Genomic DNA, 71,905 nt, shown 5'->3' on the forward strand with positions numbered 1-71,905 from the left:
TATAGTAAATGAAAAACTAACTATTTTTCCAAGTCCTCCCACTGATTTACTATGGCATTGTGCAAGTCAAGTCATTGGGCAATGGGGTCTCTTCTAAATGCAAACAGCATAACATTTACACCTGTTACAGCAATTGGAGAGTAATGTTTATGAAGTGGTGTGAAATTCTCGTGTGTAGCTGAGGTCTGATAGTTTTCTGTTAATAAAAGCACGTTGGAGCTTGATACTGCTATCAAAATGGAAAAGGCTGGGTAACGTCTTTTAGGCTCCGCTGTTAAGTCCAGCCTGAAGATTGCTATCTCCCACAAGTTAGCCATGGAATGTTGGGTAGTACTGTCTGTTTACCGGTAGATGGAGAAGTAGTTTCCCAGATTTCTTTGGTTTGTAACCTCTGAGCTGTTTCATTCAATTTATTGTTCATGGTGTTGCAAAAAACCTTAATCTCTTGAGTGGCCGCAGAGGCAGTGCTAGTGAACTTGCAGGGATTGCCAGCTGCTTCCACAAAACAGCTTGGTGACACCTGCGTGCTTTGAGTATCCAGTTGCAGTATTTAAGAATGAGATCAGAGAGTGCAGAAATGCGATATATTCTCCTTGTGATAAATGGAAAAAAAAATACCACAACCACTTTGAATTAATACAGTTATGTAAGTAGTGTTATTCAGCAAACTATGTTTATTCTTCAATGGAGATAACTCTGATTCCTTTATTAGCTTCTAATTTTCATGGCGGTACTCCAAGAGGAAAAAACACTACTTAAGTTTTGTTCTTAGCACAGAGGTAAATGGAATGTCTCTGTCACTTGTCTGAAACCATGTGTTGAAAGGCATGATTTTTTTTCTCCTAACAGTTTTGCAGAGTAATAGGACAGAGTATGATTTGGATTACAGAAGACACATGCTGGGTCAGTTTAAAGTCTGCCAAGTTCTAATTTGCAATTTCTAGAAAATTTAGAACAGAAACATCTAAGTGCCTGCAGAAATCATCATTCTACATTTAACTTGTGGATATTTGTCTCGGTAAAGCATGAAACTGTCTGGTAGTATTTGTTCACTGATTTTCTGGGACAGCCTTTTCTTGTGTTGAGAGTTCTGCACTGGTGGTTCTCGTGTTCTTTTCCTGGTCCTGCAGTGGGTGAGTTCTAAATGCTTTAGAGCAAGATGCTAAGTGAAAAAGTGTTAGCTAGGTTTAATTACTTCCTTTTTGTTTCTCTCAAAACAAGAAAAAAGCCTTCGCAAGAATGTTCTTTCACTTTGCTATTGTTTTCTTTAATGTATTTCTGCAGTTAACTAATGATGAACTAACTTTTCAAAATGGTTTTTCTTGGCCTCTGAACAATCTGTTGCAGCAAGTGTGTAGGAGTTTCCAAATATCACTGAGAAGGCCCAATACAGAGACTTGTGTTTCTGCCATGCAAAGTGAACAGAAGAGCTCATAAACCAGGAGCAGCAGGTGCTCATTCAGTGTACAAAGCAACACATCTATGTACATCTATGTATGTTTTAAAAGGATTTTTCTCATTAACACAAAAGTTTGTTTTTAGAGTTTAATTTTGTTGAAACTGTGCAATAAGCTAGATGGACAGCATTATAATCTGACATTCTTTTACCACTAAAATTATAGTTTTAAGACTGTGAAACCCCAGGAGGTTTTTTGGGCTTACAAGAGTCCAAACAGAGCCCAAGAGCAGAGTTGAATGTTGATGTCTTTTTGGTTCTTGTTCTCCTTGCTGTGGTATCCTGCAAGAATGATGGAGGTATAACACGGACACAGATTTACATAGGCGGCTAAGCAGGCAATAAAACCGTGAAGACTCTAATCTAGCTTCCTCATAACCTCTCACTGAGGGATGAAAGGGTTTGTATCCTATTGCCCAGCTAGCAGAATGCCATCAGTCTGTACAGTAGCTGGTTTTTAATTCTGGTTTTGATTCTGCCCTTTTGAACTGTGCGCTTTCCTACCCTGACAGGTTGTGGTTTTCCAAGTGCACCTTCTTTTGAAATATAAAATAAAATAGATCCCATCAATGCTGCTTTTAGGAACTGCAGGTTTCCTGTTATCAAGGGAACTGAAGCAGCTAGACACACAATGCCATTAATGGCCCAAAATAAACTAACTTAGATTGTTTTTCTCTAGTCTTTCCCCTGATAGTAATTTCAAGTGTTACTTTTAGCAACTATAGTGTATGAAGGGAGCTTTGGGGACAAAGTGAGAGTTTTGTTGTTGTAAATCGATCTCCCTGCAAAGCTGAGAGCATGTTGAATGCTGCTATTGATTGCACAGTCTGTTTGCTTCCCTCAGAGAAAAAATGTGTGTGCACCCTCTTTTACACTGAGGTTGCAACAGCTATCATGCTGTCATGCACTTCTGTTTCCTAACCTGGATGTCATGTTGTTATCTGCCACAAACTCACTAAAAAGCGGGTTCCTGTGGCTTGTCGCAAGCATATTGCCTCCAGGACACAGATGTTGATCATAGACTTATATTTTTGCTGTTGAGATATGTTGCTTAATGTTGACAGGGAGAACAAGGTATGATGTTGATTACTTTGAATTTGAAATTCAAAAGAGAAAACAAAGATTGAATGTAACTTCTGAGGTTTAAGATCAATTACTTACACAGTTGTGTTCTCTAAAGACATTGGATAATGTAGTGCTACAGACACCTAAATATAATTTTGCTAACTTTTTTAATTTCAGTACCATATTAAGAATAAGCAAGCCAAAAAGACTGTGGAATACTTGTTTCAGGAAGTTCCTCAGGATGAGACTGACAGCTATAACTTATACTGAGAAATTAATTTTGCAGCCTAGCTTGTGGTCTTCAAACTGAGCATTGCCACCACTGATGGCTCTTGCTAAAGCTGTCTTTTTTTTTTTCCTTTTACATAGCTGCTGTGCTATGCTAAGTGGAGAGAAGAATAATAGATGAGTTTTGCAACTGAAGTTGGCAGATCTGACAGCGCATGCATGCAGGGTAGATCTGCTGAGGCAAGAAGATGCTGGATTAAGCCAATTTAAAATATTTTTAGACTCTTACGGTTTTCTGGGGAAATAGTTGATTTTTTTATATTAGTTTTGTAAATCTCCAAAAGCGTTTGACTTTTTTCTTTCTGTTAGCCAAGCTAGGACTTTGTACTAAAAAATCTTCTTCAAGACAGAAATGGTGGGCTTAAGCCACTAATGTCAGACTGACAGTTCTTTCTGTACCATCTAATGCATTGCTGTGGCATTGTTTTTTGCTTTCATATGGATATTGTTGCTAGCCTTCATGCCTAAATAAACTAAGTTACATCTTTTGGCAGGGTTATCAAGTAAATAATTGTGTTCTGAGGCTGAAAGTCGGTGGTAGCCAGGGTACTCTTCCCCAGAGGGATATCCCCATTGCTTCTGTTGTAGGGGTCTTGCGCTATATTCTGAATCAAACTTGGTAGCTTCTGCCTGATAGATAGTATTTCAACCATTCTTTTTGCTCTGAATGCTTCCATTAATAACACCGATTCATTCGCTTTGAATGCTGTTTTTTTGGAACATGTACTTTTTAGAAACAATTCTACTAAAGATCCCCATTTCCCCTCTTTTTTCTGTGAATGACTTATAAAATCAATTCCAGGTCAGTCATGTGGAAGAAATTCATGAATTAAACGGCAGGTTCCGTTGTGTTGTAGCTGAGGGTGCTGTGCCCGCTGAGGCCAGCAGCGAGCCCTCGCGGGTGGCACTGAGGACCTGAGTGGTGCGGCGGCCGCCAGACAGGATTCTGCTCCCCTGGGCTGCTGAGACTGTACGGGTCATACCTGCAGCAGAGTGAGGAAAGAGCGTCTCGAGAGAGGAGGGGAGGCTTGTCCTTCAGAACAGCCAATATCATAGTTACAGATTTTGTTTCGTATGCTTCTGTGGCATTACATGTTGTGACACCGAGCTTTCGGACTTCCCTGGAAATAATAATCTAAGGCACAGGAGAATGAGAGAAACAAACTGAAAATAACAGGGTTGGATGGATGAGAGATGGCAAGACAAAACCCTTGAAGAAGCTTTTACTAACCTAGAACCTTTGACAAGATGTTTTTTGACAAAACAGCCAATTAGACAGGAAGTAAAACATTGAGCTGAACTTGTTCAGTAGACACAGTGGAACTAAAACATGGTGGAAGTCTGGTGGAGGATGTGCATTGGCTGAGAGCACAAGAGCTCTTTGTACAATACTCTGTACTTGCAGAGTCTAGTGGTCTTCCCTTCCAAATCCTAAGTCTTCTCTCTTTAAATTTAAAAAAAAAAAAAACAGTCACTGAAGCAGCAAGACTGACACGCTAGAAAATGCATTTAAGCGGAGAGTCATGAATGTTTAAACTGGCTGAAAGGCCGATGCGCACAGTAACCAGTGTGGATTTGCAGTATTGAAAATGCCAGCTTCTTTACATATTGACATCAGGGAAGAAATTCTAGGGGAGAAACTGTTGCTTAAATTTTGCCATTAAGTTGCTGAAATTTTAGTCAGAAGGATAGCACTTATTATTAAAAATTTCTCAATACTTTGAAATCAAAACTTTATCTAAACATTAGAAAAGTGTGACTCTCAAATACAGTATTTACATTGTATTACTTGTAAATAAAACAAACCTAGTAATTACAACACAGAGGCTTTGGGATCCATGTTGCTTTTCTCTTTCATCTTACTAATTACCAAGATACGTATTAGCTTGAGGTGCAGAACAGGGAACAGCTAGGAGAGCAAACGTGTTCTGCTGTTGCTTCATGGAACTGATGAAAAGTGAAAACCACCAATACAAGCAGATCTGGTTTTACTGTAGGACAGTTTGTTCTTCAGTCTCTCTTTTTTTAAAATGTTATTGCCAACATAGGGAGGGAATGCCATGATTTCCAGCCTTTTCATGTGTATGCCTTTGGCCTCACAGTTCTGTAGAAGACGCATTCTTGGTGGAAGAGTGACACCTTGGTGGCCTTTTCCCCATCCCGGTTGTGTGTGTCAAACGTCGTTACTTGGTAGGCTGCAGCTTAGGTCAGCCTGCAGTCTATGGGATATGAATCATAGCAGGAAAGAAACTGGGGCACTGCCGCTATTTCAGCGAAGCTGAAGGGTGCTAGGAAAGGAATGTCCCTGTTGTTAATCTCTTAAACATTGTGGCTGCTTCCCACTACGGTTCTGGAGCCGAGGAAGCCTTGCAGGTAAGGAAGTGGCCACAAATGATATGGACGTGGAAGGTATCTAGGAGTCTGAAGGTCTACAAAGCTTTGGTGTTGTGATGCGAGTGCAAGACATGGCTGGGGTGGTGAGAAGCCCAGCATGGCACTGAACTGCGCTGTGTGGTTGAAGAGGTAGAAATGTGATTCTCTTTTGGAGAAAGTGATGTAATTTCAGGCATAGATCCAGAATTTTGCTTAATCCAGCTCTGTCTCTGGAAAAATGACATTGCAGATGGTGAGTGTCACTTCAGTGTAATGTAATCCTTTTTATTAATTTAGTTAATTCTTCAACTGTAAATGAATGTAGTCTGTGTTATGAATTTCAGATGATTCTGAGCATGGATTTCAAATAATGACTGCTTCACAAACGGGTGTGTACTGCAAAGTAGCATCAGGTTTCCATTGTCCAGTTTAGCCAGAAGAGCAGGAGTGCCTATATTAGGATGTTAGAAGTCAGAAATTAGTTTAACATTTCACAGACATTGAGAATCCAGTGGTGGTTTCTGCCTTGTCTCAAATGAGTACTTTGCTGTTAATTATTTATGCGCTATCTAATCTGTGACTCTTGCATTTATTTTATTTTTTAAGGCACCTGCCAAAGTGTTCCCTTTAAGATATTTTGGTTTCTGCAGTACTCAGTTTTACAGGCAATTCAGTGGTGGATGCTTCTGACTGAGCGGGAAATATATTAAACTATTCATGTTCGCATGTCAATTTATTTAAGCGTCAATAGCCAGTTTTTAATTCTTTTTTGCACTTGGTCTGTCTCTACTCAGTCTTGCATCCTGACACCCATACCAAGAGCATTTTCAAAATTACTTCATTAGAGACCCTGTGTAGCACTAGCTGTGACTGGTGTGCTGGGTATTGTGCAGGTGCCAGGGAACATGAGGCCTTACAAAAATCGAGAGAGGTATATGTAAAAAATACCTTGAGGACTGCAACTGGTATGCTGGTCTGAACACCACTTAGTGAGTTTGGTGGTGTATCTTCCTGTCCTCAGTGGTGAATAGTAGCTTAAATCCTAAAGGAGGATTTATATTCCTTCCAAAACTGTTTTTCTTTGTTCTACATTATAATTTGATATGTGCAGTTATTTCTACTAATGTATATTTCTTTCTGAGATTGGATGGTGTGATTCTATATAAAATACAGCATTTTCTTCTTCAAATGATCGTGTATGTGCTCACACTGTGCATCTGTGTGCCTTTTTTAACCTTCCTGTCAGGCTAGTGATGATTTCCCCTTGGACTATCTTCTCTTCACCCTCTTTCCAGGAGCTAAAAATACAAGCTGTGCTCTGCACATCCCTGTTTCCTTTTACCTTAATACATTAATCTAGATTAGCTGTTTGGCTTTAATTCTTCAACTTCTTTAATTACTTCAGCAGGGTGATTTATTTTGGCTGTTATTTCATTCCTAGCTCTACAACCTGGAGGGGAATCCACGCGTTCACCCATTTTCGGTTGCAAGTGCTTTGTTGCATCTTTGAACCAAGGGTCCCCAAGTTCTCTCCCCAAGTCCATGCCTGTCCTCCTCGGCACCGCTGAATTCTCTCTAGGAGCTCTTTCAGTAGCTTCCTCCACGCTGACACATGGGCAGCTGCTTTCCTTGCACTGTGAACGTTGTCAGAGCTCTAGACCCTGGAAGACTACTTTGATTCCTCCATTCTGGTGATCACAGGTACCATGATAATGGGTCTGTTTATCAAGTATGTGCCAACCCTGTCTTTGGCACTTGTTAAAGCTGGATCTTGGGGCTACCTGGAGGAGGTTACTCCCAAGAGATCCCTGAGCAAAGGAGCCTTTTCTTGAAATGCTGTGAGCGCTAAGCAGGTAGGAGTAATACTAGACTCAAGTATTTGTTGTGTGAAGTGTAAGAATTTGCCAGAGGAAGTACCTTCCCTGCTTTTAACTGTAGTGTTGCTTTGTAATTATTCATTTGGCTGGAAAATTCCAGTCTTCTAAAGGCTAACCCAGATACAGCTTTGCCAAGAATTACATTACTTGGAAAATAATAAAGCTCCTATGAATATACAGTCTCCAGGTGAAACCGAATGCTGAGCATATTGTTGGAAGCAGTCTGAGTTACGAAATACGTCTCCCAGTGTTACAATTGCACTTCTTTACAGAATGCTTATAAGGTTGAGAGTGGCAAGGGTTTCTCTTCGTATGGTGGTGAAGAATGAAGAAACCTGTTCTGTACAGCGTACAGGGAGTTTGGATTTAAAATAGTAAATATCTGCACAAGTAGAAGGTCAGCCATACTTCGCAGATTTCTCTGCCCCATGCTCCTTGCTGAATCCTCATGAATTGTGTTTCTTATCTATTCCTCTTGGTTTGTTGATACTTTTAACATGAGGGAAAACTATTTTGATATTTCTCTGTCAGTTATTTTGACATTAATCAACATTGCAGATCTTGTTTTGTTTGGTGTCTGGGTACATCATAAAAAGAGTTGCTGAAAGAGTTCAATTATAATACCAGCATCTCTGCCAAATGTATTGAGCTGTTCTGAAAAGCGGCTTGTCTTTTCTGACCCAGATACACACTTTCCAACTGTGGGAGATGCTGCCAGAAAGACTCTTGGCAGAAGGCCAGCAATAAAATTATACTGCAGGAAAACACAACATATTTTCAGCAGCGCTTTGTATGGTGTGATGAAAAATTACCTGTCTCCTGAATGCAAAGCAGAAGTTAAAGTAAACTTCCAATTTAAAGTTGCAAGCCTCTTGCTCTGACTCTTAAAGGTAACAAAAAAGGGTATAAATTTCAGTTCTCTTCTGTTACTGTGTCTGATACACCTCAGGCTGTGTTAGATACTCACTGGTTTGTTATTAGCAACCCGAGTTGTCCTTGCTGCTCTGTTAACATAAACTTTGAGTGATCGTAGGGTGATGTACACTGTAAAGTAGTTCTCGTGGGCACATACGGGTACAAGGGTAGATTAGGAGGGTGTTTTTAATGCTTCAGCTAAATATTGTTGGCGTGTGCCGCCTTGATGTAGCATTTAAAACCGATTTTCATGGTATTCTACTTGGCCTGGCCAGGTGCCTAAACAGCAGCTCGTTGACGTGAGGGTTTGGAGGCCTGGAGTCCAGTGACCCTGGTTTCCTCTTTGCTATCGCAGCAGTGACACGTCCGGGCAAGGTACCGCTCTGCGCTGCGAGGGGTATCGGGACGCCAAACATAGTGCATGTCTCCTTCCCAGGAGCCTATAGCTGCCCGATTCTGACGTTACACTTCAGTCCCCGGGGAGCGCAGGTACCTGTTTCTCCTGCTTTTTCACTTCTCTGCCCACAAGCACTCAAAGGTAGCTAAGCATATTCATTACTTCGGGCTGTTTAAATGTCTGTCTCTTGGGAACGCCACTGCCAGATGCAGGAATACATCCTCCTACAAAGGCCTCATCTGAAATTCTTTTCCTTGTTTGTCTTGTGCCGAAGCATAAACTTCCTCTGTGGAGGATGGGAGGTTTAATGGAAACACTGTTAGACTGGCATGGTGTTTTAATAACTTTTTCTAACATGTCAAGTCCCCAGTGGCTGTAAACCACATTGCAGACTCTGCTCGGCTCCTCTGTGACCTGGTTTGGAAACAGCAAGTATTTACTCTTGTTTTACACTTTAGGGCCACATGGTGCAGAGGTAAAGTGACTTTCTCAAGGTCACCAAGGTCTTGGTAGTACTAGTAGCTTTTCCTAGAAACCTTCTTGCAAGTGTGGGTGGCAGCCCGTGGGTGAGACAACCGTGCATTTTAATATTGTGTTTTTTAGTCTGGGCACCAGCTGTTACTTCCCTGAGGATGCAGGGACAAATATCCTGCTATAGCCTGCTAATAAAATGAGACTGTTGGGTTTATGGAATTGCTGCTCACTTCACATAATGCTTTCTGATGTGCTTGATGCTGAGCTATGTTCTGCTGCCTTAGTCCATATGGTTGGAGCAGATTTGATTTCAGTTTTCCTTAGTTTAATTCTGCATGCTGTCAAATGCACTTTGTTCTGTATATTGTGTCTGCACTTTTATAGTAAACTCCCTCCTGTTTAGTGCTTTTGTTGAAAATTTTATCTCAAAGTCTGAACTATATTAGGTTTTCCCTCCTGTGTACATTTCTGTGAAATATTCTTAGGATCTTAATGGATTGAAAGACATTGTATATCAGCTTCAACTCAACTTTCAGAATTTTTTTTCCCAGCTTTCTGAGTGTTATAATACAGATCCATTCATAATTCAGCTGTATATGCCCTAACCTCAGCCATTCCCTGCTGAGAAAAAGGGCAGGTAGGCTCAAACTCGTAAATACCTTCATCCAACAACTTCTACTTGTCACTGAAGCTTGAACCTGTCTTGAAAACAAGATGGTTATTAACTGCTTAAGGCAGAGTATTGAGATGTGTTGGTGTTTTTGCATCATCCAGTAGAAGATGAACCCTCATCATAGCTGTGAAACATTTATTTTCAGTCTGTTTCAGACTTTCAAAGAACACGGAAAAGCACTCGGCTCATCCAGAGTGGCACCCTGAGGTATGTCTGTTTCCAGAGCTTGTGAGGCAGTTTGCAGACTTGCCCTCTAGACAACAGTCTGCTCAGCAATTCACTGAAGCACCAGAATTTGCTCAGCCAGCTATCTTTGTCCATCTGCTTTCAATACACTGTACAAGCTGATAAGCAACAGCTTGCAGTAGTCTTTGGAGGGAGGCCAGGCTGGAGTGTTGCTTGGAGTCTAGAGATGTTGTACTGGGCATATGCTGAAGTCAGCAACACATTCCAGTGCCCTTCTCTCTGCCTGGAATTGCCAAGTTACAGTTACCAGAGAAGATAGCAAGCTGAAAATGTGAAATGTAGGAGTCACAGGGAAGAAGAATATGTGAAGATAGATGGAATTTAGCTTGAAGAGAGAACTAATATGAAATAGATCGAGGTATCTTTCTAGATCATCGTAGAAGTCTCTCTAGCTTGCCATCTGCTGATTCAAAAAGCCTGTTATTATTACAGAAAAGCAAAACAAAAAGACCTTATAAAGAGCCTGGTTGCTTCTGGAGATGATGAAAGGCTGTAAGTGTGGAAGAGCTTATGAGTAGCTCATGGAATAAATACTGTCAAAGCAGTAATCTTTGCTTATTTTTTCTCCTCGCTGCCCCTGCTTGGCTTTCAGGATCTCTTTAAGAGAGGAATCTGGTCCTATGAAAGAACATCACCTTCCTTGATTGCTTCTGGGAAGCAGTTTGGTAGACTGTTATGTAGCCTTTGTGAGTGAGCGCCTTCAGGGTTTTCATTAGCTTGATTTTCCCAAGTATTTTTAGCATAACTGCCTTTAACTCTCTTGAGGTTTCTTCCTTGGCAGTCTTCAGCTGCTGGAGCGGACAGGCCCCTGCACAGTGTTCTTGTCTGTCTGCTTTTTGTTTTACCCAATTCTACATCCTAAATTCAGTGGTGTGAGATACAACCAACCAGCTATTAGGTGCTTGCTGCCAAAGCTATTGGTTTTGTAAACCCACTTAATTTCTTCTTAACTAGGAAAATAGTGAAGCAGGATTTGTTGTTGCCTTTCCCTGGCATGTTCAAATCTCTATGGGATGCAACATTTTAATTATTCCCTGTCGCACCCCTGAGGTTTAAGAATCTACAAGGCTTTCAAGTCATCTTGCCTATCCCTCTGCTGTTGCCAAACATGCTTTTAATCTCTAACAATGTCAGGATTTTCTGACAGACAATATGCAACATATTGCTGGAGAAGGAGGATTGACACCTAGGAGAAAAGGAAAGCATTTGAGTGTGTGTCAGTCTGCAGAAATTTACTGACTGGGTTTCCAATTGCTTCAAAATGTTCCTGAAAAGCTGATGCAACAGTATGTGCAGTGAAAGGAAAACAAGAATTTTCTGCAAGGGTTAGAGTGTCTTGCTATGCAATGAGCTTACGCTTTTCCTCTCTCTCACATTACCTGCTCTGTTATTCTGCTCTTCTCTTCTCTTTTATTTGCAGTTCCTTAGGCTTCCAGTGCTGGTGTTTGTTTCCTAGTTTAGTACAAGAGGGCTGCTCTTGCAGGATCTTCTAAATGTTGTGTGCTGTGAAAAGCAGTGCAAGGGCAGAAAAGGCAGCGTGGATGATTTCAACTAGCGTTCTCACAAGTCTTGCATCTTCCGCTTGTTACAATGCGTTTGTCTTTTTTTATTTTTAAATAACAGCTTACAATTTTGCCACCTCAAGTCTTAGTTCTTGTACAGCATCTGAGACATTCAGAATCAAGAGCTGCACTGGGGATTTCAACAGATAATTACCTTCTGATAATTAAATATAGCGTGTTTGAGTCCTAATGCGCATGCGACATAGAGACTTCTTGAGCTGCTTTCATATAGAGCATGTTTAAGGTGTTGGATTTCCCATCTTCCTCGTACCAGCAACTTAGGTTGCCAGCTGGCTGACAAACCACACTGAGATAAGCTCTAACTGGCATGGGAAAGTCGTTGCAGATGTGTGGGCATGTTACAAAAAGTTGCTTTCCATAGTGACATCTGCTTGTTGTTCAGGAGTAAGTGGTTCAGTGACTGCCACCCCACCTCGGAGCCTGCTTGCTTTAATCGGTGGTTTGACTTCATGTGCTGCACTGAACGCTTACGGGAATTGTTCATTTTGCCGTTTCTGCTGGTTTCAAGTTGTTTCTCTCTTTTTGCAGGTGAATTACAGAAAGTGACTCCCAAAGCATCTTGGCTGTATGAACTCTTGAGCTGTCAAGGGACTGAGAGGCTTATGAAGAGGTTCTGTCAGGCAAAACAGTGCTTAGCAAAGACACCGAGGAGGAGGGAAAAGGAGAAAGGGAGGGAGAGAGAGCTGAAACACTAACACACCATGGTAGGTATTTGTCATCTTTCACAGGGTTGCGTTAAAAATGTTCTCTGCTCAAAGTCTTGCATGGGGCCTGATAAAACTAGAGTAAGGGGATTTTCTGACCTTGCGCTACATTAGAGGTGGTACTGCACGCTTTGAGAGAGCAAATGAGGTCTGATATACTGTCAGCCTCTTAAAACCAGAGTTGTCTTGTGAGCCTGCATTACATGAATTATTAAATATGAACAAAGGGGATGCTCATAAGGTATTCTAATAAAACTGGCATTAGCAAGCTGTAGCAAACAGCATGGGTGACCTTGAACTTGCAGATTGCATAACCAAATGCTGATATTCCCTTTCCACCTCTTCCTCACAAAAGCAAGTGTTGATTATTCATATTTGTGTGAGTGTGATTGAGTGTGGTTCTGTGTATACTTTGCTAATAGTGTAGATGAAACGTGTGTAGTCAAATATACTTGGTGTATGTTGTTTAAGGGAGGAGTTCTTTCTAATCTGCCTGGTATTGGTCGCAAATTGGGAATGCCTGAGATGTTGAATTTGTAAAACTGTGCAAGTCTGAAGTACTGTGGTGGTAAGATTCTAAACATGTGTTCAGGAAAAGACAATAAACCTACCCAGTTCCTGAAAAATATCTGTGGAGAGCAGTTTAAGCATATTTGTATATTTTTAAGTCCTCTAAGGATATTACTGATAGAATGGAAATAAGAATAAATGCAATAAATTTTAAATACAGTTCTCTAACATTTGGGTAGCTGATTGCTGCTGGTAGGCTGTGTGTTTATATTTTTAAAAAGACTGAAGATGAGACCTGTCACAGAGCACAAAGGGAAGAAGAACACTTGACAAAACAGAGTTGTCAATATACTGTATTTTAAATAGAGTCCCATTTTGCTATTATTTTTGACCTGAATTGCAATGAAGAATTGATCTTGTCAGTCCCTCTTCATTAGAAAACAAACTCTTAATTTAGGAGTTACTAATTTCTTCCTGTTTGACTGTTTTTCCTAATTGATATTTCATGAGATAAGAGATGGTGGGGGTGAATTAATAAATCCAGCACGTCAGTTTTCACTGCTGAACTGCAGCTTCTTTCTGTCTCCGTGTTGTGGATAAGCCACAAGAGGGACCTCCTGGAAGCATTTTGCAACCTCTCAAAGTACTGAGGATAATATCAGACCCCAACTGATGGGTTTCTTGTACTGCCTGAGTTGTCCATCTGGGTAGGAGCACAAAAGTTAGGAAAGGAATGATGTCACAATATTGCTCAGGACTCTTGAGTTTCACTGCAAAGTCTTTTAATTAGCACTCTAATCCCTTCCCATTCTTTCAATTTTTTAAGAAATTATTTTGGTCTCTTCTTACCAGTTCATCTCTATCCTCATCTTCATTCATGCCTTTGTAAATCCCTGGGCAGTTTGCTGAGCCTATATATTGCCTGTGACCTCATCTGCAGCAGCAACAAAACCATAAGGGAATGGCTAATTGTCTTGTTCTAAGGTGTCTTGCCATCGTCTCTAGCATAAATTGAGGAGAGACGGCTGCAGTCAGCACTTCCAGAATATGCAAAGTTGTATTTGGAGAGTATCAGTGCCCTTTACAAAGTAGGAATCTTCTCTATGTTCTCCTTGTCCACATGCTTTCCTCAGTCTGCTCTTGCCCCGGAATACTTATGTTCTAGATTTCTCTACCTTGAAATGAGGTTACCTTTTGGGATGGGGACCCTGCTTTTTCCCTTTGCTCTGAGCTATCCAGCTGCTGAAGGTTGAGACAAGCCAACAAAGATCGCTGAAATTCAGGAACTCCTTAATTCCCGCAAATATTCCAGGGGCGGGACGGGAAGCCCCTCTTTCTTTCAGTACTATTGCTCGCAACTTGTATCTCTGTGGGATGTAGGTCTTAGGCAAGATCAGGGCCTAAGTGACTTCTCACTGAGTTTGAAAGCTTGATCTAAATAAAAAAGCTAGTCAAAGGACGTGGGAAGTCAGAGACATTTAGTAGTGAAGTGAGTTGCCCAAGATCCTAGATTGTTACAAAGCTGGGAATAAAACTCGGGGTTTTTTTTTGGTCCCTGCTTCAGCACTCTAACCTTTTATACTTAGCCAGCTGGACCATGCCCTCTTCTCAAAGAGAAGCTTAGTGGGGAGGGCAGGGAGAAGTGAGGAAAAACAAAGAAAATGAGAAAAAAGAAAGGTGGGGGGGGCAGCAGTTACGAAAGGACAAGATGTAGAAACTCCATTTCTAGCCATTGCAAACAGAGTAATGCACACTACAGGTCTTGACCATATTTTTTACCCACTGTAGCTGCACATGGGAGTACAGAGACTCGTCTAGTCCTAGACCGAAGTTCTCCCTTTCTCTGGTTTGTGACTAGCGCACACAGTGTCACAGCTTCGCTTACAATGGACGTACCAGACAAAAGATGATACTCAGTTTGCTTAATTTTTAGATGTCTGTAGCAGCTAATCTGATACAGTAGTCTAGACTTCTGTAGTCACACGTGGGTGGGTGGGGAAATGTACCTTTAAAGCACAATTTATCTCATTCTAAAGTAGACATAAACTCTCCTCCAGAGGTGCCTGGTAGAGATAAATATGAACTGTGCTCCACATGTGCCTATTCCTCCTAGAAGCCAATAAAAGGATTCTAGAAGGGTTGAATTTAGGCATCAAATATTGGGTGCCATAAAACCCACCCAACTCAACCCTATATGTTTTACCAGCTTAGTGCTGATTTTGCACTGGTGTTTGGGTTCTTTTTTTCTGTAGTAAATTTATTTAAATAAAAATAAGAAATCACTCCTGCATGATTATAAGCAATGGTGGTCATAAAACACTTCCCTGCATCTGTCAGGGAGGATTCCCGTTCAGGCAATGTCCTTCTATTGATAATCCAATAACTCTGTTCTTTTTTCCCCCCCTGTTTCCCACTTCATAACAGAGATCTATCCGATCTTTTGCTAATGATGACCGCCATGTTATGGTGAAACATTCAACCATTTATCCATCTCCAGAGGAACTTGAAGCTGTCCAGAACATGGTATCAACAGTAGAATGTGCCCTTAAACATGTCTCTGACTGGATGGATGAAAAGAACAAGTCTACGAAATGTGAGGGTGATGTGGAAGCAAAGGAGGAAGCTGCAGAAAGCAATGCCAAGTGAGTGAGTTGAGCCTCATAATGTGTTACTGTACTGCTCTGAATGGGTTCCTTTCCTTCGAAATAAGAGTTGTAGTGTTACTTGATTCTCCTGCATATGAATGTTCATAGAAGGAAGTGGATATATTTGGACTTTTTGAGGTGGAAGCACATAGGGCGAGTGCAGGGAATAGTAATAAGCCCAATGTGGGCAGCAGTTGCTCTCTCTTTCATTATTTATTTTACTGGGACGTTGTGAAGCTGCACTTAGCAGACAAACTTTTCAGCTATTATATGTGAATATATGTCCCTGTAACACACAAATGCAAATTCACAGCTATGTAGCTTGGGGACTCCTTCAGTTTAATACACAAAAAAAGATTTTTATAAACTTTAGTTTTTATCCACTAAACTAACTTTTCTAAGGATCCACTGCCTTCTATCATTGCTATGATTTAACTCCAGTAGGCAACTCTGCCCCACACAGCCGTGCACTCACTCCCCTCCTGGTGGGATGGGGGGAGAGAATTGGAAGGCTAAAAGTGAGAAAACTCATGGGTTGAGATAAAGACAGTTTAATAGGTAAAGCAAAAGTCACACATGCAAGCGAAGCAAAATAAGAAATTAATTCACTACTTCCCATCGTCAGGCAAGTGCTCAGCCATCTCCAGGAAAGCAGGGCTCCATCACACGCAACAGTGACTTGGGAAGACAAATGCCATCACTCCAAATGTCCACCCATTCCTCTTTCTTCCCCCAGCTTTTATTGCTGAGCGTGACGTCATGGTATGGGATATCCCTTTGGCCAGCCTCGCTGGTGGGGTGGGCTGAGAAGCAGAAAAGGCCTTGACTCTCTGTAAGCACTGCTCAGCAGTAACGAAAACGTCCCTGTGTCATCAACACTGTTTCCAGCACAAATCCAAAACACAGCCCCATACCAGCTACTGTGAAGATATTAACTCTATCCCAGCCAAAAACGATTATGTAGTTCTTCACCGAGTAAAACATCTGTTTGCGCTATGTTCCAGCCTGACATGGTGCCAAGTTTTTTCTGCTTCCAAGAAGCAGGAACAACTGGTGCTTTTTTTTTTTTTATGTTTCTTTTTAACTTGGGCACTTCTGGCCTGTTAGTGGTTTCTGGATAATCTGTTTCACATGCTCTCCAACTCAGGTAAGTATCTACCTAGGTTACAGGTTAGGAAGGGAAGCACCAGGAGACCAACAGCCAATTGTTGTGACTTGGAAAACCTGACTTCCAGTTCCCTGCTCTTCCTGTGATGTAATACTTTTCTACTGAACTTCTTGGAACTTAATCTGGTTACACTGCCTGCACTAGAGATGTGGTCAAAGGACTTTCTCTGTTTTCTTTCCAGTGATAGATGGAATATTAAGAAGGTCTGCTGTTTATGTGGACTTTGCCCAGCACGTTCTGATCTTAAAACTGATGAAGTGTATTCTTTTTCATATATATTTGTTATGTTTTCTGACAGCTTTTATGGCAGTGAAAGGTTTATTGTAAGTCCTTTTTTTAATTTTTGGTGTCCTGGTAAATAATATATATTATGTCAAGTTGTTTACATTTTGGGATGGGGGAAGTGTAGCCTACTAAGGCAGTAATAGATGGAAGTAGAGACCCTGTATATCGTATACTTCCAGAGTAAGACACAATTCAGTGCAGGTAATGGAGGAAGATCTAAAAGACTTGTATCAGTTTTTAAACTGAAAATACAGTTAACTGTCTTAGTATGAGAGACACAGTGATTGCCATTATTTTTATCAGTTATTCCTAAATGCATAATGATATATGTCTGGAAATTCAAAAATGAAATACTGTTTCCTGTTTCATCGTAGTAGTATCATTCTTGGTTATTTCCAATTCTCTTTCAAATTTTGAGAGTAGTATTCCAAAAAGGAGGCATGAAGCTCTGCTGTACGTCACTAGCTGGATTGTACTTCCATTTAGAAACAATAACTGTTTCTAAATATTTAGGTATTAATAAACTATATTAACTGAGGAAGTTTGCGTGGGTGGGAAGAGCAGAAAGCATTCATGACCTTGATCTGGTTTTCCAACAGTGTCGTGGATTTTACAGACAGATTTTACCTGTGTTTTTCCACAGGTTGGTTTCTTAACATTTAAGCTTGTCTTTGATTATCTCTAGGATAAGGTGGTGGGCTTGGGAGCTCTTGAAAGAGACTGCTTGCTCTGCATGAAGTTTAAATGCAGCACCACCTACTCAGAGTACACTCATCCACATAAGAAATGTTCAGCAGCATGGAGACCATTATAGGATAGCCTTGGAAAAGTAAATATACAAATGGTCCCTCATTTTGATGCCTGTGGCTTTCTGTGTTCCCTAATAAATATTTAACGGACGCAAGTGTGATCACTGGCGTTTTTGTGTAAGGCTGAGCTGTGATGTGTTACTTTTTGGTGTGAAATGTATTCAAATAGAAAGAGCACAACACTTAAAATCATGAATATTTTTACATAAATTAATGTATAAATTGATTTAAGACAGTGTGATTGTATTACCACCAGAGAATAATTGTAGTGGATTGATAGGCTGCTTCTCCACAGATGGATAATTAAGTTTTGTCATCACCTCGGGGAAGGTATTTAAGCTCAGTGTTTTGCTATGCTATGCAGTGTGCTGTATGTTTTGTTGGTGACTTCCTGGCATTACTGGTGACATTCTTAGGTGTCTTCTGCTGTAGGCAAATAGGCACAGAATGGATTCTTCAAAAAAAAGCCAATTAAAAAAAAAAAATATCCAAGCCTGCAGTAAATGCTTTTGAGACAGTTGGATAGCCTTGCTTTCATGCATGCCTGTGCAGGATTTTTCACGCTTGTGCTCTCTTATAAATGCAGATTACAGTTTTTGTAAACATCAGTGTATTATTTATACATATAAAACAGTTTGGGTATTTATGCATTTGCTTTGAACAAATTATTTTACAAATCGCTTTACAAGCTAAAAGGGGTTTACAACGTAGAAAAATATCTAACTTGAAATGTCTTTATGCTAGTTGCAAACCGTATCTAAAGGAGTTTCGCATTTTCTCACATTTGCATCCAGATACTGTTAAAGTAGCGTAGTTCCAGGGTGGAAGTTGAGATGACGTTTACTTTTGTAGCAGTTTTTGTTAGTTTGCTTCCGGCTGTTCCAAGCATAGTAACTAGTTTGGGATCGTTGCTTCCTTTTCTGTGTCATTCCTTCTTTTCTTCTGTCTATTGTTTAAGCACCTGTTCCTCCCTTTCCATTTAAAATACATGGATAAAGATAGTACAGTTATCGGATGAAGATACTTCTGAGTGAAACTTTGGAGCTACGTGATAACCCTCAATCACAGTGTGACTGGGTTTGGGTTTTTTTTGAGGTTTTGGGGTTTTTTGTTTTATACCCAGTCCATCCCTCTGGGTAGTAAGACTGATGTGAAAGGGCTGCTGCCCTTCTGGCTGAGATGGTTTAGCACCTTTGCTGCTTATGTGCTTTCTGTGGTGTTTCTAATGGTGATGTGCTGCTGGTGAGATGCATCATGCGGCAATAGCCGGTGTTGAACTGTCAAAGATGCACTTCTTGCGTTTTTCTTGCTGTTTTTAAGCAATCCTAGCCTACGAAACTCTTTTTTGTTGCGGTCTTTCTCTCGGTACTCAAAACTGAAGTGTTCTTATGTTGCTTCGAAAGTTGTTCACTGCGGCTCTTAAATGTTCCTGTAAACTTTAGCTGGAGAGTAAAAATTAGTACAGACCTCTATTCCTGTAGGTGTCAGTGGTAAGACTTGTTGAAGCAATTGTGCCTGAACGACTTTTGGAAATTAGATGCTTTCCTGAAATATCAGTTTGTAGTACGGGCTAAAATTTCAGAAGTTGGTTGTATAATTTTAAAGATAAAGGTCTGAATGTACGGATCAACTAAAAGAAACACTGAAAAGGTGTGTGGCCAAGTTTAAAGTTGGAATGTCACTACAAGACGATTCAGTTCGATTCTGAAAACAGGATTTCTGTCAGAGAGCTCCCATAGATTAATTATTCTACTCTTTTGGTAGATCTGCAGGTAGTGAATTTGGGCTTTTTTGTGCCTTGTGACTTGAGCTAGGCAACTTCTGCCATTTGCGTGAATTGCAGATCAGTGCTTCAATTTTTTCACAGGAGCTACTTGCATAAAAGGAGTCTGTACTTTTCACTTTCTGATCAAGTGATACGCCACTTTAGCACGGTCATCAGTCCCATCCATTTCTCTCCTCACTGTGGTAGGATAATACAATTATTTTGAATGTGTGAAAATACCATTATAATTACTCCACATTGTTTCATTTTCAGGGATCAAGGTGGTCGGACGTTGTGTGGTGTTATGAGAATTGGCTTGGTTGCAAAGGGCTTGCTGATAAAAGATGATATGGATCTGGAGCTGGTTCTCATGTGCAAAGAAAAGCCCACAAAGACCTTGTTATGTATAGTTAAAGACAATCTCCCAGCTCAAATTCAGGTGAGTTAATGTAGCGTAGTCCTCTAACAATGGTGATAGCACTGCAAAGGTGTATTTGGGTAAAGGCTGGAATTTGTTCCAGGAAGAAAGGCAAGTGATCTAGATTAAAGACATTTTGAATCTAGGATGACATCTAGGGTGTGTGACACATTTAATGTGGTGACATGAAGTAGTGATTCAGAAAATTTAACATCTTATTCCTGTTGTTGTCTAATCCCTGTGTGCGATGTCCATTGTCCTATGACGGCAGCCAGCCCTTCTGTTTCGTAACTGATGCAGCTGACCTTTGCTCTCTGGTCCAACCACTAACGTGAGCTAAATTGCAGTCCCAGAAATCTTCCTGGCTCGAGCATGTGAATCGGTCTGTGGTGTTGTCCCCTGCCCGAACCTGAAGTTCCACGCTGCAGCTGCTTTGCTTTGCTTGGGCTGTTCCAAGATAAATGCCTCTGTACTTCTGAAGTGAGAACAAGTCACTTTAGGTGGTCACTGATTTTAGCTTCTGTTAATCATGAGCTCATAATTTTTTCATTTATGGCTATTTAATTCTGATGTTGGCATCCTGTAGGCAGCGCTTACAGCTAATATTGGTCTCTTTACAGCAGCTAGGGATAATGCTTTTTTGGCAAAGTTCTGAGTCTGAGTAATCAGTCCGGCGTCCAGACTGATACACGCTGTCACCAAGAAGCTGTGCCCTGAAGTATTCCACTGCAAGTGCCTCTCTCCAAACAATATTCAAACTTCATCTGCTTTTCTGCCTTGTGTTTATTTCAGCATAGACAGTATGTGTGTTACCTGTTCTCACTGCTCATTTGTTCATATAAAGGACTTGTTTTAATGAGATGATGTTGTGCCTGCAGATGTGGCCCTATCCATAGTTGAGAATGCTAAGGATCTCCTGAGTAGTAAAGAGTAAATTCTACTTGTTTGTAGTGAGGTGTGACATGAGAAGGGTTGAAAGTGAAAAGAAAAGTTAGCATATGCTTTGAAAAAAGTGAGAATGGCAGAATAGATGTAATTAAAAGATGTGAAGACTGCAATACATTCAAGGGACAAGTCGGTAAGATCCTATGGGGAAGCACTGTGAGGGAAGGGATTACAGAGAAGGTGAGGCAAGAGGAATCTGGCTCATGAAAGAAGCTATAGCCATCGTGGGCATAAAAGACGATAAGAGGTTCTGCAGATGCATCAGAGGAGAGAGGAGGAAAGTGTACGCCCGACAGCGGACAAAAAGAGCAAATGAGGTACAGAGATGTTAATAGCTTCTGCTTTGCTTCTTTGAAGGCTAGAAGTGTGCAGATGCTTAAACATTTTCATCTCACCAATAAAGGAGCTGGAGGAGTGCAGATTGCAACAGGGAAAGAAGTCAGAATATAAGCTAGATATGTTCTAACTGTGTGGTCTTGCTGAAACAAACACCAACGCAAGGAACAGCTTCAGGACCCTGAACCATCTGTGGTTATCTTGGCGCTTGTGGAGGTTGAGAGGGGGGTCCCAAAGGACTGCTGACAGACCTGCAGATACAGGTCACTTGAGATAACTCTGATGCAATGCATGTCAATGGAACACATTATAAGGCAGTAGTAGGTAGTTTTGTTTACCTACAAAAGAAATCCTAAGCAAGAAACGAACAGTTTATCGAAAACAACTTCTAAAACATGTGATTTACACATGAGAGGAAGGTCATGTTTTCCAGGCATTGCCAGGGATCTCTCCTGGAGCTGGTATTAATGAATGAAGTGGGTGACAGTGGTGTCCTGCATCCAGTTTCTAGTGCTGTGTGGAAAGGGAGTGAGAGAGATGGACAGCTAAGTTGGAGAAAATCAGATGAGTGAGAATGAGCACTTACAAAACCACATAATTAAAATTACCTGGTTTGGAAAAAGTCAAGACCGAATGCAGGTGTAAATTTTAAGACATTAATGGTTATTTATAAAGGGATAGTGATTCACACGACTGCCGAAGGTAGGATGAGAAGTAACTGGAACTGTAGCAAGGGGCATTTTTGTTGCAAAACAGGTCATCTAAATTACATGTGCGGCTAAGAATCAGAATAGACTATTTAGAGAGATGGTGAAATCTCTGTTGCTAGGGCATCTGAAGAATATCTTAGGGTTGCTAAGAGATGGCCAAGGTGTACTTGGTCGTAGTTCATGGCAGGTACATGGACTGGGTGAGCTGGTGCAGCTGCTGCACCGGAGTCTGTCATCCGTTTGCACTGACAGTTCTGGTTGTGTTGGTCATACTGCACATGGGAGCTTCTACATTTAGAGGCAGCCTCACCGGAGAAGCGTGTACTTGTTAAGAACAAAAGTTGCTGGTGGTATTTTGCATACTATCAGCTATGGAAGTCAGCTTCTGTCTTGATTGGGCGGGCGGGGGGAGACAAAAAAAAGTTCAAAAAACAGTGGTAATGTAGTGTAACTGCTTAGTACTCTCATTAAACTTGCTACAAATCTTTTTTCTTAAGCATGTTACTGGGGTTTTTCTGTTCTTTAATGAGGGAGGCAAGGCCTTATTTGTTATTGCAGTGTCTTGTAGACTTCTCATTAGTTGAGAGACATATGCACATGCAGAGATTCTGCAGGTTTTCTTTTGATTGGGAGATTCTTGAAATCTTTCTTGGTGACTTTCAGAAACTTACAGAAGAGAAGTATCTCGTGGAGCAGCATGTAAATGAGGCAGCTATTATTATTCGTAACACAAAGGAGCCCAAGCTAACTTTGAAGGTGATACTTACATCCCCTCTCATTCGAGATGAAGCAGAGAAGAAGGAAGGAGGTACACAGAGCGTTTTAACTTGTTTTTAAGACTGTTCTATCGAAATGCCCTGACTGTGCAGCACAGGGTTAATTGGGAAGTAGGTTTTAACCGTGCATCATCTACTAACTAGATTGGCTATTGCCACCATAGGTTACATTCTTTGTGCCTTAAAAAGACAACAGTCACTTAATTTTCATGTAAATATGCATAGTTTTCATTTGCAAGCAATATTCCTACAGTGTTAACTTTGGCATACAATTAGATCTTAGTTCTCCTCTCTTTCAGACTTGCTAGTTAACTCTTGAGCACCCCAGTGCTGCACAGTCTTGTTTTCAGATTAAGTCAGTCAAGTGGGATTGGTTTGTAGTATCTTGAAAAACTCATAAAATTGTTTCTCTTTTTACATTAAAAAAAAAAACAACTGTCCTGCAAATCTTGCAAGTATGTCATCCTGGCCCTCAATTTTTATTAATTGATGATACATATGTGTATGTTTCTAGCTTTAAGAATTTCCTAACTGGGATACAGTTGAAGTTACAGTGCTATAATACAGCACTTTCACTTCTGAATTGACCATTGTACCTCATGTCCTTAGAGCAAAATAGATATAGAAAACTGTAACTTAGTTTCTTTCCGTTCCTTCTCCCTAACTGCGTGATGTCCAGTATAGTTATATGCCCCTTGTTAAAGGAACGTTGACTGGTAGTATCAATGAGGTTGGAAACAAACCAAGAGAAATAGAGAAGAGCAACTGTAGCCATACTTTGTTTTATTTTTAAACTCTTGTCAGTAATATCTGCTTCCGCTTCCCAAACCTATCCCTAGAAACTTTGCCACTGGATGATGTCAGACCTTTGACCAACTGGCCACTCTCTGTCATGACAACTGAGGCAGCTGGGCCCATGTGGGCTAGGGAACTCCCTGTCGCTCTTTTCCCATTTCTAGACTTGCCACAAGTCCTTTGCTTCCTCCCTTCTCCCACGTGAACTACCGATACAACGAGAAACGTTGGTCAGTGTCTCCATTTTTGTCTCACGCAATGGCAGGAAGGATCCCTTGTCAAATGAAACGTGACACTTTGGCAGCAGTTGGATGCAGAGAAATCTTACAGAACAGATGAATGGCAAAGATTTCCTAATTGCAATGTTTGTCTATTCTCAAATTCGTAACCATGCTCTTTTGCAAGGCCATTAAAAATAAATCGCATATTACTTCAGTTCTTCAACTTCCCGTAAGATGCTGAGATTAGCTCTGCAGTTGCAGCTGATACGTGTTCATGAGAAAGAGCACAAAGTGCAGAACAAATTTTAATGGTAAAGGATTTGCAGTTTTCTCACAAGGGGATACAGTTTTGCACAAAGGCTTCTGTCCAAGTATTCTCCTGCAAAAAGTGATGCCATTGTGGCAGTAAACTCTAGGTACTCCTGAATTAATCTCAAACTGAGTAAGGGTTTGAATTTTTATGCTTCCCTATATTTAAAATGTAGATATTCTGTTTTCAGTATCTTAAAATATTTTCAAAATTCTGTACTAATTTTTTAAAAACTGAAAACCATTGTACTACCTCTCTTAGAACACTGCTATGCTATCATTTCTGTACCGCTGGTGAGGATAGTTAATAGGGTAATGGATCTTGCTTTAAAGCCCGGGTTCTTTGATTCATCACAAGTGACCAGACATTTATCATATTCAAAGGTATGTGAAACATTATGCAGACGTCACCAAGTAAATTGAAACGGGGGTGGGATACCTTTTTTCATAATATTTCCAACCATATTTAGGTCACGGTCACTTAGATTGAGGCCAAAGAGGTTTCACATCTAATAGCAAGGAACAGTACTCGGAGGAACTGTCTGGTGAAAACACCTCGATCCCCAAAGGAAGTACTGCCGTATGTTTTCAATAGCCCTGAGTAATGCCAACCAAATGCAAATATACTTCCTGTGCAGTTTTAAAAACTGTTTTGAGTTTATTCCATACGTCCTTTTGACTGAAGGAGCTCAAAATGCTTGCCAACTTGCCTTTCATCTTACATGTAAGATAGGCCGCTGGATTGCAGGCGCTGCCGCTCCCAGGGAGCAGAGGCTGCGCAGAACTGACCAAGGTTTCGGTGTTCGGTGTGATTAGCACTAATCTGTCCTCTAACCAAACCGGCAAGGTTAGGCGCCGCCGACCTCGTTACCAGTGCTCCCATTTGTTCTGTAGGAATGCTGTGTGTGCCTTCATGCCCTGATGTCAGAATGTATCGAAAAACATTCCTGGATTTCTCTTCAGTCCCCACCTCTTTGGAAAAGTGTTCATGTTTAAGATGCGGTGTTTGTCCTATTTGTTTTTGCTGCTTGTTAGCAAAAATAAATAGTGGACCAGTGTGTGTGTGTGCATTTCAACGTTTCCCACAAATGGCTATCCATAAAGCTCTGCTTTCTCATGTCGACTTGAGAAGTCAAGCACCTGAAATTGCTGCATTTTGCATCAGTTTGAAATTTAAAGTTCTTAAGGAACTGAATTTTTAGTCATAGCATCAAATATAAATTGGGCTTTCCAGACCAGAACCTTGTAGCTTGCAAATCAGTTGTTGTTACCGAGTGTACAGTAACGACAAGCTTATGTAATAATAAACAAGTTTGTTTACCAAAGCGGGGCTGCAATCAACCTTGCTCCTTGAGCAGCTACTGCATAAACAGTCTGCCTCTGCTGCGGCCTTCACGGGGCTGACGCAGCCCGCGACGCCTCAAGGTGCCAAGCGCCTTTGAAGGGGCACCGAGCCACAGACTTACCTGCGGAGATGACGACGCTCCTCACACGGCTGGCCCCACATGAGCGAAGCTGGCAGCTGCTGTGTGAAGGGCGAACATACAGCAAGTGGGGAGCGAGTTACCGAAGGACTGGTTCAGTCTTGCATAGTGCGAGCTGATGTCAGGGCTTTACCATTAACTGTTCATTAAACTCCTTGTATCATTGCCCTTGCTAAAAGCACAAGGAAAAAAGTAAAGCTTTGCAATCACGTTTGAAAATTTTGATTAGATCTCACTTTCCTGACTGGCAGAGCATGAAGAAACATGCCATTCTCCTGAGGGTGTCCAAAGGGAGCCTGCTGCAAGCCGCTCGCCCTCTTTACTGCCTGTTCTCTTCATCTTTCTGTTTAATAGAATCTTGCACCCAAAAGTTGGCTGACTGCAACATCTGCGAAAGGTGCTCAGGACACTGGTACTGAATTTGTAATTGGCAAAGTTCTCCTAGATATTTGTAATTTAGACCTTTGGAAAAAGCCTTAATCCTGTAGAAAAAAGTATAATTCTAACTTGTTGACACAAATTACATCTTAGGAGGTTTTTCATTCACCTGAATGAGATGACACATTCTGTAGTTGAAAGGAAAAATTAATTTACTTTGTCAATGGCTGCAACACACTTTAGCAAAGCCTTGTACAATACTAAGCAAAAGTCCCTAGGTGTTTGAAGATCCAGTTCATTGCAAAAAATTAAGGATTTTGCAATCAGTCACCTTTGCCATTTCTAACGTTTTAAAAGAAGATTCTGATCATTCATTGACAGTAGTTGTTTTATACAATACATGAGCTTTAAGCAGATGTTTATATTGTCCACAATAAAGTTTTCTTACAGAACTGCCTAGATGTACATTTGGTAATTGCGTGCCACAACATTACTCCTGAAAATAATGAAACTGCAAAGGAAATTTAGAAGCAAATCCTGTGTTCCAAAAGTGACCTTTTGTGCTCATAGGAATCCAGTGCTTTGAGACTTTGCAGCTTTTATTTGGAAAACAGGCAAGAGGAGTGATTAATCACAATATTGTAATACTGTTGATGAGGGCAATAAGAAACAATGCAAATATCTGCTGCGAAGTTCACCAGGGTTTAGAAAATAAGCTTATAGCACTTAAGTCTTCTGCTGACAGCAGAGCCAGCAGATGCGAACTGCAGCTGTGGACTGTCAGACAAGATACCTGGTTCTATTCAGTTTTACACTGGTTTGGGGTTTTTTTTGGCTTTGAGCTCTTTTATCCATCATAACATAATGTGCTTTTACCAGGGTAACCTGCCCATTGAATGGCATAGGAGGTGAAGCAACTTAACATTAAAGATGCAATTGCACGTGCAACCAATACTATCCAGAGTAACCTATGAAAATGTACTTTGAGATGTTGCTACTAAATTGTACTACAAATTGATGGTACTTTTTTTTTCTCCTAACTTGTTCTCATTTTTTAAATATCTTGCTGGATTTTGCTTATCTAGCGTAGTCTTCAATTTGGAATGGATATTGTATTTCATTCAGACCTGCATAGGTCTCTTAAGACATGGAGAACTGACCATTATGAATAATGAAAAGACTATACTTCCAAGTTACTTATTTTTACATAAAGAGTAATTGTAATTCATAGGAAAACAACATATTCAATGTTTTAGTTGAGCCATGGATTCATTTAGTATTTCCAAGATGTTCTGCTCATGTCAGCTAAAACTAAAATCTTTTTAACCTGCTTCCACAGATATGCAAAATCTGTCATTTGTACAGTTTCCAGAGAATCTGGGTGTTAGTAACTCCTTAGGATTAAAAAAAAAAAAAAAATTTAGGGAAGAAAGGATTGATGCATAATGTCCCTCAATATAGAATTGGATGTGACTGCTAAAAGCAGTTTGTTGCATGCTGGATAAAAAAAGAGAAGGGGGGAGGAAAGTGTAAACCTGCACAGAAGATATCGGTATCTTGTCTCTTAAATCCTTCTTTGAATTTCCTCTGTTGATTTCAGTTGATGTTGGGAAGAGAAGATTTTTGCAGGAGGGGACTACCTCTCGAATATGTTAATAATCTGGAAGTTACCAAACTTACTTCTTTCAGATGTTCTGGTGATATGAAAGACTAATCAAACTGTAAAATTGCTTACTTGCATTTCCTGTATATTTCTTTCATTCAATTACATTGGCTAGTACTGTTCATGCAATAATACTTCAAATTCAGTGTTTTTCTTGGGAATTCTCACCCATGGTGAGTTACATGCATGGACGTAACTTTACTTTTTACCTATTATAATTTTTTTTTCTACTCCCCCAAGAATATCTTCCTCTTGTCAAAAGAAGCTTGTCTCTTTGAAATTCTGTGCCACTTTTGTGGAATAAAAGTCACAAAGAAGGGAAAGGGGGCGGGGGGGAAGCCCAATACAACCCAACAAAAAAAAGTGCTATATAGCTATTTTCTGCCCTGAAATGTGTTCTACATTCTTAATAAGATCCCAGATTGTCTGTAGCAGTGGCCATCTTTATTATTACTATTATTTTACAATGAGTGAATGCCTTTGCTTCTGTTGCACATGTGCACATTTACTACCTTTAATGGCTTGTTTAAATTAAATAACACAGTGCACTTAAATTCTGGGAGTCTTATTATCTCATTGAGATGCTGCCGCTCTTTTTGTATTGTGACAGAAACCCCTTGGTCAAATTGTATCTGTCTCTTTTTATCCCATTTTTACCAGTAGATAATGTTGCGATGAAAGATCCTCCGGACTTATTGGACAGGCAGAAATGCCTGGAGGCCTTGGCGTCTCTGCGGCACGCCAAATGGTTTCAGGTTGGCTATTTGTTCTTACCTTGTTGTTATTGTAGCCTTACGAGGTTTAATTTGAGACAGTTTTAATTATAATGCCTCTTTAATTTCTGACTAGTCCCTAATAGAGCAAAGGTCTAGAATTCCGAATTCAGTGCTGTACTGCGCAGGGGCAAACTGACAGGGAGACAGCCAACTGGTCTAGAGTTGTCATGAGGCTACAAAAGCAATATTGACATTTTGCTTCCTATTTTATATGTGTCTCTAAGTTGAACTACTTTACTTTTCTGTAACTGTTTTTATTTTGCATGAAGCTGATTAAGCATTAAGTAATAATAATTTTTAAAAAATCTATCCCAGGACTCTGTGCATTTAAAAAGAAAAGCCAGGTTTTTGCAGGTGTATTGGAATCATTCTGTTTGTTTTAGGCCAGGGCAAACGGACTAAAATCATGTGTAATTGTCCTTCGTATTCTGCGGGATTTGTGCAACAGAGTCCCCACATGGGCACCACTGAAAGGATGGGTAAGTACAGAAAGATTTGAAGGCCACAAAGTCAGGTCTCAGATCTCCTCAGAATTGTAGGAATGTCTGGATCTGAGAAAACAGTGCATTGTATGAAACTCCTCCTTAACCCCCTCTTCCTTTTACTGCCCGCTAACTTACCTGTGTAGAAGAGTGCTTGTAGGAAGGAAAGAGAACGCAGTATTTGTGCAGTCAGAAAGATGTACAGATACTGGGGAAAAAGACGTAATATTGTGGGCCTTGCACATCCTCAGGGGTTTGCAATAGAATCCCGCTGGTTGCCTCCAAGTTTAGCTTTTTAAAAATATCCTGCTACCAGAGGATACCGTTTCACGTTAGCAGGTTTGGGGAGGGCCAAAGGCTCTGCATATCCAGAGAGGAACACTTTGTAGGTCAGCGGAGGCAGTGTTTTCTCTCGCGTAGAACTGACAGCCCTTTGAGAGGAGGAGAATATTCATGTGATCTGGCTTTAGAACGAGGCTCCTCCTTTTAGACTTCCTGGGCAGTTAATGGAGAGCAGTTGGCTTCCTCCAAAGGCAACTTGGAGCAGGGAACAAATACATGTGCCATGAACTGTCCTCTGGGATGGATGTCTCTGTCAGACCTGTAGTGGATTAAAAATTAAGTAAGCTGATGTGAATATTCTTCCCCTCTACCCCTGCATATTTAACTGCAGTTACAGTTACCCTTGTGTCCATACTAATCATAATTTAATGTCTTCTAGCCACTCGAGCTTATCTGTGAAAAATCTATAGGTACTTGTAATAGACCTTTGGGCGCTGGGGAAGCATTGCGACGAGTGATGGAATGTTTGGCGTCTGGAATTCTGCTTCCTGGTAAGGGGCGAAAATAACTTCAGGAGCACAAAAGGTTGATCAGGCAGCGTTCGCATTTGCTGTTGCTGTATGATTAGATGAAAAATGCCTGCCTTGAACTTCTAACCTGTAGTGGAGCTAAAGTGGTTTCTTGTTTCAAATAAAATAAAAAAAAAGGGGGGGGGGGAAGTTGCATGGTTGTAACTGTTTGAATAAGTACTTCCAAAGCATAGAGGTTAATGGAGAACGTTAGATTTGTTTATAAATTAACCCCTATCTCATTAAGGGGTTGCAAATAAGTAGACTTAATGACCATCTGTTTTCTATAAATTCATTGAAATCTACATATCTATCCAAGTTATTTTTTTTTTCTAAACCTACTGCTTTTCGTTTATGCTGTTACACATGTGCAGTGTTAACCCTGATAAATTCTGTGGCCGCTTGCTGGAAGGGAGTAAAACCCTGGGGTTATCTCACTTTCTGTGATGTTTGTATCCCTTACTGGAAAAGGCGCGCTTCCCACTCTGATGAAGACTGAGACTAGCTGTTGCAATATCATTCATGCCCTTTTTCATATTGCTTCTCGTTTACTCTCAATAATCTGCTTTGCCTCTTTCCTTCCTAGGAGGCCCTGGTCTGCATGACCCCTGTGAACGGGAGCCAACAGATGCTTTGTCTTATATGACAGTTCAGCAAAAAGAAGCCATTACACACAGTGCTCAGGTAGAAAACTTGGGCATTTGAGGAGCTAGATACTGCAACAGTGAAGATTTCAGCTCGTTAATACAACTTATTCTCTGCCAGGATAGCTTATTTTAATGGCAGTTCTGACAGTTCTTCTGGTGCGCTACCCTGGAAAGATTAAACGGTAGTTCAGTAGTTCATGAGTGCGAGTTAAACATGTATGAAATCTAATCCTTGCAAAAGGCAGTCTAATGTGCGTGCACCACTTGCATCCCACCTCAAGTGCTTATGGCACAGAGCCTTTCAGTAGGCTCCCTGTCCATGTGCCCTGCACTTTGTATTACCAAAACTAAGGAGTTTTAAATTTTTAGACATTAGCATTTTCTATGGCTATCATAGACAGCTGTAGAAGCTGTCTTCTCATAGAAGTGGTTTTGCGTCTACAAACTTACTTAGAAACTTAGACAACTGAGGTAAAGCGCTGCTGTGATGTAACTTACGTTTCTGCTGTCACCTTATAGCATGCCCTGAGATTATCAGCCTTTGGTCAGATCTATAAGGTTTTGGAAATGGATCCCCTCCCATCAAATAAGTCATTTCAGAAATATTCCTGGTCAGTAACTGACAAAGAAGGTAGGTAGTGTTTGCTCCAAAAATCACTAATTGGGCAGTAGACTAGGGGTTAATTTAGAATGGGTGAAATTCCTGAGTTTGTATGCTGTGAATGCATGGTAAAGGCTTTCCTTTGTGTTAAATGTGGGGTTTTTAAAAAATATTTCCTTGCTAGGAGAAAATCTGGAAGGTTCTGTTCTCTAGAAGCAGCAGCAGAGGAGCAGCAGTACAGCTAGAATATAGCTGATGATTTTCTTTAAGCACAGGTCCTTTGGGGTCTGAAGAGTAACAGTAGTGTTTATGATTCTTATGCTGGGGAAGGAGAGACTGTAGACTAGTCAAAAAGCATATAACAAGTGGCCGTAATAAGAATTACTCGAGAATTCTTCCTAGAAAACAATGTACATCTAAGAAAAATAAATTTTCCATGTATATTTTTGGTAAAAACAACTCTCTTAAAGTTCTTGCCTTAGACTAACTGTAAAAAAAACAACACTGCAAAATTAAACTACTTCTTGCATGGCATGGTACAGTGAGTAATAAGCTAATATTGGCTTATGTGTAGCAATAGGAAAGCTTTGACTGATGGTTGAGTTCATTTTAAACATGCAAGGAACAGTATGGGACTAATCAGACTCCTGCTGTGGAATTTTGTTTTTCTAATAGCATATCCATATTACAAGGAAATTTATACCCTAGGTACAGGCTCATCTGCTCTTAAGAGACCGTTTGAAGATAGTGTTGGGGATGATAAAGATCCAAATAAAAAGATGAAGCGTAATCTGAGAAAAAGTAAGTGCAACACTTGTCCGTTCTGTTTTCAAAGATCTATTGTACAGTGGGAGCTGGTTTAAAAAGCTTCTCTGTGTTGGTGTGGAATAGTATGTGAAAAAGTCTTTGGAACAAAAAATGTTGTGTCTATCACCCCACATTTGAAATGTCAAACACCTATCGTGCATCTGAATTTCCCCCGACATGTTTTACTAACGGAATGATTTGCATTTTTAAATGGGATTACCCATCAAGTTACAGTCAAATTTAAGTTGCCCCAAGCAGCTGAGGTATTTTATTGATAATGCCCCTGTGCTCTGGTTTGGTTTTTTTTTCCAAAATACTGCAGTGACTTTGCTGTGCGAACATTTGCCATTTTGCATTCTTCCCCTTTTTGAGCTACTTGTTAGTCTCTCAAGACCTCCCACAAGAAAAATAAAATGCTTCATCTACAAAACATTGACATCGCCTATATGCATCGACTAGACACGCCTCAGCATTGCTGGGATCCAGGCCGTTCTGGGGGCTGTTTTCATTGTGCCACTTCGGTGCCAGTTCTGGATCTCGTTCCTCACTGCATATAAAACTTATTACTTCTCTTATAGCAGCCAGGAATAATATAGCTAGCTGCTAAAGAATTGTGTTAACAATATAAAACAATGGGTAATTATAGTTGTTACCCAAAAGTGGAATGGCGTATTAAAGACTTAACAGTGTTATGGCTATCCTCAACCTCTGAGAGGCTGAGGCTTTGTTTTGCTCCTTTATACAGACAGAAGGCACTGAAATGCAAACTGTTTCATTTTCTCTTCATCTTGTTTATGTTCATTTTCCCTTTCTCTTCCCGCTCCCCCCCCCCCCCCCATCTTGTACTAGTACTAGATAGTAAAGCAATAGATCTCATGAATGCTCTGATGAGGCTGAACCAAATCAGGCCAGGGCTTCAGTATAAGCTGCTGTCACAGTCTGGTCCAGTCCATGCCCCAGTCTTCACAATGTCTGTAGATGTTGATGGTACGACATATGAAGCATCAGGACCTTCTAAGAAAACAGCCAAGCTCCATGTGGCAGTGAAGGTAAGGCAGCCTGAAATAATGTGCTAACCCCAGATCTTGGAACAGAGAGTATGAAATATGTTTAGAACTGGTTATTACTTTAAAAAAAAAAAAGTTAAATATTGGATGAAACAGAGCTGCTACCTATGTACTCTAAACACAGCTTGGCATGGTTCAAAGAGCATCACTGGTTTTATACTAGCAGAGGAGAGGGACAATGTGGGAACGTGGAAGAACAACTTCCCAGGGCTCAGTAGGTCAGCACATGACAATGGATTGAATGTGGTGTTTTCAGTTCTGGACTGGAGGGGTTCAGTTTTGTTCTGTTCTACTCCTTCCTTCTCTTGGTTTGAAAATGGCATGTTGGTGGCTCCCTCTTTCTCCCTTTTCTTCTGTGTCCATTCCTGGGTTGTGAGCTCCTGGAAACATGGAGTTGTTTCCTGTCTTCAGTGTCTGAAGAGTACCTTTGTGCACCGGGATAAACCATGTACATAAATTATTGGTCTCCGCTCAGTGTCTCAGTAAGAGACTCGTATCATTCAGGCAGTAGTCAGCCTACTGACGCTTCTTGTAGGTGCTCTATATGACAGAGCTTAGGTCTGTAAAGCAGTGATAGACTGGAATGTCCAACATGAACATCCTTGTTGTACTGCAGTGAGGACAGTTCAGACTGCTAATGCAGACTGAGCCTGCTGGGTTTCTGGGAAGAAACAAAAGTTTCCTACAGACAATTCATGTGAAAGAGAACCTGCTTTAATAGAACTGCACTTATGATAGGAACAAGCCCATCTGTCATTCTGTACTTCATTTTGTTTTGAACAAGAATTTCCTTTTTAGAAGCTTCATCTGGCAACTTTCTGCTTTCCTTTGATTTCAGCTTTGAAAATCCCATTGTCCCATGTGCTTTCAAGTTCAAAGTATCCAGAAATATATGAGGGAATGTATTGTTCCTTCGGGAAAAGTAGCTCTCTGTATGCGCGTCCTTCCAGACCTTCTGCTTCGTTCTTTTATTTTTGCCTCCCTCCCTGCAGTTGTTTAAAAAAAAAAACAAAAAACAACAAAAAAAAAAATCACACATCACCAAAAAACCTGCCCTACAAAGCTGTGACTTCTCTGCCCTTGAACCTCTCTGCATCAGCCAGATCTGTGCTGGTGCCTACCCAGCTCTGTTTTCTCTAAATTTACACATACACAAATCCTGGGCTACATTTCAAAACACCCCTGATTCAAGCCGAGAAGAAACTCGTGGTGTGGTAGAGACTAGCTTTTTTTCTTTCTTTTTTTTTTTTTTCCTAGCAGATATGGGCCCTGCTTTCCCAGACTTGTAGGAAGGAATAGTATGACCATTTCAGTTTCTAGATCTGACCTTTTTAAAATTCAGAATCCCTGAAAATGCAGTCAATTGTACCACAGTTGAAAGGGAGCTGAGCCTGGAGGTGTCCATGCAGTTCTCAATTCAGTGTTGGAACGTAGTGATTTGCAAACTTTGTTCTTGGGACTAAATTTTCAGGGTGCTTCAGGTTCTTTTCAGATTCTTCTGGCCCTGTGTCTGGTACCTCCATACAACTAGGTTAGGTAGCTGGTTAAAGGAGAGGCTGGCCTTGCTAGCGAAGGATGTTTTTGAAGGAACTGATGAATAGTACCTTAATCAGTAAGGTTTCATTTGCTATACAGCTGCTGGTTGTAGGCAGCATGGAGGAAGCTTGGAGGTTGTGGTGTGGCTCACCAAGAGGCAGGCTTACTGTGGACAGATAGTTTGTTACTCTGCTAGCCGGCATTCCTTCACCTCCCCTCTCGGCTCAGGAATTTGCGTCCTGTACACCTGCTTTGGAAGCATCTACCCTCTGGTGTACAATGTACGGTGCTTTAATTCTCATAAGACTGTTTGTCTTGTTTGCCTCAGAGTCAATCTTGAGCTGTCCATATGCAGAGAGAGGGGGGGAAAACGGTGTGCAAAACAATCTCCTTGTCATACTGTTAGTGTCATGCAGTGGATGCACTTCTGAATTTTCATCTATTATTTTACAAGGAATTCTCAAGATGGTGAATGATGCTCATGAGTAATTGCTATCTTTGAAAGTAAAATTTCTCTCTGGAGTGTTGATTCCACTTTTCGAAACGTGAACTATTTTGCCCATTGCTGTTGTGTTTTTCTCCATTTCAATACAGGAGAAAACATACTCCTAAGCAACCTGCCTTTATTAAGTGTATGGTGGGCATTCTTTTGTGTTGTGATCAGCTTTGTATTTGTTTCTGTACTGCTACCTATTTTACAGTTCGTTTCATGTGGGTTTGTTGTAGGTTTTACAAGCAATGGGGTATCCAACTGGTTTTGATGCAGATGTGGAATGTATGAGTTCTGATGAAAAATCAGATACTGAAGGTAAAAATGAAACAGTGTCTTCAATCTCAAGCAATAATACTGGAAATTCCACAGCTGACACCTCCGCTACCCTAGAGGTGAGTATTGCATTAGAAAGTACAAGTGATGGAGATGTGTGGGGCTTGGTTCTCTGTTTTGGGGGGTTTTTCCTCTTCTCCCAGAAGAGGATGGTGTTTTAGCCAAGGTGGTGGATGACGAATGAAGAGAGATTTTTCCAGTCTCAGATCTGCTGTAGACTTTGTGCCACTGTGGACAAATAACTGATCTTTGTGCCGCCTTTCCTCAAGTTTAAGGTGGGGTAGCCATCTTGTCCTCCTAAGACCATAAACTCTTTAAGACGGGTGTTGTCTCTTCTCGTTAGCTTATGTATGGTCTTACAACTGGGACAGCTCCATCTTGTTTGGTGCCTTTGGGCTCTAGTAACACAAATTTTACAATTTCTCTTTTGTAATAGAGGGTTTGTCAAAAAAGTATACCTACACAGGTAGTATTTTAAAGTGACACACATGAAGACCAATGAAAATATAAACATTCATTAGGAGATATTAAGAAATGTAGAAGCTAATACCTGATGCATATTGAATACACTAGAAAATACTGCATTGAAAATGCTCCAATTTCAATATAATATACTTTAATTTTGGCACTTGTAGCTGAAGTCATACTGTAAGGAGCATGCTGTGCTTTTTTTCTCACTGAAGTTGTTGAAGTTATGGGAGATGGAGTATTCCTCAAAGGACAAAATTTGAGTAACTTTTAACTTTGGCTGAATGTCCCCAGGAATCAAGCTGTAATGGGTCTATACTACATTAATTGGATATTTTCTTAAATTATTTCTGGTATTCATTTCTTTTCACCATTGAAAAAACAGGAAATTCTAAACTCATGCTTAGATGTCACCCTTTTCACGCTTCTCTTTCTGATTTCCTCAACCAGTGTTCATAATTGCCACCAGGGATTTTAGAGAAGCATCTTATGTAAAGACTAAGTAACAGCTTTAATTTGTATATTTGTTTGTCTGCCTGATAGCTCTGCGGCAAGCTCTCTGCGGGCTGTGCTGATAAACCATTGTAGATCCCTGCTTCTTTTTTTGTTACAATGCTTTTTTCCAGGACTGCAGGGGGGGTTGTGCTGTAAATATAAGTAATTGTTCTGTTGTTTGAATTTTTGTCAAGATGTTAAAACATTTCCTTCACTTGGAAACCACTTAATTTCCAAACAGTGCGTAATCATGGACAGCTTGATTCACATATGTATTTAATCTACTGCCACATTTCCAGACAAAGGAAATGGGGGGTACTTTATACTCAACAAACTGACCTGTTAATTTTCCTTTTAAATACACATTTATTATACTTTATCACAAAAGCGGGTAATATTTTAAGACAACCAAGATATTTCCCAAGCTGCATGACTTTGTTTCCATGTTTACACTTTTGAGACACTTTCAAAGGGCAGGTCCTGGTACTAGGACTCCTCATCTTTATCCAAAGTAAGTTGTTTTTGAAAACTTTGTTTTGATCCCTTAATCATCTTTTTCTTCATCAGTGAGTAGTCATTCGTATCTGTAGCTGAGTGCATTCTAATGCAGGCTGATACGCTGGTGCACTGACATCTCAGCTTCACCTTCCTTGCTTCCTGAACAGTCACAGGTATTTCTGCTGAAACATGTGAAGCGGGATATGAGACATCTTCAGAGCTCAGTAGTGCCAGGACGTAACTAGATCGAGCAGCAGAGATGCGTGCAAGGCTGGGAAGGCTCATCTCTCCTTTCACTGATAAAGCCTTCGATTTCAAGGAACTTGACACCGGGGCCTCAGCTTCAGCTTTGGATACTCAGGGTTGAAACTCCAAGTGCAGGTGGTGTCATGTTCAGTGTTGTATAGACACGGACCAGGCCACGAGGACAGTGGCTTTCCCCAACAGAAATAAAGAGGGTGTGACTTCTTTTACAGTATTGTTTGTTCCCCTGCCATTCTTTAGAGACTACTTCCCGTCCGCTGTTTAGTGCAGGAGCATGTTATACTGAAGCCAAGGCAGTGTTGCCTTTGATACAGGCCTGTTCCTGGGCAGCCTGCCGAGGCCTACGTGTCGGGAAGAACAAGGTTTTGCAGAGGCTTGTCACAGTGATAATGCCGGCATTCTCCAAGTGGCTGCCCATGTGGCACTGTAAGGCACGATGCTGTAGATGTCTGTCTGCCTTTTGAAGAGATAAAGGCTCTAAAGCAACACCATAAATGTCTCTCTAGGTAAGAACTCAGGGTCCTATACTCACCGCGAGTGGCAAAAACCCGGTGATGGAGCTCAATGAAAAAAGAAGAGGTCTGAAGTATGAGCTTATCTCTGAGACAGGTGGAAGCCATGACAAGCGCTTTGTGATGGAGGTGAGTGAAGCAGAGTTACAGTTAGTAGGTGGTTTTATTAACTGTGCTTTAGTCTTTGGAGTTGCTTGCCACTACAGTGCAGATTTTTTTGTATTTTGCTTTTTGCAGTGCACATCTCTGATGTTTTCAGGGTTTTGTATCTCTTATTGCTGCTGTGATGATTAGACTGGGGAAAGGAATGTCTTTTATGCTTTAGGAAAATACAATGAGAATTAAAACTGGATTCTGACAGCCCCAAACTACATCATGTCTTGACATGAGGAGGAGGAGGGAAGTAAAAGATTTACAGCTTGACAAAGTATCTGATTTGCAAATTTTGCAAACATACTTGTTAACCCCATGTCAGTGACCTGACTTGAATCTCCTGTTGCCAGCTTACCAGTGGTATTTGGAATGGCTGTAGCAAAAGGTACACTCATTTGATTTCTTCCTCTACTTGTGCTATCGCCGAAGTAGCACTGGGCTCTAAAGTGGTATGAGGTAGCATCCCAGTTAAGCAGTGTAGGTATAGTGTCCGCAAAGATGTTGGTAAATAAGGCATGGACAGAGATGAAGGGAGCCTCAAATGATTCCTAAAATCCCTGTTTCCTGGTGGTATCATTCATCTGTTGAGAAGCTCAAACATATTGGCTAAATTCAGTATCCAACAGATACGCTGGTCCTCTTTGAATTGCACTTGTAACTTCCAGATTCCTAATACCTGCAATATAATGGTTCACAGGATCACTCAGGTATTCTTTATCAGCTTCATAATCTAGAAGCAATAGAGATTTGTCACATAAAACACTGAGGTGTTTTTTCTTACTATTGCAGTTTTTTATGGATGGCACATCATGATGCAGGATGGTATTCCCAAGGATAAATACTAGGCATAAATTCATGTTTCAATTTTCAGGTAGAAGTAGATGGGCAGAAGTTCAGAGGTGCAGGCCCAAATAAGAAAGTAGCAAAAGCAAGTGCTGCATTAGCAGCACTTGAAAAACTGTTTTCTGGGCCTAATGCAGCAAACAACAAGAAAAAGAAGATTCTTCCGCAGGTAAGAATTATTTGCTTTTTGGACTGCTCTTATCACAGCTCTGGGTTGTTCTCTGATACAGGAACTTCTGCAGGAAGCAAGTGATTTCAGTCTCTTGTTTTATGCACACATGTAAGATTTCTATTTTTATTCCTCTAGAATACTTATTGTAGTATAACAATATAATCTGAGAGTTGGGACCATATTGTGGGAAATATAGTAGAAAGGGAGGCACAAACGAAGAGAGGTCCTGATTAGCTGGAGGAGATACAACTAAGGTCAGTGGCTCAACCAGTGATGGTGCGCACATCTGTTGCGTTTCAGGCCAGAGCCATAGTGTGCATCATGTAAGATGCGCAGACTTAAGGGATAGGGCCTCTACCTGGCTATAAATGACTTAACTCTAGATTCTGGAGTAATCTGAGGTTTTTGCACCTTTTTTGCGACTTCTCAACTTTTCAGATGAGCCATTTTGTTTCATGGGGAAGACTTGTATAATAAAAAGCTCCATCTTGTCCATTAGGTTTAGCAGCCACATTGATCTCTCAGATCTATTAAGATTAAGGCTGAACAGACCAGAAACTAATCAGCAGTGTTCCTCCTCCAGGGGACGACAGTCTGAACTAAATCCTGAGGATTACAGTTTGTATCTTTTTTTGTGCAAGTATGTTAGAATTAAGATTTTTCTTGTCACTTCACATTGGAGCAGAACATATCATAAAATACACATAAAATACAAAAGATGACAAATTAACTCTTATTTTTGTTTTTGTTCAGTAACTAGTAAGTCCTCTCCATTTCACTAGGACCTTTGGTTAGGAGTATTTCAGTTTCCATTAGTGTAGTGAAAGTCTAGTAAATGAGAAAAACACTACCTCGCAAGATAATGTTCCACATGCAGTTAAGATCTGAAAATGACCTCTGATTCAGGGACTTCCTAAATTCTGAAATTTCTTTTTTTGTTGTTTTTCATGTGTTCTTTTTTCAGTAGGTCAATGATGGCACTAACTGCCAAACTTCTCTTTGAAATGCCCAGATTTGTATGATTTTGTTTTCATAGGCAGTCAGGGCACCTAGAACAGCAAAGCAGCGCTCTGACACGCTGGGCAATACCAGTTGCTGTAACTCCTCGCTTTTCTTTCGCTTGTAGGTGGAAACAATGGGAAAAGGAAGGAGGCATTCTAGTGAAGTAAGGTTAAAGCAGTCCAGTGTTGTCATGAGGTGGTTATTTGTTTTTGGGGTGAAACCCTGGCCCTGCTGAAGAAATGCGGGTTCAGAACAGTAGGAGAGAAGCAAAGACAATCTTGTAGATCAAGAGGGGAAGCTTGTAAGGAGGTGGAAAAGACAGAAGCGAGACGCAGCAGAGAAAGGGTCAGAAGCCACTGGTGTTCGTGCATGCCCGTGCAACCAAAACTGAGGTGAAGAATGCGCAGTCTGACCACGCTGACTGCCAGGTCTGAGTGAAGTGAACGCGCTCCTGGACTTGGTGTGTACTGCAGTCAGTGACCTGGCAAGGGACTTGCTTGGTTTCTGTCAGTCAAATTCTTTAGGACAGTTCATATCTATTCTCTATTCCACCTTTAAGAAGACTGGCGCATCACTAAAGAGATTTTTTTAAAAGGTGGTGCTTTAATGCAGATGGCCTTGTATTGCCAGCAACACTTTCACTTTCTGAATTGCTGTTTTTTATTACTCTGAGCAGACTAAAGGGGTTGTCAATACAGCTGTTTCTGCAGCAGTCCAGGCTGTTCGAGGCAGAGGACGAGGTGCTTTAACACGAGGAGCATTTGTTGGGGCAGCTGCTGCTACTGGATATATAACGCCAGGTAAGACATGACACTAATAGCGAACAGTTTCATTTTTGTCTGCTGGGGTGTTCTTTTCCATGTGTGTCACTCACCTATGCAAGTGGTTTCTTCAGCTTTAATCATCTGAGACGAAGTAGAAGGGGGAATTCATGGGGCTTTAAATCAAAGAACTGAAAAACTGGCAGTACCTGTCCTTCACGAGTGTACAACTCGAAGCTCCACGTGCACAGAGCACATGGTTATGGGCATAATGGCTTTCCTGGCTTCATTGTATGTCATCTTCATAGTTCACTGCCATGGCACAAATCCCAAAACTCTTTGCGCAGTTGGCAGGCTCTGGAGTTGCTGTGCTTCCAGAAACCTTCTACATGAACTGTGCATGTGAGCACAGCATCCATTAGTAGCTTCTGTGGTGGCCAAAAAAAAAATCAAAAAGAAAAGAATTTCTGTTTGAACTCTGGCTGTTGTTGATTGATCATCCCTGCTGCACTGTTCTGATTAGCAGAAACATCCAAGGGCCTTCTGGTTCACTTTTATCCTTGGTGTTTACCATACAGGGCAGGTGAGTTACTAATCAGGTTATCTCACTGCGGATTCCTTAGGGAGCAGGTTTGCAACCATCAGAAACAAAACTGTTCCAGCTTGAAGAGCTGAAGTGCTCAGCTACTACTGGCTGGTACAAAATAACATAGGGTTTTATGTTGTGTTGTTTTGTTTTTAATATGACAGGCATATAGAGCATAAGGTGTTAAAATGTAAATGCAAGAAGATTTTAAAGGAAATGCTCACTTTCTCATTCCCCTTTTCGAACTGCACCGTTATTTGTTACTCTACAACATGTCTGAAGTTTGCAGGTGACCTGTGAAGGGAATCTAGACATTGTTTTTACTTCAAATAAGAATCACAAATTTGTCAAAATGAGATGCTGGAGAATTCTTAGTCAAAGCAAATCCAATAGCTTCCCAAAAATAAAACATATTCCTCATGCTCAGGTTTTCAGATTACAGCGTGAGCTCTAATTATACCCTTCAGCAGTTCACACATGCTAATAGCATAGCCCTGTTGCTTGGTAGTCTTGCTTCCTGGCACAGTCCACAGCATGTTGTCTTCATTGTTCCTGTATGTTGATGTAATTATAAATATTAAAAACCAGTAATTCATTTTTAATAGCTGTTAACATTGTTTTTGGAACTGTCTTTCTGCCTGAGGAGTCATTTATGAGACACTTTAACCTGCCAGGGGCATGCTTCTTGCCAGCATGGAATTACTCCAGAAATAGGTTTAATTTCCCAGTCGCTGTAGTTGTTAAGCTTTTATTGGCCTTGGCCTTCACAGATTATTTCTCTTCATCCTCTATTCTCAGAAATCTCTTGCTTTTTGTGACAGACACAAGTGATCCCACCAGAAAAAAAAAAAAACCTGTAAAGCCTTCAGGAACTACTGAGATGCAGTAACCAAGATTGGTGTTACCACTGTTGCTTTTTGTCCCACTCTAGAGCCATGCTTAGCTCTTTGGGGAAAAAAGATACTGTTCTCTGTTTGCCTCTAGGTGTTCACATGGCCTTTGTGAAACCTTCTTTCGTGTGTTAGAAATGGCAGCGAAAGCAGAATTCACAGGAGCTTTACTGATGATGATGATGGTATCTGCCACAGGCATGTAGCATTCCCCTCTTTATAATGGAAGTTAAGGAAAATGACTGTTCTCTGCCTTAGGCTGTATTTGTATTTTAGGAAGAGCATAAGCAAGTATGGGATGTCTGCCTGGATCATGCCAACTCCATGCTCTGACAGTACAGACTTGAGGGCTTCAGCTGAAATCAAATGCTAGGGAAACGAAATACAAAACTTAATTCTTTGATGTTGAGGCTTAAGAAAGTCATTGGGTAGCTTGTTCTTCAAGCTACCATGTAGGAGGATTTTAGTGTTTTCAGCAGTATTTGTATGTGTTAGTGTGAGTTTGTTTTTTCTGTGGTCCTGCTTCACAGGTCCCTCCCTGTGTGTTGGTGTGCAAATACTGATCGTCTTCCGATACTGTAGGAAGTGAAACCCATCCCTTATCTGTTTATATTGCAGGCTACGGAGCACCGTATGGGTATAGTACAGCTGCGCCAGCTTACGGTATGTATAGCCCAATAATTAACAAATTAGAAATTATATAGAAACTGTTGTGGCAGTCCAAATATGGCAGTCCGAGGAGAAACTCAAAGAGATTAAACCTCATAAACCATGACAACAACACCACTTTTATGCCATAACCTTGTGGTTCTTTTTTGGTTGGAGTAGCTTTTTTGCCTATGCTTTGCCTGATTTGTGGAAGGACTGCTTGTTCTAATTGCCTGTTCCCTTTCATACTGAAACTGAATTGAAGTAGTTTTCTTACTTTTTACAGCCAATCTGTGCTCCATTCAAAGACTACCGAAGGGCCTATTTCAGCATCTCTGACCCCTATTTATCTAAATGGCATTACAGTATCATTGGCAAAGTGTTTGTCCCCAAGTGTAAGTGGCTTGTGGACAAAGCTCCCTTAATGCTGTCAACTCCCTGAAGTCCATGTGCATATACACCTACCCCCACACCCCTTGCAGGCTAAAACACTGCTGCTTGAGACAAGCAGAATGGTTTTTGTGTAGATTATACCATTAGCAATCAGATTGCAAGGAAGCTAGGACATGGCGATTTGCCACAACGCTTTTTACTAAGAAACACAGTGATATTAGGCTGGCAAAGCACTGGTTTCATGAAGATTGTAGAACAAACTAATAATTGGAGAACTACGATGGAAAGGTTTTCCTTAACTCAGCTTCTCCCTACCCACTGGCTTTTTTTATGCTAGACTAACAATGCATACCTCTAACCGGCCCTTTTGGTTACTTTGAATGAGGTTTATGTGGCAATGGGAGCACAGCACTTTGGAGTCAGTGATATGTCTTGGCACACAAAAAGCGAGCCCACCAGCAGCAGTCCTACTCTCCCCTCTTGTCGCGGGGACTGGGTGAAAGCCTGCTACTCAAGTGACAAGTTGAGTGCCTTTCAAGGCCTGCAGTTTTTCATATGGGAAGCTAAGCCTTCAATTTGCTATTACTTTTGTAGCTTTTGCAATACTTGTTCCTCTCAAATTTCTATAGCTTGGGCAATACTAACTCCCCTGATAGCATTATAAAAGTTAAAACTATTTTGAAATGTTGATTTCATTACTGTCTTTTAGAGGTATGAGCAATAAACACTGGAGGAATGCTGCTGCTTTATTGAAAATACTCACTTTGCTTGACTAAGACCAGCTGGTCCTATTCTGTACTCCTGCAGTGGAAAGGGGATGGAGAATGGGCCCACGGGCTGCACTCAGTGTGGAGTTCTCCCTTCAAAATTGAAGCAAACCTCTCTAGTTTTAGAACTCCCGCCCTACTGACTGGCCAAGTACTTTGACAGAACAGCAGTACTGTCCCATTGAGTGTACTCTGTGTGGTGTCATTTGTGTTGCGTTACACAAGGAATAGCTACATGTTTTCTTAAGAAAAAACAAAAGGAAATTTAGTTTAGGGCTTACTTCCTGGTATGGATTTTTTAAAAATCCCTTTGGTTCTTTCCAAGCAATAGTCATAGACTCTAAGATAAGTGGTATCTGCATGTATGTATTTTACAAGCAGTGACACACAGTGACGTAAGAAGAATCCCTTCCCTGCTGAGGAATACAATTGTTACCAACTTTCCTTGCAGCTTTTCCTGCTTTTTTCATTCATTCCTTCTGTTTTGTGTTTTTTCTCATGATGCCTATTTTGGGAGCTGGATTTCAATCACTTAGCTGTGTATATGTGACATATCACTGACTTCAAAGCATTGTGGAATTGAATGCCCCCATTTTTCACATAAAGAGTTTCTGTTTTTAATGTCTTATGATTGTGATGCGAAGTACTGGGATAATGCTTTCTGGCTGTAAGGTAGACATGTCTCTTTGCCTTTGTAAGCTGTTGCATGTTGGGAAACTTCACTTTGATCATCTGGTGCTCTGGAATACCTGCTGTTGCTGCTTTGTGATTTCTAAATGGATACATAGGTTAAATACTAGAATCTAAATAGGCCGGATTAAAAAAACAAACAAACATTTAATTGTGCAGAAGTTTGTGAGGCCACAAGAACTCTATAATAATCATGAAATCAGGCAGATATTAATCTTTCCAGATTTGCCACTTCAATACAGGAGAGGAAATGCAGAATAATGAAGCAGATGCAGAATTTACTGTAGGTGCTTGATTTCTGGCTGACCTACCTGGATGCTTATCAAAACTGCTGAACAGTTTCCCTGTGAATTCTTTTACACACAGCAGTGCCTGTTTAGAATATCTGCAATTGTAGCTGGCCTGTGCAATCAACTCACGAGCACAGAATGAGATAGCAGAGATTAATTATCATAAAGATTATGAAGTAGAGCTTCAAGTCCAAATACACACTCTGCTTTTGAGAATATTGCTTACTTCAATTTTACCAAATACCAGGACAAAAATACAAGCAAACTTTAAGCTAACCATCTGTTTGAAATAGTGCCAAGTGTTGAAGTGTTACTGTTTATGGGACTCTGCACCCTAAAATCACATTGACTGACTGATCTGGAAAAGGTTAATGAGAACACTACTGTAAGCTCTTATCTGACTTTCTTGGATCACTGAACTTATTTGGAGTCCTCTCCCTTTCTTCTCTCTGTAGGTTTACCCAAGAGAATGGTTCTGTTACCAGTTATGAAATTCCCAACTTATCCTGTTCCCCACTACTCATTCTTTTAGCAAATGGCAGAAGCTAATTCCTATTGATTGAACAACACAGTACAGTACAGAATGTTAGAAGAAAAAAAGCCTTTTTATCCTGTTTTCTTTGAACACATACTTGAGCAAAGTCATTTGTAAAGAAACATTTTTCCTACTTTTTGATTTTAACAAAATGCAAATTTAGTTCTCTAAAACTTGAAAAAAATGTTCTGTGAAATGTTACCTCATTTTCAAATAACTTATACCAGCCTTCTGTTATAGGGAAGAACTAGAAGCTTAAATCTTACGTTTTAAATGAAGTATCCGATTATGTAAAATTAAATTTGTGAAGGATGTATAGAATATAAAACACTGATCACAAATAAACTGTTTTGTTGTAACACAAGAGTACTGCCTGTTTCCTAATGCAGTCACAGAGATTCAGTTAATGACCTGTATTTGTTGTAGGGTTATTAAATGCAGGGCATAGTTCTTTAAAAAAAAAAAAAAAAAAAATTAAAAATTTAAAAAAAAAAAACAAAACCACACAATAGAAACTTTACAGTTAACATTTAACTTTGTAAATATTATGGTGTGTAATAAACTTAGTAAAATATGGGTTAAAATATTGTTTTATCTTATTTTTTTATAGTTAAGCATCAGTACCTGAGTTTCCTTATAAACTTCAAGATCAGCATACTGTAACTGATTTTTAGACACAGTCTTAATTATCCAAGAAGGCTTTTCACTTGTACACAAAATACTGAAAAACAAACGAAACAAAGAGAATTAATCTTAGGCTGTCTCTCTGTATTAGGTTACATTCTGTGAAATAAGTATTAAACAAAGGAAGTTCCCACAGAAGGACTCTTGTTACGTAGTTACAGGGATACACAGTTAGTCCGTATTGCCCAGAGAAAGGACGACAATAATGTTACAATCAAGTTCTTTAGAGCTCAAAAGCTGCTTGTTTTCCTTTCTTTTCTGTTTTTACAGAAAAAAAAAGAAAAAGAAAAAATAAAAAAATTGTACTTGTTCTTGTGGCCTTCTTCACTTTTAAGATTGTCTGCCCACCCTTGATTTTCCATCCACCATTTCTACAGAAAGCATTTTAGTTGTCAATCTTGTATTAAAATAAGGGTTCTCCTTTTCCCCCTTACATTTATAAGAATCTAAAGCAGCAACAAGGTCCCCATGAAAACTTGCTATTTAATTGTCCCAGTTCTTGTTGAGTGCTGCTGTGAAAAGTGACACACTTCAGCCATAGGCCAGTACTTTTCTAAGAGTTGGTGCTGAAACCGCGAGCATCTCCTTTCTGCTGAGGAGGGTGTGCACCTGTCTGAAATTGCAGGACAGGCCCCAGCTCCACGCTGCCTCCACCTGCGCTAGAACTGCTGGGGCTCCAACGGGGCAGTCGGGGAGTCTTTATTAAGGTATCACCCTACAAAATAAGCAGCATTGCTGGTTGCACTTCTCAGACCTCACCCGTTGCTTTTCAGTAGGTTTTAGTTCGTGCTCTTTTAAAGCCTGCCTTTGTACACTCCGTTCTCCAACAGCCTCTGCTGCTGACGCAGGGGGAGCTTTATATGTGAAGAGGGTGTAAGAATGGTGCTTAAGGCAATGTAAAGTTCCTCCTTCCCTACGCCCCCCACTACAGGGAAAGAAATATTAGAAAAGCTTAATAAGGGGTGACTTATATAACAAGCTGCTTTTCTTGGAATTAACTGCAGCTGTTATTCTTAAGCTAAGTATTTGTGCTTAGGAATGTGTTTGTATCTTAAATGGTTTTTTTTCCTGCCGTAGCTCTTGCTTTCGTTTGGCGTTGGTGGTACTTTAATAAAAAAATGTAGATTGACAAGTAGTGGTGAGCCTGCTGTTGTCATCCGTGTGTTAGTGCTGAAATAAAGAGCAGGGTCTTGGGTATGTAGTCAAATTGAGTGGTGCTCATAAATCACTGATACATTTTGCTGGCCTATGGATGAAAGGAAGCCATCACGGAGCAGAAAAAGCATGGCTGATACAAGCCCATTTTTGTTAATCAAATACTCATTAAAGGAATCTTTCCTCTATACACATTTCCCCCCCGCCTCTTTTGGAGTTCCCCTGATTGGCAACTGTTTGTGGTTTTTTGGGTTTTGGGGTTTTTTTGTTGTTTTTTTTTTTTTAATCCCTAGCTTTGTAAAATTTCAAACAAAATATTCTCTGAACTAATTCTATGTGATGAACATTCATAAGCCAAATAACTTGTTCTTATTTCAAAAACAAGGAGGGCGCTATGCTCTTTTCCAACATGATGGCAGTCATTTCAGATGATTTATAGAAGTCATTTTTTTTATTTTTTGTCATTTGTTGGGAGTTACTAACCACATTGTAAACTTGCCCCCTTGCTGCATATTTTACATTTCTCTGCTTTACTGAAAATATGAATGAGCTGTCAGTTCTTTGTTTAGAAAGCGGTAACCTTGGAAGTGTTAGATGTTTCAATACCTTCAAAGAATTAAGAGTGGCCGTTTTACAATGAAAATTCCACTTGCAGCTGAAAGAGCAGAGAAATTTAAATGGAGCTTTAGCTTCAGCCAGTCTCTGAAATTAACATGAAGTTTTTGCTTCTCTGCTCTTTTCCCACTGTAGGTGGTTTTTTCATTGACAGTCCCTATTGCCAGCCTCTCAGCATCGCACCTTTTATTATTCACTTGGGCCCTCAAGATTTCTTCTCTGACTTCTAGAACCATCAGGTTGTGTGGCTCGAAATGGCATTTTGTACATGTCTTAAAAGCAAGAACAAACGTGGCTCGTTTTGAGGTTTCTCAACTTCAGACATGGAACCTGAGCTTTTTTCCTTTTTTTTAAAGTGTTTTTCTCACTTCTTGAACTTCGTTCCATTTAATGAAAAGCAATACTTACTCCAAGCCACAGTCCTTTCTTTGGGTACATAGCAATAGATGTGTATATACTACTTGTTATTTCTTTGCACTAGAAGGGAAAGACTGGTGTGTTGGGGGGGGATGAAAGACAAACACCAAAACAAGAAATGAAACCTTGCAGAGTGCCTGCTTTAAGCAGTGAATCCTGCATTTACTTTCACTATTTAAGTACTTCAGCATTTTAATACTATGACTGTATTTGCACGTTTCCTGTAAAAATTGCTACAAAAATTTGCAATGGTCACTCTTGAAGCAGTAGTGCTTTGCACCATTGTGCATGTCAGCAGACATGAAATGTAGCAAAAAGGCAAAAGAAAAAAATATATTTTTCCAAAATCTAACTAAATGATATATTCTCTCTCTCTTTGTCTCTTCCCCACATCGTTAGTATAAGGCACAAAAAGGGTAGGCCTGAACTTGACTTTCAAATGGATTGCTTTTGTGTGTCTCAAAATCACCACCAAAAGACAGGAAAACATAGTATTTGGTAAACAACCAGTTCATTAAAGCTTTGCTGCTCTAAATTTACTGAGGTTTTTTCCTCTTAAATACTGTATGTTGGTATTTTGAGATTGTGAATCAGCAATAACTGAAAGGTGAATGTTTTTTTTAATGGTATTGGAACATCTATATGTTGCAGCTTAAGACTTTTAAGCAGTTTTCAGCAGGTTAATACCACTTTATTCTCATTCTCTCCGGACCTTCATAGCCATATGCACTTGTATAAAATAAGCAGAAATGTAGTGACTGTAAGCTGAGATCGTGATATAAAAGGTAAGAGATTTTACTTTCAGCTTAAAGAATATTTTTATTGCTTTTTTCTAAAAAAAAAAACCAAAAACTCATATACCTGTGAAAATCTTGTATATGGCACGTTTTTATTATGTCATGTTTAACTAAATGTTTAAACAGGTAATACATAGGTCTGAATTCCAACTTTGTATTTTTCAAGGCCACTTCAAATATTCCAGTTTCAGTTAAAAAAAGAAAATATTACTTAACACTTTGAAGAAATTGTTTGGTTTTATCAACAGACTGTTCTCCTTCAAGTATTTTTCTCTTGTGTAGCATAAAAAGCTGTATTGATACTGCTGTGTGTCAGGCACTGCATTCCTTGTGTACCTGTGGAAAGCATTTGGGTAGATACCAAAGCCACGGCCATGGCCTGCACTGAAAGCTGTACCATGGTTATAGGTACGTGGAATAAAAATTGGGAGTGGAATGTGTGGTATTATCTACCTAATACAGAGAGAAATTATTTCCCTCAACTATTAAAACTAAACTCTAAATGAAGAATGAAAGACTTTGATATTACAGTTAAAATCTGCAGAGATCCAATTACACTAGGCCAAATTAATTCATGAAGCAGCCAGGTTTGCTTTCCTCTTGTGGGTGCAGTGGGAGGAGAGGAAGGCCGGCAGGCAGTGATTTAACTCTGCATGAATAATTTGCTTAACTGTGGTTTTCTAAAGCTAGAAATTAGGATACAGCCATCCATAAGTAATTCTTTTCAATTCTGTAGTAAATATTTAACAAATACTTTATTTGGATTTAAAAGAGTTCGGATTATGACCTATATGGTGCACATGATATGTGTAGTTTTAAAATACTAGGGTTTTTTTTAATTTGCCTTTATATAACCTTGCGTTACGCAAAGTTGCATAGTACAGTGCTGCATAACTGCAGTACTTGCAGTACTTGAAGTTGCTGGAAACAACTCTTTTTATAGAAAAACGGTTTAAAAAAAAAAGGGGGAGGGAGTTGATGTATTAGCATTTTAGGGTCTCAATTCAGAGATGAAAGCATAAAAACAACCCTCACTGATCACAGTTTATACTGGTGTAAAACAGGAAAACACTTGGTATGGAATATGTAGTAATATATCAGGCCCAAAGCTTGTCGTTTTGCATCCAAATATAACAGCAAAAATAAACTGTATTTCATTTCAATATTGGAAACATCAAATTCAGTAAATAACTGCATGTGTAGGTTATCCATAACTCAGGATATATCTGGATAGAATTCATAGGCTGATACAGAAAAATAGCTGTTAAATATAGTTAGCTTTGCTACTGTTGGCAGAAAGCTGATCTTGCAAGCAGCCTATATATTTGCACCTGGGGAAATGAACTTAAGGAACTGTACCAGTGACTTGTCCATGGAAGCACATAACCATTTGATTACATTTGCAGGTGCAATTGATGAACCATCAGAATGTCCTTCCCATTTGGTGGTGCAGGTTTTCATCTGCTGTTATCTTCAAGGTGCAAACTTGGGGCTTGGTCTGAAGCTCACTTAAAATTCAGTTAGTTCTTTCAACCTGTCAGGCTAAGCAGTCCTGATAGCGGAGCAGCAGGCTGCTCTGTTTCCTTCGGAAGATAGTATTTTATATGTGTCAAGGCAATGTTAAGGTGCATTATAATGAACTTCTCTCGAGTATTCCTTTCTAAGCTTAACTGATGTCAGTCTGACAAGCACTGTCCAGTTCAAGGACTGATTAATAAAATGTCTTGCTGACTCTGATCTGTTTCTTTGTGGCCTCTACTTGGCAGCTTTTAATCCATCTGTATTGGTTTCTATCACAACTGCTTTGACTGTGAATTTCTGTATTTTTCTGTCATTACCCTTTTAACTCTTACAATCCTGTAAAAAAGCATTCCACTCTTCTGCATTTTTTTTAAATTCTCACTTTGTTGGATCCCCTCTTTATCACTGAAAAGATACTGAATTTCTCTGATACATTTTTGTTCGTAATGCAAGTCCTTATGTCCAAAATTTGTCCCCTTGCCTTTGCTGCACCCCTTCTCAGTAGGACAGACACCACTTCCTGACGTGCGAAATACACAGTGTACTTAAGACTCCTAAATCCTTGTTTTTGCAGCCACTTGGAATCACTAAGATCCTAAGGTGCAAGACTGCCTAGGAACCTGTCTCGTGGACAGTGGAACTTGAGCAAAACATTCCTGTGTATTGAAGTGTCACGGATGTAGGCTCCTTAAGTGCCTAATATATTGGCATTTGAGAGAGCAGTTAAATTCTAACAGTAGGTTTTAACCTAACTGAAATACCAGGCTCTTATCTGATGAGTAATTTGGGTAACATCTGCTTGATCGATGTTGTCACAAGCACTGTTTTGCTAAGGCAGAACTAGAAACTCCTTTCTTCTACATAATACTCCCAGGTTTCCTTTTAAAAGCCTTCTCACAGAAGCATGGTGTGAAGTACCTTTTCTGTGAGATTAGAGGTCCATTTTATAGCTACTGAGCTTTATACTTCTGGGTATACCTAACAGCCAAATATGTAAACCTGGTTCTATATGGTTTGTGCAGCTGCTAGTATCGTTGCCTGTTTTGTAGTACCTTTTCAGTGAAGCAGAAATGTTACTTTATAGTTTGAATTTCTGGTTCATGGAAAAGAACTGTGAAAAAGTTCCTTCTGATTAGTACATATATAAATAGGATACCAGGAAAGTCTGTGCCTGTACACTACCCACCTCAACTCTAGTTTAACTAACCAGATGACAGTGTGTATTTTGGGAGATGGTGTCTGGCACTTAAAGGATTGAAAGATGCCAGAGCTTTACAATGAAGAGTTGACCTGTTTCATGGGTTACCTGTATTGGAGGTGGATGGCATTGCCATTGACTTTGGAAGAACAACTGTAAGCTTCAGTGGTCTGCTCGGTTAACATTGAGGAAAGTGAGGCTATTTACAGAATGAGGATAAAACACAGACTGTTCCAGTGTTACAACCGCATTTGTTTGCGTTTAGCTGCCTTGCATACAAACCCCTAATCAGGCTGGTACTTGCTCTCCCTTTCTACCAGTTTGGGTTTCAGGGGACCACATGAGGGAGAAATGTATGTATAACCAGCCTGCTGCACTGTCTGACTGGTGTCCGAGGTGCCCATGCAAGACAGCAGTCCTCCTTGGGCCATCTCCCCTTCGGAGAATTTCATCCCAGTTGACTTCTTACACAATTGTAGCATTGGTGTAAGAGCAGCATTGATATGACCTTGCTGTAAGGTCATAGATTCTAGAAGCAGTGTTTTCCTTTGTTTTGAAATAGGTGAAAGCTAGACAGAAGTCTTTTTTAGCAATTTGTCAGCACATGACTTCAGAAGACACCTGGTGTTATCATATGTATGATACAAATCAGCAGGTAGCTCCTCTCCAAAAGTGTACAGCTCTACAAGGAGTTGGAACCCTTAAGTACTGTGTACTGCTAACCATACCTCAGCATTTTTCCTCCTGATGGGTGAGTGGCAGATGTAATGCTTGTCATTTTCCCAGATATGCAGCTGTGAATTTTGAAGAAATATGGTATTTAATAAAGTAGGACTTCAGTCCTACTTTGCCAGCCATATGAGATTTCTCTGGGCATGTTCTATCTAGAGAAGGTTTTAAGGCAACCAGATTGGTCTGGAGGGCTTGGCTAGCTGAAAGCATGGTACATGATGCTTCCTGCCATCATGTTCTCTCTCTCTGCCAGTGCTTGCTGTCTTCCTTAAGCACGCATTCAGGAGCTGGAACATGGTGACCTTATTCCTGGGAACTGTGCCACTTGGATGGAGGGAGGCCAGCCTGTGCTCATGAAAGGAATGTGTAACATGCAGCCTCTGTTGCCCAAGCAATTTCTGTTGGACACAGTGCACAGTCCAACCCTCACAAAGGCAGTTTAGTGCCTGGGTAGGTGGTTCCTAATCTGTCTAATTTGCTGTCATGTAGCCAATGTGACTTAATTAGATGATTCAGCAATTGTCATGGTTCCCACTTATGTACTGTAAAGTCACTGCTGCTGTGACTTTCACTGCAGTCAAATACCTTTGCTTCTGTGAATTCTGTCCTTCCCTGCCTTTTCTGATCACCTTCTAGCATTCCAGTAAATAACTGATTCTCTCAAATTATGGTATTGTTACATAGAAGTCTAGATTCTTAAAAACTTTTAATCAGCCTATGAAAAGCTTCAGAGAAACAAGTTTTACTACAAATATTTCAACTCATTCTTGTGCCAAGGGACTATTTCTACTCATTTACAAAGATTTGTGAAAACTACTCTGGTATTCTGATCTCTGGAGACTGGGATTCTTTTCTGAGAACATTTGCCTTCTGGTAGGAAAAAGATTTGAAGTGTGTCTTACTCAATAAGAGACTATGCCTTCTAGCCACTAAGTGCACAAATCTAAAATTATTTGAGGCTTTTTGCTTTCATTGAACTATTGAGAACAATTTCCCTGACCACAAGTTCCTCGTGTAATTAGGAAGTAGAAAATGAAGGAAGAGTGGCATTAAGATTTTTCAAGTGGTCTAGGAAAAAAAATCTCCCATTTGCTGGCTGTTTCACTATGGGACATCAATCTCTCACTTCTAAAACTCTAAGATAGCAATAAATGTGAGCAACTTTAACTTGCCATCCCTGATCCAGTCCCAGCAATGTCCTTGCAGAGTGAGCCTGGCAGTCCCTGTCTTTTCAGTCACCAGGACCCTGAAAGAAAGTGTCCCTTGTTCCATTTTTAATTCTGCATCTGTACTTCTGAGCGTCCATAGATCTTCACAGTCTAGAGGTGGGATTTGTGAACATCTCTCCAGAAATGTATAAATGAAGAGCAAGCAGACAATACAGTATTTCAGTCTTTATTCAGCAAAATTACAAGTTTCCCTCTGCCTCTTTTGCTTGGTAGGCTAAGATACAATCATTCAGTATTAGAACTTCTTGCCTTTAACTAAATTCTCTGTGGGCAGTTGCCTGTTACTTAATCAAGGGAAAAGTATGTCCCAGCTTCAGATGAGTTCCAGGTCACAGAAGCAGCTTACAAAAATGGCTACTATTTCTGGTGGCTCTGGGAAACAGCACAAGAACTCTGTTGCAGTGGATTCTTTTGGATGCATGATGAGATATGTAAATAGGAAGCTCAGATTATATTTCTCAGTTGTTAAGCTGACTAAGACCTCTCCTCTCTGGCATCTAAAGAATGAACATGAGCTCTGCTGGACTCACTGAGGAGTTCTGTTAAGAACAGTTGTACTGTCTTAAAAAACAGTAACTCAGCTTGAATGTTCAGGGCACAGGCCCTCTTGTGCTTCCTGCTGAATAAATCTATTGAAAAATGAGGTACTTTATTGACTTGTTTAAAGCAAAGCAAAGGGATAGTGTAGTTGCATCGGCTATGTATAGTATATGAGACAGCTTGTCTAAGAGCTCATTCGTTTCATTCTTCTGTTTTAGCACATCTAGTTTTCTGTCAATCTGATCCTTACTGTAAAGTGGAAATTCTGGTAATAGTCATTTTAGAGCAATGCACTGGACAAACTCGGCACTGAAGTCCTATGCCTATGGATTGTGGCTGCAGTTTTCACCCATACTTTCTTTTTAACATTAACAACTTAAGCTAGTAGTTATGCATTTGACTTTAAGAGAATTATCATCAAAAAGCTGTTTTATTACTTAACCCCAGAAGTTATGTCTCTGTAGCTTTGTCTCATCTAAATCCATACCTATTTATGTCCACGTTTTCTAGTGCTCCTGAAACACCTTCCTTTTTCCCCATCCTGCTTATAGAAATGGGACTGATTCAGTTGTTTGTTTGTAACTATGTTAAAAATAATACAAAAGCATGAGTAGGACACATATGCCTGTTCCTCTAGTCTGGGGTCTTCTAGGAGAAAGGGTGCTTTGTCCAATACTGTGTAGGTAATGCAATGCCTTACTAAAAGTAGCTGTGTGAGTTTTGTAAGAGAAAAGTTCATCATAGTATGAGATTTAAATTTAGCAAAGTGGGGTTTTTTTCTCCAACTCTTGTGGCTGCATGAAACATTCCGACTACGTGTTTACCTTGACGTTTAAGAGGAGCTGAGTGTCCAAAAGTGGTATGTGGAGATGTGCAGTTCCACAGCAAATTTCTTCTTCTGGATGCTGTTTTATCTTGTATTTGGTGCCTTAACTCTGTACTATCTAAGCTTATATATACTGTACCACAGGCAGTTTAAGTGTTAAGTGTACTTTGAAAGAACCCATCGAGCCTAGTCTACAGAAACTGTTGCAAAGACTGAAGCCTTCTCAGTGGGAGAGTTCTCTTCCATGTTTAATTAATAATCAATTGATAAAGAAGAGTTGCAAGAATTTAAAGAACATATAAAAATTTTGACCACAGATTGAGGCCAAATTTATCTGATTTCCAACTAATTAAAGGTACAGTCTCCTCTATGCTGTGTAAGTAAACAACATCAATGTTTTACAGCTAGCCAGAAATGCACATTTTAGTAAAACCTCTGGACTGTTACCTCTACTAGAACAAATTATACTAATTCTAAAAGGCAGTGAATGTAATTGGCTATCCTTCATTCATTGGTACAGGGGAGCTGGAATGAGTAACAGGTGCAATTAATTTTTAATTACAAATCAGCACATGGACTTAAGCCTCATTCTTGCCTCTTACCTGGATCTAGAAGCTCTAGGTGCCTTATGCTGCTTTGCAGTTCGCGAGGTGTAGTGCAGCTTCTACTTGAACACACGCTTGCTGAATGTATCTGGTCCTGGCAGAATGGACTGAGGCAAGAGAGAGAGAGAAAATTTTAAAAAATGAAGCTAGAATGCTCTTCTCCAGTCTAAAGGTTGAGCATCATAGGAAGCTGGAGCAAAAGTTGTACTGCCTTTTCCAAGTCCATTAATACAGTCTGTGGTAAAACCAGCAGGTTTATGTCTACTGTGGTAAACCAGAAGCCTTAGTATACTAAGAGCAGGGGGAGATGGCATTGTTTTTTCAATAGTTTGTAAGAAATTAGGTAAGAAGTTTAAGCTATCCATATAGCAGGCTAAAAGCTGCTAGTGATGTTGCTACAGAAGATTAATTTTTTTTCTGTTCAGTGAACAAGTCCGGGATGCAAGGTTTTCCAGAGGAGGAAGAACAACAGGAGAAACCCAATGAACAAATTCTATTTCCTGATGCAGCCCTCTCCAAAATAGGGAGACTGCTCCTGGCAGTGTATATAGCATGCAGCTGAATCTTGGGAGGGAAAGGAGTAATAGTAATTTCCCCTAAAGGAATACTAGTACCTTAATTCCTACAATGCCCACAGTATTCTAGAGAGCTTTTACACAGAACAGCATGGCAACAAGGGAAAGCAGATGCTGCTTCCACATCTACATGTTGTAATGTACATATTTCAGATTGCGAATATTGGTGTAACTAGTTATGACAAAGTAGGTTCACCTTACCAGAAAAGCGTATTTTAACACTCTATCCACTTCTGCTTTTTTTAAGCTAGAGGGGAGTTAATTATAGCACTCATCTGTTTCGAAGGGAGTAGAGCAGAAGGTAAGTTTTAACTTCATACTTTGAAGCTGCTATGAATTAAGTTGATTAACAGTGTTCCATGGAAACAACCTGATGTACTTACGTTATTTTCTTTGTGCTCAATTCTGTGTTCTTAGAAAAGCACAAGCTTGTGTAAGCATAATCAATACAAAGTTACTCAGGGTACTGTGTCATCTCAGCAGGGGACACTAACTGCATGTTAAGTCAACAGGCACATGTAAATCAAGCTTAATTAAGAGGAACAAAACATCTTGGCAGGTTTTGCTTTACTACTGGCACTGTTACAATTTAATGATCTATGCATATGGAAACGTGTGTATTGCTGCACTCCCTATAAACCTTGTCATTCTGTAAGGGCATCCTGTAAACTTAAAGTAAAATGTACTCATTGTAGGAGAGAGAGTAGTATTCTTTCATTATTTCCACAAAGAATTGTTCATAAGCAGACAGAAAGTGATACTGCTTAAAGCAGAATAATGGTGGGCTGAAGAACAGCATTCAGAGCAGTACAGCTTTTGAAAAGTTAGTGATTATATGAATTTAATTATGAAAAGTCTAATTTGCTGTACAGATTATTTCCTGTGTTTTTAAACTAGTATCACTGTTTCCCTGCTCGAAATAACACAATAAAGACAAGTGTACTTTTCTAGTAACATCTGTTGCATGGAAATACACATACTGGAAGAAAAGAGAGGCTGTACTGCAGAGAGCATATTAACTACAGAGCCATTCTCTGGGCAATGCTGCATAATTTAAGAGTGGGTAAATATGCCTTCAGGGACAACACAACATAGAACAGATGTTTAAAAAAAAAAAAAACACCACACAGAAAAAAAAGCCTCAAAGCTTTGTCCAGTCATACATTTATTCTTCCATGAAAAAGGGACAGGTACATTCATATGCACTTAGTGAGTTATATATCAGACATCACAAGGGTCCTTAAGGACAAATGTTTTAAAGCTAGTCTCCTTTTGGACAGAAAAGGGAAGAAGTTGACTCCGTCTTCCAGTTCCAAAGTGCAGTGTGTTATTTCTGACTCTGACCCTAAGTCAATATTTATTGATCAAACTGACTAAGCTTTTTAGGTTGACAAGCTCTCTACGAAGCAATTCTGTTCTCTCAAGCCTCTGCAGGGGCCAGCAACTGGTGCTTAACTACTACTTCCACTCCAGAATGTCACCTGTCCTCCAGCTGTCCCAGAGCCATTCTGGGCTGCTTGCACTTCTAAGAGAGCAACACTTCTGGGGGGGACTGTCAAAAGCACTGAAGTACTACAGCAGAGCAAGTCCCAGTGGGCTGTATGCTTTTTTAAGTCCTGTCCAGTTCTTAGTGACAAAGTTGAGCATGAAACCTGTACTGCCAAACATACCAGCCCCTTAATGAGAAGGGCATCTATGGGAAGTGGAGATTTTGAGGAAAGGCTAGTGTTTTCCAAGTCCAACTCATAAGTTTTTGCCTTGTTTTTTTAAATGGTTGAGTTTCCACCCACCAAAAATCACCATCAGTCAAATCAATTAAAACAATTGCTGCTAATTTGGACTAAAACATCCCCCCTGTATAACCCCAACTACCACCACCCATCCACCTAGAGAATTCTGAAGCAAAGAATCCTCAGGAGGCAGAGCCCTGCTAAGAGTCTGCACACCAGAAGGTAGACAGGAAATCTGGAAGTGCAGTATAATGTGACATTTCTGATGACAATTACTTCTACAAGACAAGGAAAAGACAAAGGCAGTGTTTTGGGGCAGTGTTTCATGCTCAGCAAGTTTGCAGAGGGAAGGAATGCAATTCTATAAATCACTTGTACTGTATTTGTGTTTCTAGACTTGAATGAATTTCACTTTTCCTTTGTGGGTCAGCATAGTAAACATTAAAGAAAAGGTCTATTTTTCTAAATCTCTTTCACCAATAGAGGTCTGACCTGCAGCCAACAGATGGATTTATTTATCCACAGAGGACAGAGTGTTTATTTTTACACTAAGGTTGGATACAGTATTGAATAAAATGTATGACCTTTGAACTATCTAAACCTTAAATACTATGAATAAATTCCACAGATGAGTAACGTGGTGGACAATTCCATCTTTCTTCCCAATAAATCTCTCTCTGAAAAGAAGTCACCTAAAATTAAAGTTCCAAATGAAGTACAAGAGATCCTTGTGGTCTAATTACAGACTGCTTTCACAGTATTTAAGATTTCTCCGCATTTGTAATCTCTAGAGAACAATAATGATTAAACTATTCCTCACTATACTGTAAATAAAGCAACTTCAAATGAAGTAATTCAGCAACAACCTTAGCTATTTATAGCATTAAAAATGTAATCTGAACATTCAAATTGTCTTAATTTGGTAGCAGTTGAGTGGGAAGAAAAATAACTGCACACAATTTTAAATTCAGCTGTATCTACTCACTAGCCAAAAAAGCCTGCAAATGTAAATAAATGGAATGCTCTTTCTTTGTACATTAAGTTGCTTCCTCACGTGATGCTGTACCCTGTACACTTGGCTTCATTTGGCTTCTGTGTTGTGGTTTGTACGCCAGCCACTGTTATTAACTGTACACAGCACTTAGATCTGCACTGTAATCTTGGTTCATTTGCCACTTACTGTAACCCAGTGCTGCAGACTCTCTGTATATAAACCCGTAACCATGTCCCATTTGCTTCCAGTAGCATACAATAAAGGCTTATCTCTGTAAACAGGAAATATGGCCTTATGATTGGTTTGGGGGGTTTTATGTTTACAGTGAGGAAACTGGCTTGTTTTTTAAAGCCTGGGAAGCCAAACCACAGAAGTCCATTCTACTTTAGTCAGGCAACAGGCTCAGCAGAAAGGGGAGACAGGCTTCCTAAGGCTGCAGTTTTATCAGAGATGATTATTAGCAAAGTTGTGACTCTGTGTTTACATCTCAAAGCACATTTATGCTGTAACAAGCAGAATGCATTCCTTCACAAAGGTAGCAGTGAACAGAGTATACAGGACTGAAATTGTGCAAGTGCTGCTGCACACAAATAGCACGGGGGTTGGCCAATAGAAGCAGTAACAGAAAAGCCCAGAGAAGGCTGTGACGAGACTAGCCAGGAAGGCAAGTCTTACTTCAGAATGAAAACTGGGCATTTCCTAGTATTTAGCTAACTAGAAAAAACGGATGTCTATTTTCTTAAAAGAGAAAATACATATATAAAGAACAAGGAAGGTTCCCAAACTTTTTTCTTCTCCTGCCCCTCCTATTTCACTGTATTTCCTAAACATTAAATTCCTGTGGTCCCAGTTTGTCCTCTGTGGTCTGAAGCAAATCCAAGCAATTTCCTTGTCCAGAGCCATGGAGGGCAGGAGCTGAGGATACAAAGAATTGTGTGGCTGTTGCTGTTTGCTTGTGGCTGCAACTGTAGGTAAGATTTACTGGAATATGCAAGTAGGTCCACTTGTCTGGAGTTACAGAATACAGTTTTACTCTAGAGGGAAGAAAGAGAAGTAATTTTATCATGTGCTCTTACCTTTTCTTTGAAGTTTTTTTTTCTGGTCTTTAATTCAGCATTTCAAGTCTAAGTGTAGAGCTCGTTAATCAAATTCAGAGGAGTTCAACCTTGAGGAAGGATTAAAAACTGTTGTTAGCTGACTAAAGTTGCGATTGCCCTTAAGAAAATGAGCTGTATGGAACCCCACAGCTTAGCACGTATGACAACTGGAATAAGACTTGGTGAGAGACTTTTGCACTCAACAAAACAGTATGCAGCCAGCTGAGTCTGCTGTTGTGCAGCAAACAAGTCAGTTACGCACATAAGAGCTACTGAGGGACCACTGTACCAAAACCAACTAAACATCATTAACACTTGGCTGAAACCGAGATCACTCTTACCCTATATATCAGCATAATACCATACCTATGTACATGTTTAATGTTAGCTAGCTTATTAAGAGGTCATTCAGAAAGCTACCTCAGGATTATCATCTCAAGAGGTGCTGAGAAGGCTGACAGCTCTTCAGCAGTAGTCTGGCAATTGCTGGTCAGTGACAGCTAATGAAATGAGCTGGGCCCACTCCAGGAGCTGGCTGACATTCTGTGGCCTCACAGGAATGAAACAAGGGGTAGATAAGGGAGTGGTGCATGGGAGGAGTAATACAATACTGAGTCTAGATTGATAAAGGAGGTTGGCATGCCCTTCTTTCTTCACTGTGAAACTGCCTGACATCTCCTATTTAGTTTTATTCCTTGTCCTGCTGCAGCTAACCTAAACCTGCCCAGGAAGTTACACGGTGTCTTGTGTGGGAGAACAGGGAAGCTGTGATTTGTGGCCCCTTGTACTCATTACTATTAACACCCCTCCTCCAAACCAATACACAATACCCAAGTCTGTCTGCTTTTTCTCAGACAGAGAAACATCTGCAACATCTCTCACTATCAACCTGCAGGTGAACGCATGCAGTGAAATCTGCAACAGAAGGCTCCTTCATCATTTTCAGACCCTCCCCTATGTTGCTTGACTGCTCTAGCCCCATCCCTTGCTGTCACAGCACTGAAGGGATACATGCAGAAGGAACCATGCACTTAACAAGCAGGATGCCCAGTTTATCTTGCTGCAGTCAACATCATCTTGGAAAAGTGTATTTGATTACAGAGGAAGCAGGAAAAAATTACTGACTGATGTCAATGCAACTAACAAGCCAGCCTGTTACTTCCATGTGCAAAGAACTGCTTCATCTATAAACCTGCCCAAAAAATGGGAGAACTAGCTCCAGTCTCACTTTACAATACACAATACCAAACAATGGAACTTCCATGTCCTACTCTCTCTTAATTTCAGTGGCCTGATTTATCTAGATGTCAGTTCCCTTTTCTCATGAATAAACAACAGATCCAAAATGCAAGGTTTTGTAACATGCATTTGGGACGCTGAGGGCTAACAAAAGCTCCTATTTACTCAAAAGCACACTTATGACCTGTGTACAGCAAACACTGTAGCCAGCTGCAGAGCTCTAGATTTCATCCTCAGACCAGAGTCCCGCAGAACTAATGCACTCTCCTTCAGTCCCTCCATCAAGCACCTAGTCTCCCCAACGCCAGAGTAATCTCCCTCTCTGCTGCAGAATTCCCTACTGGCACATTACAGTTACTTGAGCATTACTTGTCCTTACAGGGCAAGCCTTCAATAAGAGAGGAGAGTAATTTCTTCACCAGAACTTTCCCCTCTGCTAAGCTAGCACAAATTCTTCGTGAACAGCACCCCTCTTTCTGCAAGAACAGAAGCGCCACCTCACTTAAGTGCTCATGACACAATGCTGACTTTGGTTGGTTGCTGCAGGATTGAATTCCAGCATGTCAGCTAGAAAGAGTTCTTCTCTTTCCCATTTGCTAAGCTGTAAATTATCCTTCCCTTTTGTCACCCCAATCCTTGCTACACTCAACTGAAAGAAACTGGAGCTGCTAATGCTTTCAGGGCCTTGAATTCATCTTCACTTTGGGCTATACATTCCAGCACATTTATCTGTAAAGGTATTAGAAGCCTGTGTGTACTCTTGTTACAGTAATACAAAAAAGCCCTTTCCTGCTCCAGGCACGAACACAGGGCAAAAACCTAAAAAGGCCTTTGGATCTCAAAAAAGGGTCACATACCCTAGCACAAGTAACACTTACCTCTAGTACCCTTTGCTTAGGTGCTGACACATACCAAAGATGCTGCTTGCAGTAAAGGCAGACTCAGCCCTCTGCTGGTTATCATTTATTCAAAGAGGGTTTTTTAATTTTTATTTTTTTTAAATCTGGGTAACTTCTGATTGCCGCAGAAGAGGGAAGGCTAAAACCGGGCAAGATGACAAACTATAGCTCAGTAAATCAAATTATGTTGCCCTGCAAAGCAGTTCCACACAAACTCCTATATTACTGACACTGCAGCTCTTGAGGTAGCAACAGGGCTTCCGCATACAGCACAAAGCAAGCATGTGGACAGGGATTTGAGTTGCAAACTACAGGTCAGTTATCCTGCTTTTAATGAACAATGTGGTTTTGAGAAAGACACTGTTACATGTTGAAGACACATAACTTCCTGTGTCTGCAGCTTGGGAACTGCAGAGACCTGTGGGTGCCTCAGTTTAGGCTGTGAATAAACAAACCTGGAAGACAAAGATGAGACCAAATCCCAGTGACTGGAGGAAGGGTGATGAGAGCTTTCTCCATCTTCTATTAATACAGTTATTCCAAAAATCTTCCTTATGCTGGTTAAGATTAAAGGCTTATACCCCAAGAAAATTAAGCCAAATTGCAAGAAACTGCTCCAAACTGACTTGGAGGGCTCCATGTCTATGCGGTTTGAGAAGAAAGGTGCTCTTGCAGAGAAAGCCAAGAGCCAGTTTGCAAGCCTCAACCTCAACTGGCAGACCTCATCCCAGTTAGTTTCGGCTGAGCTTGGCAACAGTGAAGGCAGAGCCTTGCCTGCACACTGCCTGGCTGAGGGGTGGGACTGTTCCTACACAACAGCTTTGTACTTGGAGATGGAAGGCACAGAAGCAATAAACCATTCCAGTGATGCCACAGTTACGAGAAAGGATCTGTCCCTCACAGCTCTGGCTGGCCTGTACAGAAAGGGCGGTATCACAGATTCTTTGCCATTATTCCAGTCCTTTGTTCTGTAAATTTTGTTCTGCATATAGCTGAGGGTAAAAAACACGGAGCTCCTTAAAGGAGGCATCTGTTTACAGCATCTGACAGAAGTCCAACAGAGCTGGTCTGCCAAGACCAGGCTGCATGTCCAAGCAGCTATCTCAAGATATTTTATACTCTATTTAATCTCTCACCTTGCTTGCTATGTACAAAGAGCACATGGACTACTCAGGGTTGTCTGGGACAAGGAACTGGCTTATTTTAATACTGGAACAAATGAAAAATTATACAGCTGAAGCAAGAGACAACACCCTCACTTGCAAAAAATAACAAAAGTTAAAAAAACCCAAAGAAATTACTAAAGCCAAACTAGCACATACCCAAATTAGAAAAACGCAGCAGCGTTCAGGTGAAAGATGATGAGTAAACTAAATTCAAGTACATTAAATTATTCTCACTGAGAACAAATTAATGCAGACTTAGACAAAATGCAGAACTTCCCAGTTACACTACTTATTACTGGCTTCTGTCCTAACCATGGAAGTGAGCAGCACCTGTAACTTCTGAAGACATTACAAGATCAGAGCTGGCTGTTGAGCTGCTAGTGGATTCTAAAACCAGTCTGTTACTGTAATGCTGTGACTGAAGGTACCCAGCAGCTCTACAGTTTGCTGTTCATGTATGTGCTAGCAGCAGACATCTCATCCATAATTCACAGAAGTCTGGCACAGGCTTCCTTAGCCCCTCTGGCACGCTGGGTTTTTCGCCATACCATGCAAAACACAGCTTAGGGAGACGCACAGTCGTCATCCTGTGGAAACACTATCCTTTCCCCTCCAATGCTAGATGAGATCTTGTTCCACAAGTGATTCTCAGTGTGATTATGCAGCAATCCTACCATGCCCTGGGTAGGTGAGCCCAGATATACACTACTCTGTAACCAACAAGCCTTCAACCTCCTCCTCTTTCCCATCCATTCACTCTGGTGCACCTGTATTAAATTACCATTAAAAACACTTCTTTAAACTAGCATAAGCCTTCAGGGCACTGAAGACATTAAGTCACTTCCCTCTTTCCTTGTCAGCCAAGAACTGTGCCAAAACCACAGTAGTTTTCTGTGGTATTCTTAAAAGAACTGATAAAACCCCTTTGCTCCCATCATGAAAGCTGATAGTGGCACAGCACTCAGTCTCATCTCAGCAAGTACTTTACTACCTTTCCTCGGGCACAGAAACGGAATGAAATCTGCACAGCAGTTTTCTTTTCCCTATGTGGGATAAACTGGCCAGATTAGAAAACCCCATCAGAAGTCAGTCTGGTTTCACCTCCCAAAATTCATTTATGAATGTGGCTCGAAGGCTACCCTTTACCCTGGATCACACAGACAACGCTGCATTAACAGATGCTTACAGCAGGGAGCTTACACAGACAGCTTTGATGTATTCATGGTATACACTAACTGTACACTCTGCATGATGAGGGCTTCTGCTCATATTGGGCAGCCTGCAAATCTTATCAGTTCTGTACCTTCTGGAGTCTGAGTCCAGAGTGGCTGTGATTCCATCTGAAGTGCTGTAGAACCTTCCTAAAAACCATGACTTTTGTCATACAAGCTGTTGATTAAGGTGAACCTCTGCAACACAGTAACTAAAACAGCGTGCTCACTTCTACAAAACAACCTGTACTCTGAATAGTTATCATTAAGCTGCACACCAAAGGCCCATAAGGTGAGATCAGGATATAGCAAGCGAACAACTACAGTCACATCACCTCCAACTGTAACTCAAGTCACTAAAGCCGACAAAAAAATACTTTTGCCCTGACATTTTAGTTAAAGTAAATGTACAGTTTTTCATATTCTGAAAAATTTTTCACTATTATGTGATAAACTTCTGCTATAAAGTTTGCTATACCTCCTATCTCATATACCAGTATTAGTAAAGCAAGAGAGTAACAGAAAGACTTACCAGTACTCCAAGCCAAGTTCAAGATTTATTAGAAATATATCCCATAGATTTACTTCCAACACACTTCAATTTTACTACACTTCCTCCTAGCAGAACCTTTTTCTACAAAGACCTAACACAACTTTCAGAGCAGACTCTTAAGAGAATAATACAGTAATGTTCTAGTCTTGTAACTACTCCAGGTATCACTCAGATTACAGATTTTGGATTTGCTAAAAGGAAATGAGGGTTCACGGAGAGGTTTTTGCTAATGCAGTCATCTTTTATCATTACATTCCTTGGAAAACTCAAGGCTTAAAAATTTGAACACTTCTGAACAGTTCATTCAAACAGAAAGTTTAGTGACAAGGGTGAGCATGCTGCAAGCAGGCGGTTTTCATGAGCATGTCTCCCAGATACAGCTCTGCAAAAGCAACAGGTCCCTGCCCCTGGCAGCTTTGTCACCGTCATGCTCCCAGACACCATCATGGCCACGGACTTCAGAGCTGCACGTTTGTCAGAGTGCTCCCAGCTTATACCAGGCAGAATCAGCTGGGTCAGTATAAGCAGTTTTGTTGCTGGTCTGAACTAACCACTGCTCATTTTGTAAGAAGAAAATTATAAAACACTACCAACTGCTCTGCCGGCAAATATGCAACAGCAACTGGCATCTGAGGGCAAACACCTCTGATGTCAGCACTGCATCTGGAAGACAGCATCTATCCAGAATGCTACAATATGCTCCTCTTTCTTCCCCACCAAAGCAAGGGCAAGTCATAAACACAAAATAAACTGTGAAGCATATCTGGAACACACATTTTGTCATGCATCATCTACATCTAGTTCAGAGTACCTTTTAGGACAGACCCTATGGCACACCCTTCTCTTAGAAAAAACTCAACCAGCAATACTGTATCTTCAAAAAAAGTCAGTATCTTCCCTGCATCACCTACCTACAGAACACGAAGCTTCTGGCACAGTTACCACAAACACTTTTCACTGCAAAAGTGAAAAGCAGCATCAAAACACCAGTTACCTGTAGCAAAAAGAGTTGTAACAATAGTGCTGCAGGATGTCTTTACTGCAAAACCATTTTAAGATAATCGAGTTAATCCTACTGGATTGAGAAAAGCCAAAGTGTACAATAAAACTTAACTGCTCTGTCCCTACTGTTGCAAACAGAGGATTTGACTCCACGGCAAATGACCATCAGGCTGGCTGTTGAGGCTCCCCCTCTCTCACGCCAGCACTGGTATGCCTGGGTGAGCGTTGTCACCAGGAAACCCAGAGGAATGTGCAGTTGGGAAAGAAGGACTGACCTTTTAGTGCAGTCCTAAAAAAGTATCAGTTCTGCCACGCTGTAACTCTGCACCCAGTAAGATGGAACATGCTCACCAGAGTGTGCTTTTTAGCAAAACTGAAGGTTTAGGACTTGAAGAGAGTTAGATCATTAGACAAGCAGAAACTTTGCACATATTTGAGTGTCCTAAGGCAAAAACATCAAATAAATGAAAAATACAGCATGCAAAATGCCCCTGCAAGTGTTTTCTTTCTTGTCGTAAGGCTAAGACAGTACAAAGAGAAGTATTATCTTGTAATCTGCATCTCTGAATGCTATTTGGCATCCTGACAGATTCCGTCTTTATTAGTTCATTGCTTGAATTACCTAACTGCTGAATTTTATTAAAATAGATTTCAGCTCCCTAGAAGTATAGAGACTATTTAATTTAACATTAAAAGATCATTCGAAAAGATGACTTCTGTTAAGAACCTTTCTATTTAACATTGCTCTTTAGAAGTCTTGCAGGGTCCAGGACATTTACAGTACCATCTGCAGCAATTTCATCTACGCCAATTTGGGCCAAACCCTGTCATATAATTACTCAATTAAAAATAAAAGATATTTCACCAAATTGGTTAGCAAACTGCTTCTGCACTCCTTAGGAGGAGATCAGATAAATCATATTCTCCTCCCATTACTTCAGGAATAGAAATCAGAAAAGTTCTATTTGCAGTAGTTTTTACCCAATACAAATACATTTGTATGCACTGCATGTGTAAACACATAAGCTATAGTCATTTTTTTTTCTACACACATTAGCACAGAAATAGCTTCCTTTTACACATATATACAAGCACCACCTCAGTGATTCTAAGATTTAAAGAAGTGGATTTTTTTTTTCCTTATTTGAGCTTTCTGTACTTCGAGCATCAGAATACAATCAGCATTTAGCAGAGCCTATAAAAGGAAAGAGGAAACCATGAACTGCCTTACCCTGCTCAGCAGTTAAGTGATTTGATTGGCTTCTTGTTGGGCAGGGTCTCCACGGGGAGAGCAGTACAAGGCAGCCACTCATCACACTATAGATCAAACGGTTCAAGCCCTCAGTGTTTTATTAGTTCTCACATCCTATTTCAAAGCTTTCCACTTCAGGAGGCCTCAATGCACCTCTCAGCAAAGTTGGTGCAAGAAAAGAACAAACCTGTCTATGACTGTGACAAGCTGGCATAAAAATTTCTCCCCCAGAACAGCAGGTGCTGATGCTACACAGGAAGAGAACTTACCACCTTCCTCAACCTGAGCGGCCTATGGTGGTGTCTGCAAAGGGCAAAAAAAAAAAAAAAAAAGACAAGGCGATTTAAATCCCATGCAAATTAAAACAAAATTTCACATTTTCTCCACAAAGATCATTAACACACTACCAAGTTCAGCACAGGTTTCCCCCAAAGTATTAGCAATCTCCAGCAATTAACATTTTTTTCTAACCCTCTGCCGCCTTCCCCTGCCCTCACACTCTCCAGACACCACCAGCACGCGGCACTGCAGATGCCGCGAATTGAAGGAGCAGGCTGCTGAGCGGATCCCCCTCAGACACCGTGTGGGAATGAGGGAACCGCCTCGCTGAAAGGCTCCTGCTCCCCTGTAGGCCTCAGGACCAGGGCTGGGGGCAGCGCCCACCACCCTGGCGCCGTGCCTCACCTACCACGAAGCTTCCAGCAAACAAGATGGCTCCTTGGAGAGGCCACCGTGGGCAACGTCCAGCGCCAGCCCCACGAGCCGCCGTCTCTCAAGGGCTGCTCCTCCTGCCAATCAGCGCGCTAGCCTATCAGAGATCGCTCTGGGACCAGGCGGCTCTGCCCCCCACTCCTCAGCGAGGAAGAGGGAGCCATAAGCGCTACTGAGGCGGCGGCCAGCCCTGCCAGGCTTCCCTGGGGCAAGCAGGTGCATTCGGCAGCGTTTCCCTCTTTGCAGCCGTACAAGGACGGGCCTGCAGGAGTCAGGGTGTCTGCATTGCCCCTGCTCAACTAAATCAATCTCAGAGAATCATCTGCATGTTAATCTTCAAAGTCAGCTCAGTTCTACTCATCTCGTGTGAGAAAACACTTGACTTTAAATGTTAACACCCACGTCAGGCAACAAATACGGTTTCTTAACAGGGGCAATCATGCCTTTCTCACAGTTCTTGCTGTAACTGGACTGCAGCTGTGTGGCCAGATTATCCTAAGAAAAAGCCTTCTGTACAGGATTACACTTTGTCCTATTTCATTAGCATGCAGAAAATGCAGCAAAATCAAATTCTCATTCCTCAAAGCAATTATGGATGTGCAGCAGTAAATTCTCACAAACATTTAAAGGTTTTTGTATGCAGAGTCCTTGGTTGTCTTTGACAATACAGAAGGAAAATTACTGCACATTAAAAAGGGGGGGGGGGATTTAAATATAAAGCAATCCTTACTGTGCACAAGATGCCACATTTTCGTTATTTTTTTATTTAAGAAGGACCTTCAGTCGGCACTAGCTGCCTTGTTCAATCAGGGCACCGGGCACACGGCTGGGGTAAGCCGCACACCATCCCCTCTCCCACCGAGGGCTGAAAAACCTCGCCGGATTAAGCTCTTACGTTAGGCACCTCTGTGAAAGTGTCTAAAGTTAGGCTGGATGAACGCGAGCCAAGCTGTTGAACAGATGGAGTGAAATCCTCCTCTTGATAACAGGAACTTTATATCACTGCCATGGATAAGAAGGGCAGCTAAAAAAAAGTCAGGGAGGTAGTTATATAAATTTCAAGAAGGCTTACCAGCAACGCTTAAAGGTAAAACTTTCTTATAGATCTTGAATATCCACTTCCAGCTGCAGACCCTGAGCAGCCAAGTTCTGCAAAAAAATGAGATGGTAACACTAGAGCTACCACACTACGAGGCCTTAGGAACTTAATGATGCAGCACAAACATGCAAAACATTAGGAAAGCTGGAGCCTCGAGCACACGAGACTTAAAACCCAGCATCAGAGTGGCACTCATCTCGAGTTCAGTGCACAAAACCAGCCAAGAGGTATATGTGAACAGAGGTGATTGACTTCCAGCAAATAACTAGCCGTCTTATTAATGCCAAAAATGTTACCAAATACACTCATTCCTTTTCGCTTACAGGTCTGTAAAATAGTTCTCCTTATTAGCAACTCAGACTGAACGTATTTTTTACCTTGGTTATTCATGGTCTTGAACATCTGCAAATTAATCTTCCTAACTTAAAAATTACCTGCTTCTTTGTGTTTCACATGTAATTGTGCTTCAAAAGATGTGCGTCTCATCACAGGAACCATTTTTCTTAATTTGCTGTGGATATTTCGGATGGAGTTGGATGTGAAATACACTGGTAAGATTTATTTTCGAGCACCAAAATCCTTCAGGTAGATATCTAAAATAATCCATAATGACTGGAAACAGGCTATAAAAAGTTTCCTATAAAATGCTGTGAAGCAGTAAGTTTCTCATTATATATGTTGCATTGCCATGCTAAAATGGGGAGTATATGCTGCATGCAATTTTGAGGTAATGTTTACTTAGAGAGTAGAAGAGATCTGAACAATAAAGCAACTTTTCCCCTCCCTTTAAGTACCTCATTTTTGGAGGAAAGAGGAAAGTACAGTATTACACGATTTCCCCGTCCCTTTGGGGAAGACAAGTAGATGAAGTGCTTTGGGCCTGGGTTGTTTCTTCCTCTCCCCTATTTACTTTCAAACTTTCTCCAAAAGTTGTAATTACTCAGAAATTGCAGAGTTGATGTTACCAAGGGATTGCACCTCTGTGAAAGACAAAGCAGCAATGACTATGCACAAGCTTATAATGCATTCTCTTAAAGCAAAAGTATGGTTAGAAAAGTGACAGCGTGGTAACAGCCTCCTAGAGCAGGGCTGCTTTCGGAGTCACCTTTAGTCATCTTGGTGACAAAAATACATTTTTACTCCTTGTTCTCTCTGCAGAACACACAGAGCTAGGGGAGCCTGCGCTGCACTGCGACCCAATTAGTGCAGTCATCCAGTTGCACAGCTAACCGCTACGTTCTGCTACAACTAGAAAACCCTACTGAAGATGACATGAACAACACTTGACCCCACAGAATTTGTTAGTGATGACGATAAGCAGAGCTAGCCTACATGTACTTTGCAGATCCAAGTAGAATTTGGAGAGCCATGGGAAAAAAAAAAAATGTTCTAAATTGGACATGTTTGAGAAATACTGAGTCACAAGCCTTAAGCTGCACAAGGTCATTTTTGCAGCTTCTTTTTTCAAAACAAACCCTATATTTTATTATATAAAGCAGTGTTGGCAACACTAAGAATATGCAGTCTTTTTTAGCAAAGCCCTTTGCGGCATGACAAGTTCTGGTCTTAGAGGAGCTTGCAGATGCTACTGTTTCTACTTTAAGAGGAGAATTCGTTTTATATTGCAAAATATTTAATTAATTTCCTGTTAAAATGAAATGAAACAACAAAATAGTTATACAATTTTACTAGTTTATATTTCAATTCATAAAGTATACACACTGCAACTATGCTACCACAATGTCCACGCATCTAATATTGATGGAGTTACAGGTTTGTTTGGTTTTTTTTTGGTATTAAACAATAGAGATAATGTATGGAATTAAGGAAAAAAGCTTGGACATAGCATGTTCTATTTTGTAGTTACAGAGTACATTAGCTAGCATTAGTACAGTAAACAAGAAAAAGGTAGAAATACAAAATAAATGAAATATCTTTATATACAAACCAGTGCCTCTTATTGTAACCAGCTTATACTCACACTGCACACAAAATTTATCCACGGATGCAATAGCATAACACAAACCATTATAAATTAAAAAATTACAAGGTGCAAAACTCCATTCTACAGCTTTCTGGTGAGAACTCAAGACAATCCAATGAATAAGAAATCCAAGCACGTTTAGCACCTATTAGTGCAACTGCATCGAGCGTGAAAAATGACCTACACAACTTCTGAACATGTTACCAGGGAAGCCAGTTGGACAGCTATAAATGCTCGCAGCTACACTCACGCGGTGATTTTTGCCTCATATATATCTCAGTTTATTGTTTCTTTGTCCCATTCATACCTATGTGCAAAACTAAATCCTGGAAGCTTTTTCAGAGCTTCACAGAAGGCTTGCTACAGCCGGGTAAAAACAAACAAAAACAAAACAAAAAAACTGACAAAAAAAACAGACAAAAAGACTCAAATGTCAGACCATCCACATAATTAGTACTTATTAGCAGTCCTGGTGTTGGGGATTTTAACGCTGTTGATATGTGGATTGAACAATATGACACAGAAGTGAAACGGAAATTTGCCAAGAATTCTGATTTTCTTGTCTAGCACTTAGACAAGCCTCCCAGCCTCAGGTTGCGAATTTGTTTGGCAGCCCATGCCAAAAAAGCCCAGAGTTGCATAGAATTGATTAGTAACAGAAAGACATGCCAAACACAGAGAGATGGATGCTGCATCTACTAAAAAAAAGTGGAGTTGCTCGACAGGAATGCTGAAATCATCCCCATTCATAAAGGAAAACATGTTCACCACCTACTCTCCATATCCTACCTCTGGGGACTGCTTTCTGGCACTGATGTAGGTCTTGCTAAAGTTGTCTTTTTTTGTTGTTGTTTGTTTTCTCATTTTTTCCTTTTTTTTTTCCTTTTTTTTTTTTTATTTTGTTAGTGACACTTTTCCTTTCAAATAAAATATTAAAAAAGGTTTTAACTGTAAAAAAACCTATCATATGTAAACTTAACAATTAGGGTTTGGTAAGTTCTCGTACCTAGTTTGTGAAAAGCCTCCAGCCAGACAGCAGAATGGAGTGTTTCTCTGAAGAGCTTCAATCTAGCTACATCACCTGTTAAATATCAGTAGTATGAAGATCCCATGTCTAGCAATAAAACCTTTCTTGTGTTTCCATCCTCTTTATCATTGACCTATTCAAATCCTGACATGCTGTGTTTCTATTTTATTTACATTCTGGTCCTCTCATGTCACAGAATTAAACATCTGGCCAAGGAAG

At 40.4% G+C, this 71,905-nt stretch overlaps 2 protein-coding genes across 4 annotated transcripts in view; one reads left to right on the plus strand and one right to left on the minus strand.

Moving 5' to 3' along the window:
* Positions 1 to 11,874: 11,874 nt before the first annotated feature.
* STRBP (spermatid perinuclear RNA binding protein) lies at positions 11,875 to 45,288 on the plus strand. Of its 3 annotated transcripts, none has more exons than XM_010287816.1 (17): positions 11,875 to 12,051; positions 14,986 to 15,203; positions 19,507 to 19,672; positions 22,306 to 22,450; positions 27,932 to 28,023; positions 28,428 to 28,523; positions 29,248 to 29,359; positions 29,964 to 30,061; positions 30,544 to 30,655; positions 31,334 to 31,426; positions 32,282 to 32,481; positions 34,762 to 34,920; positions 37,093 to 37,227; positions 38,123 to 38,263; positions 39,945 to 40,068; positions 42,124 to 42,168; positions 44,749 to 45,192. In XM_010287816.1, the coding sequence occupies exons 1-17, from the start codon at positions 12,049 to 12,051 to the stop codon at positions 44,823 to 44,825; spliced, it is 2,016 nt and encodes a 671-aa protein (XP_010286118.1). In that variant the 5' UTR covers positions 11,875 to 12,048; the 3' UTR covers positions 44,826 to 45,192. The 3 variants fall into 3 exon arrangements, with proteins under 3 accessions (XP_010286118.1, XP_010286104.1, XP_010286110.1); XM_010287802.1 differs by having other exon boundaries at positions 11,876 to 12,051; positions 27,929 to 28,023; positions 44,749 to 45,288; XM_010287808.1 differs by having other exon boundaries at positions 11,876 to 12,051; positions 39,942 to 40,068.
* A 25,059-nt stretch (positions 45,289 to 70,347) lies between these two features.
* LOC104621359 (rab GTPase-activating protein 1-like) overlaps positions 70,348 to 71,905 on the minus strand; it is a gene marked incomplete at its 5' end in the record, with an annotated part of 4,330 nt that continues 2,772 nt past the window's right edge. The window contains one exon of the mRNA XM_010287828.1: positions 70,348 to 71,905. This exon is cut by the window's right edge and continues 171 nt beyond it.

This window comes from Phaethon lepturus, unplaced genomic scaffold (assembly GCF_000687285.1).
Source record: "Phaethon lepturus isolate BGI_N335 unplaced genomic scaffold, ASM68728v1 scaffold14560, whole genome shotgun sequence".
Taxonomy (NCBI): domain Eukaryota; kingdom Metazoa; phylum Chordata; class Aves; order Phaethontiformes; family Phaethontidae; genus Phaethon; species Phaethon lepturus.

What these genes read in the sequence shown, in the direction of transcription:
- STRBP (XM_010287802.1), top strand. An exon ending in ACACCTCCGCTACCCTAGAG is followed by an intron (nt 34,921 to 37,092) that starts GTGAGTATTGCA and finishes ATGTCTCTCTAG; the next exon opens with GTAAGAACTCAGGGTCCTAT. An exon ending in TACTGGATATATAACGCCAG is followed by an intron (nt 40,069 to 42,123) that starts GTAAGACATGAC and finishes TTTATATTGCAG; the next exon opens with GCTACGGAGCACCGTATGGG.